Genomic DNA, 64,896 nt, shown 5'->3' with positions numbered 1-64,896 from the left:
ACGGTCAACATGCTTGCATGTTCCACGCCGCTCCTGCATCCGGTGTGTCAAAAAACAACACATTACTTCAAAGTTCTGGGGGAAGAAATGGCACACATGCCATATGGCTAGGAGGTGGAGCGCCTTCGTCTTGCACGGAGCTTTGGTGGAGCTGTCAAGTCATGCTTGGTCGATAAGTGCTACGATGAATCATGCCTGGTTGGCAGGTGCTACGAACGACAATTCTTTCAGAGTCTAAGCGCCTGGATGGATGAGCTCAGGGCGGTGGCGTTGTTGGGCGCCGTGCTGGCATCGGCGGATGTCCGGATGGCAAGGATGATGCGGATCTCTCTCCTGAAGATGGGTCAGTGGTCTGAGTATGATGGCGTCTTCTAAAACTTGTGCATGTGATGTGCGCTTTAGGTCTGCTGCACCGACTGTTGGTCCCGATGCGTCATGTGAATGAATTGGCGACAACACCAATTTTAGATATGATGAGTGAGAGCACTCCACAATATCAAGTTTGTAGGTATGGATTGTGGCTTTGGATGAATCGTTGTATGCTCTTTTCAGACCTTTATGAAATAATTAATAAACATGGCTGCATGCATCGGTTAAAACAGAGACAGAAAGTTTAACCTCATTTTTCAAATAATAATAATATATATATATAGCTTTTTTTAGAAAAGGAGGCATCGTCCCGGCCTCTGCATCGAGTGATGCATAGGGAAATGAGTTTAATACAAATAAAACAGTCTTAGGGAAAAGTAAAGATACAAGACGCCATCCACGCCACAGCCGGTGATGATAAATAGACCTAGATGACTATCCACCTATCCTATTATTGAGATGCCATCCAAACCGGTTGAAGATACCCTGAGCTACCATTTTCCAGCGGACATACCCAGTAACCATAGGCTTCTTGACTTCCGCAGTAGTACCCGTTTGAGCTTAAAGGTCAGATCCTTGAACTTCAGTTTAGGCGAGCGTCGGAGAATGAGAAGCAGCGGAGCGAAGTTTGACACCGGACATGTTTGCAAACCCCTCCAGCGTGTGGGCTTCTGTGTTCAACCCCCGCAAAAAACAAACAAACAAGAAAAAGCCCAGTAGTACAACATACAGGAGGGGGAAGATAGTTGGTAAAAGAAGTGGTTGATGTCTTTCATTGATATATTATCTAGATAAATAACATACACTAGTGGAAAACGGGCCTTTGGCCTGGACCCTTTAGTCCCGACCTCCTTCTGGGCCGGGATTAAAGGCCCGGCCACGTCGCCCCAAATCGCAATGCCGCCCACGAGGCTTTGGTCCCGGCCCGTAAGGAGCCTTTAGTCCCGGTTTGTGTCTCAAACCGGGACTAAAGGGCTACTCGGTGTGCAGCCCGCATGTGCGTCACCTTTAGTCCCGGTTTGTGTCTCAAACCGGGACTAAAGTCCTCTGCCTATATATAGCACATCCCCCCTCTCCCCTCTTCCTTGCATTTTTCTTGGATGGAAGAGTGTGGGTGTGTGCTAGCTCTCCATTTTTTTTGATGCACTAGAGGTGTTTGTTGAAATGTGTGTTAGAACGATGCCGCTTCAGTTCATCGAACACAACTACGATATGAGATGCCCGAGCCACGCTTAAACCTCTTCCTCTTTATTTCTACTTATTCTAAAAGGTTAGCAACTATGTTTCCTCGTTTAGACCGTGCGGTACTAATTTTTAGGATCGTGATTGTATTTGATACACTGTCGTATAACGCAGATGAGTCATCCATGGATGTACGATGATCGACGCACAACCGCTTACAGAGAAGGCATGCATTCTTTTCGAGATGCAGCCGATGCGAACAAGCATCGTGGTGGCTATATGTTTTGTCCATGTGTTGAATGTCGGAATGAGAAGGATTACACTTCCTCAATAGTCATTCAGAGCCACCTGCTTCGGTCCGGTTTTATGTGGGGCTATAATGTTTGGACCAAGCACGGAGAAAGAGGGGTTATGATGGAAGACGACGATGAAGAAGAGAACGATGATGACAACTACCGATCTATGTTCCCTGAGTATGCTGATACCGCAATGGAAGACAATGAAGAAGAAGATCAGGATGAAGAACGGGAACCAGATGAGCCCGCTGATGATCTTGGCCGGGTCATTTCTGATGCACGGCGAGGTTGCGACACAGAAAAGGAGAGGTTGCAGTTCGAGCAGATGTTACAGGACCACAACAAATTGTTGTACCCAACTTGTGAAGATGGCCAGAAGAAGCTGGGTAGCACACTGGAATTGCTGAAGTGGAAGGCAGAGACCGGTGTGACTGACTCGTCATTCGAAAAGTTGCTGGTACTGATGAAGAAGATGCTTCCAAGAAAGAACGAATTGCCTGCCAGCACGTACGAAGCAAAGAAGCTTGTATGCCCTCTAGGATTAGACGTGCAGAAGATACATGCATGCCCTAATGACTGCATCCTCTACCGCGGTGAGAAGTACGAGAATATGGATAAATGCCCGGTATGCACTGCATTGCGGTATAAGATCAGAAAAGATGACCCTGGTGATATTGAGGTCGAGCCACCCAGGAAGAGGGTGTTGGGGAACGTCGCATGGGAAACAAAAAATTTCCTACGCGCACGAAGACCTATCATGGTGATGTCCATCTACGAGAGGGGATTTCCGATCTACGTACCCTTGTAGATCGCACAGCAGAAGCGTTAGTGAATGCGGTTGATGTAGTGGAACGTCCTCACGTCCCTCGATCCGCCCCGCGAACCGTCCCACGAACCGTCCCGCGATCCGTCCCACGATCTAGTGCCGAACGGACAGCACCTCCGCGTTCAGCACACGTACAACTCGACGATGATCTCGGCCTTCTTGATCCAGCAAGAGAGACGGAGAGGTAGATGAGTTCTCCGGCAGCGTGACGGCGCTCCGGAAGTTGGTGGTGATCTAATCTCGGCAGGGCTCCGCCCGAGCTCCGCGGAAACGCGATCTAGAGGTAAAACCGTGGAGGTATGTGGTCGGGCTGCCATGAAAAAGTTGTCTCAAATTAGCCCTAATTGCTCCATATATATAGGAGGAGGGAGGGGAGGCTTGCCTTGAGGCTCAAGGAGCCCCAAGGGCTGCGCCACCAAGGGGAGGAGGAGTCCTCCTCCAATCCTAGTCCAACTAGGATTGGAAGGTGGAGTCCTTCTCTCTTTTCCCACCTTTCCTTTTTTTTTTCTTTCTCTTGTTTTGGTTTTTTCTTTCTCTTGCACAAGACAACCTTGGGCTGACCCCACCTACTTGGTGCGCCACCCCCAAGGTCCTTGGGCCCTCCCGGGTGGGTGGTCCCCCCTCCCGGTGAAGATCCGGAACCCATTCGTCATTCCCGGTACATTACCGATAATGCCCGAAAACCTTCCGGTAACCAAATGAAGTCATCCTATATATCAATCTTCCTTTCCGGACCATTCCGGAAACCCTCGTGACGTCCGCGATCTCATCCGGGACTCCGAACAACATTCGGTAACCAACCATATAACTCAAATACGCATAAAACAACGTCGAACCTTAAGTGTGCAGACCCTGCGGGTTCGAGAACTATGTAGACATGACCCGAGTGACTCCTCGGTCAATATCCAATAGCGGGACCTGGATGCCCATATTGGATCCTACATATTCTACGAAGATCTTATCGTTTGAACCTCAGTGTCAAGGATTCATATAATTCCGTATGTCATTCCCTTTGTCCTTCGATATGTTACTTGCCCGAGATTCGATCGTCAGTATCCGCATACCTATTTCAATCTCGTTTACCGGCAAGTCTCTTTACTCGTTCCGTAATACAAGATCCCGCAACTTACACTAAGTCACATTGCTTGCAAGGCTTGTGTGTGATGTTGTATTACCGAGTGGGCCCCGAGATACCTCTCCGTCACACGGAGTGACAAATCCCAGTCTCGATCCATACTAACTCAACGAACACCTTCGGAGATACCTGTAGAGCATCTTTATAGTCACCCAGTTACGTTGCGGCGTTTGATACACACAAAGCATTCCTCCGGTGTCAGTGAGTTATATGATCTCATGGTCATAGGACAAATACTTGACACACAGAAAACAGTAGCAACAAAATGACACGATCAACATGCTACGTCTATTAGTTTGGGTCTAGTCCATCACATGATTCTCCTAATGATGTGATCCCGTTATCAAGTGACAACACTTGCCTATGGTCAGGAAACCTTGACCATCTTTGATCAACGAGCTAGTTAACTAGAGGCTTACTAGGGACAGTGTTTTGTCTATGTATCCACACATGCACTGTGTTTCCAATCAATACAATTATAGCATGGATAATAAACGATTATCATGAACAAAGAAATATAATAATAACTAATTTATTATTGCCTCTAGGGCATATTTCCAACAGTCTCCCACCTGCACTAGAGTCAATAATCTAGTTCACATCACCATGTGATTCCAACGAATCCAACACCCATATAGTTATGGGGTCTGATCACGTCTTGCTCGTGAGAGAGGTTTTCTTCAACGGTTCTGAAACTTTCAGATTCGTGTGTTCTTTACAAATCTTTATGTCATCTTATAGATGGAGTTACTATGTGCTATTTGGAAATACTCCAAATATCTACTCTACTATACGAATCCGTTTCACTACTCATAGTTATTCGGATTAGTGTCAAAGCTTGCATCGACGTAACCCTTTACGACGAACTCTTTAACCACCTCCATAATCGAGAAAAATTACTTAGTCCATCAGTTACTAAGGATAACTTTGACCGCTGATCAGTGATTCAATCCTGGATCACTCTGTGTACCTCTTAACAGATTAGCTGCAAGGCACACATCAGGTGCGGTACTCAGCATGGCATACTTTAGAGTCTACGGCTAAGGCATAGAAGACGACCTTCATCTATTCTCTTTATTCTGTCGGGGTCGGGTTTTGAGTCTTACTCAAATTCACACCTCACAACGCAACCAATAACTCCTTCTTTGCTGATCTATTTTGAACTCCTTCAAAAACTTGTCAAGGCATGCATCTTGTTGAAACTTCCATTAAGCGCTTTCGATCTATCTCCATAGATCTTTGATGCTCAACATTCAAGTAGCGCAATCCAGGTACTCCTTTGAAAACTCCTTTCAAACAACCTTGTATGCTTTACAGAAATTCTACATTACTTCTAATCCACAATATGTCAACCACATATACTTATCAGAAATTCTATAGTGCTCCCACTCACTTCTTTGGAAATACAAGTTTCTCATAAACCTTGTACAAACCCAAAATCTTTGATCATCTCATCAAAGTGTATATTCCAACTCCGAGATGCTTGCACCGGTCCATTGAAGGATCGCTGGAGCTTGCATACTTGTTAGTATCTTTAGGATCGACAAAACCTCCTGGTTGTATCACATACAATGTTTGCTCAAGGAAACCGTCGAGGAAACAATGTTTTGACATCCTATGTGCAATATTTCATAAATAATGCAGCAACTACTAACATAATTCTAACAGACTTTTAGCATCGCTACGAGTGAGAAAGTCTCATCATAGTCAACTGTTTGATCTTGTCGGAAACATCTTTGCGACAAGTCGAGCTTTTCTTAATAGTGACTTATCACCATCATCGTCTGTCTTCCTTTTAAAGATCCATCTTTACTCAACAGTCCTATGACCATCAAGTAGTTCTTCCAAAGTCTACACTTTGTTTTCATACATGGATCCTCTCTTGGATTTCATGGCTTCCAGCCATTTGTCAAAATCCGGGCCCACCATTGCTTTCTCCATAACTCGTAGGTTCACTGTTGCTCAACAACATGACCTCCAAGACAGGGTTACCGTACCACTCTGAAGTAGTACGCAACCTTGTCAACCTACGAGGTTTGTAGTAACTTGATCCGATGCTCGATGATCACCATCATCAGCTTTCACTTCAATTGGTGTAGGCGCCACAGGAATAACTTCCTGCGCCCTGCTACACACTGGTTGAAGTGATGGTTCAATAACCTCATTAAGTTCTACCACCCTCCCACTCAATTCTTTTGAGAGAAACCTTTCCTCGAGAAAGGATCCGTTTCTAGAAACAAACACTTTGCTTTCGGATCTGAGATAGGAGATGTACCCAACTGTTTTGGATATCCTATGAAGATGCATTTATCCGCTTTGGGTTTGAGCTTATTCGACTGAAACTTTTTCACACAAGTGTCGAAGCCCCAAACTTTCAAGAAACGACAGTTTAGATTTCTCTAAACCTCAGTCTACACTGTGTCATCTCAACGGAAATACGCCGTGCCCAATTTAAAGTGAATGCGGTTGTCTCTAATGCATAACCCATAAACGATAGTGGTAATTCGATAAGAGACATCATAGCATGCACCATACCAAATAGTGCGTGGCTATGACGTTCAGACACATCATCACACTATGATGTTCCAGGTGGCATGAACTGCGAAACAATTTCCACATTGTCTTAACTGCGTACCAAAACTCGTAACTCAGATATTCATTGCTATGATCATATCGTAGACAGTTTATCCTCTTGTTACGACGAACTTGACTCCTGAAACAGATTTGAACCTTTTCAATATTTCAGACTTGTGATTCATTAAGTAAATACTCTTGTATCTGCTCAAATCGTCATTGAAGTAAGAACATAATGATATCCACTGCGTGCCTCAGCACCCATTGGACTGCATACATCAAAATGTATCACTTCCAACAAGTTACTATCTTGTTTCATCTCAATGAAAACAAGGCCTTGCTCATGTGGTATGATTTGCATGTCACTAGTGATTCAAAATCAAGTGAGTATAAAGATCCATCAGCATGGAGCCTCTTCATGCAATTTATACCAACATGACTCAAGCGATAGTGCCACAAGTAAGTGGTACTATCATCATTACCTCGTATCTTTTGGCACCAATATTATGAACATGTGTAACACTACGATCGAGATTCAATAAACCATTGAAGGTGATTTATTCAAGCAAATAGAGTAACCATTATTCTCTTTAAATGAATAATCGTATTGCAATAAACACGGTCCAATCATGTTCATGCTTTAACGCAAGTACCAAATAACAATTATTTAGGTTTAACACCAATCCCGATGGTAGATGGAGTGCGCGACGTTTGATCATATCAACCTTGGAAACACTTCCAACACGTATCGTCACCTCGCCTTTAGCTAGTCTCCGTTTATGACGTAGCTTTCATTTCGTGTCACTAATCACTTAGCAACCGAACCGGTATCTAATACCCTCGTGCTACTAGGAGTACTAGTAAAGTACACATCAACATCATGTATATCAAATATACTTATTTCGACTTTTGCCAGCCTTCTTATCTACCAAGTATCTAGAGTTGCTCCACCTCAGTGACTGTTCCCCTCATTACAGAAGCACTTAGTCTCGGGTTTGGGTTTAATCTTGGGTCTCTTCATTAGTGCAACAACTGTTTTGCCGTTTCACGAAGTATCCCTTCTAGCCCTTGCCTTTCTTGAAACTTAGTGGTTTTACTAACCATCAACTATTGATGCTCCTTCTTGATTTCTACTTTGGCAGTGTCAAACATCGTGAATCGCTCAAGGATCATTGTATCTATCCTTGATATGTTATAGTTCATCACGAAGCTCTCACAGCTTGGTGGCAGTGACTTTGAAGAACCATCACTATCTCATCTGGAAGATTAACTCCCACTTGATTCAAGCGATTGTCGTACTCAGACAATCTGAGCACATGCTCAACGATTGAGCTTTTCTCCTTTACTTTGTGAACAAAGAATCTTGTCGGAGGTCTCGTACCTCTTAACAAGGGCACAAGCATGAAATCACAATTTCATCTCTTTAGAACATCACTTATGTTCCGTGACGTTTCAAAACGTCTTCGGCGCCTTGCTTCTAAGCCATTAAGTATTTTGCACTGAACTATCGTGTATTCATCAGAAACGTGTATGTCGGATGTTCACAACATCCACAGACGACGCTCGAGGTGCAGCACACCGAGTGGTGCATTAAGGACATAAGCCTTCTGCGTAGCAACGAGGACAATCCTCTGCAAAGTTTGCTACTATCAACTTTCAACTAAATTTTCTCTAGGAACATATAAAACAGTAGAGCTATAGCGCAAGCTACATCGTAATTCGCAAAGACCATCAAACTATGTTCATGACAATTAGTTCAATTAATAATATTACTTAAGAACTCCCACTCAAAAAGTACATCTCTCTAGTCATTTGAGTGGTACATGATCCAAATCCACTATCTCAAGTCCGATCATCACGTGAGTCGAGAATAGTTTCAGTGGTAAGCATCTCTATGCTAATCATATCAACTATACGATTCATGCTCGACCTTTCGGTCTCATGTGTTCCGAGGCCATGTCTGCACATGCTAGGCTCGTCAAGCTTAACCCGAGTGTTCCGCGTGTGCAACTATTTTGCACCCGTTGTATGTGAACGTTGAGTCTATCACACCCGATCATCACGTGGTGTCTCGAAACGAAGAACTGTCGCAACGGTGCACAGTCGGGGAGAATATAATTTTGTCTTGAAATTTTAGTGAGAGATCACCTCATAATGCTACCGTCGTTCTAAGCAAGATAAGGTGCATAAAGGATTAACATCACATGCAATTCATAAATGACATGATATGGCCATCATCATGTGCTTCTTGATCTCCATCACCAAAGCACCGGCACGATCTTCTTGTCACCAGCGTCACACCATGATCTCCATCAACGTGTCGCCATCGGGGTTGTCGTGCTACTCATGCTATTACTACTAAAGCTACGTCCTAGCAATATAGTAAACGCATCTGCAAGCACAAATGTTAGTTTAAAGACAACCCTATGGCTCTTGCCGGTTGCCGTACCATCGACGTGCAAGTCGATATTAACTATTACAACATGATCATCTCATACATCCAATATATCACATCACATCGTTGGCCATATCACATCACAAGCATACCCTGCAAAAACAAGTTAGATGTCCTCTAATTGTTGTTGCATGTTTTACGTGGTGACCATGGGTATCTAGTAGGATCGCATCTTACTTACGCAAACACCACAACGGAGATGTATGAATTGCTATTTAACCTCATCCAAGGACCTCCTCGGTCAAATCCGATTCAACTAAAGTTGGAGAAACCGACACTTGCCAGTCATCTTTGAGCAACAGAGTTACTCGTAGCCATGAAACCAGTCTCTCGTAAGCGTACGAGTAATGTCGGTCCGAGCCGCTTCGATCCAACAATACCGCGAGATCAAGAAAAGACTAAGGAGGGCAGCAAAACGCACATCACCGCCCACAAAAACTTTTGTGTTCTACTCGAGATTACATCTACGCATGAACCTAGCTCAAGATGCCACTATTGGGGAACGTTGCATGGGAAACAAAAAATTTCCTACGCGCACGAAGACCTATCATGGTGATGTCCATCTACGAGAGGGGATTTCCGATCTACGTACCCTTGTAGATCGCACAACAGAAGCGTTAGTGAACGCGGTTGATATAGTGGAACGTCCTCACGTCCCTCGATCCGCCCCGCGAACCGTCCCACGAACCGTCCCGCGATCCGTCCCACGATCTAGTGCCGAACGGACAACACCTCCGCGTTCAGCACACGTACAGCTCAACGATGATCTCGGCCTTCTTGATCCAGCAAGAGAGATGGAGAGGTAGATGAGTTCTCCGGCAGCATGACGGCGCTCCGGAGGTTGGTGGTGATCTAATCTCGGCAGGGTTCCGTCTGAGCTCCGCAGAAACGCGATCTAGAGGTAAAACCGTGGAGGTATGTGGTTGGGCTGCCTTGAAAAAGTTGTCTCAAATAAGCCCTAATTGCTCCATATATATAGGAGGAGGGAGGGGAGGCTTGCCTTGAGGCTCAAGGAGCCCCAAGGGCTGCGCCACCAAGGGGAGGAGGAGTCCTCCTCCAATCCTAGTCCAACTAGGATTGGAAGGTGGAGTCCTTCTCTCTTTTCCCACCTTTCCTTTTTTTTTCTTTCTCTTCTTTTGGTTTTTTCTGTCTCTTGCGCAAGACAGCCTTGGGCTGACCCCACCTAGTTGGTGCGCCACCCCCAAGGTCCTTGGGCCCTCCCGGGTGGGTGGTCCCCCCTCCCGGTGAAGATCCGGAACCCATTCGTCATTCCCGGTAATGCCCGAAAACCTTCCGGTAACCAAATGAAGTCATCCTATATATCAATCTTCCTTTCCGGACCATTCCGGAAACCCTCGTGACGTCCGCGATCTCATCCGGGACTCCGAACAACATTCGGTAACCAACCATATAACTCAAATACGCATAAAACAACGTCGAACCTTAAGTGTGCAGACCCTGCGGGTTCGAGAACTATGTAGACATGACCCGAGTGACTCCTCGGTCAATATCCAATAGCGGGACCTGGATGCCCATATTGGATCCTACATATTCTACGAAGATCTTATCGTTTGAACCTCAGTGCCAAGGATTCATATAATCCCGTATGTCATTCCCTTTGTCCTTCGATATTTTACTTGCCCGAGATTCGATCGTCAGTATCCGCATACCTATTTCAATCTCGTTTACCGGCAAGTCTCTTTACTCGTTCCGTAATACAAGATCCCGCAAGTTACACTAAGTCACATTGCTTGCAAGGCTTGTGTGTGATGTTGTATTAACGAGTGAGCCCCGAGATACCTCTCCGTCACACGGAGTGACAAATCCCAGTCTCGATCCATACTAACTCAACGAACACCTTCGGAGATACCCGTAGAGCATCTTTATAGTCACCCATTTACGTTGCGACGTTTGATACACACAAAGCATTCCTCCGGTGTCAGTGAGTTATATGATCTCATGGTCATAGGAACAAATACTTGACACGCAGAAAACAGTAGCAACAAGATGACACGATCAACATGCTACGTCTATTAGTTTGGGTCTAGTCCATCACATGATTCTCCTAATGATGTGATCCCGTTATCAAGTGACAACACTTGCCTATGGTCAGGAAACCTTGACCATCTTTGATCAACGAGCTAGTCAACTAGAGGCTTCCTAGGGACAGTGTTTTGTCTATGTATCCACACATGCACTGTGTTTCCAATCAATACAATTATAGCATGGATAATAAACGATTATCATGAACAAAGAAATATAATAATAACTAATTTATTATTGCCTCTAGGGCATATTTCCAACAGAGGGTTCCTGCCAAGGTGATGTGGTATGCTCCTATAATACCACGGTTGAAACGTCTGTTCAGAAATAAAGATCATGCGAAGTTGTTGCGATGCACATGGAAGATCGTATGAAAGACGATAAGTTGAGGCACACCGCTGATGGTCGGCAGTGGAGAAAAATCGAGAGAGAGTTCCCGAGATTTGCAGCTAACGCAAGGAACTTATGGTTAGGTTTGAGTACAGATGGCATGAATCCTTTTGGGGAGCAGAGTTGCAGTCACAGCACCTGGCCCGTTACTCTATGTATCTACAACCTTCCTCCTTGGTTGTGCATGAAGCGGAAGTTCATTATGATGCCAGTGGTTATCCAAGTTCCAAAGCAACCCGGCAACGATATTGATGTGTACCTAAGGCCATTAGTTGATGAACTTTTACAGCTGTGGGCCGAACCAGGTGTACGTGTGTGGGACGAGCACAAACAAGAGGAATTTGACCTTCGAGCGTTGCTTTTCGTAACCATCAATGATTGGCCTACTCTTAGTAACATTTCAGGACAGTCAAACAAGGGATACACTGCATGCACGCACTGTTTGGATAAGACATAAAGTATATATCTGGACAAATGTAGGAAGAATGTGTACCCGTACAATCGTCGTTTTCTTCCACCCAAGCATCCCTTAAATAAAAAAGGCAAGCATTTCAGTGGCAAGGCAGAACCCCGGGGGAAGCCTGTCATCCGTACTCGTGCTGAAGTATTTGATATGGTCAAAGATTTAAAAGTAATCTTTGGAAAGGGTCCTGGAAGCCAACCTGTTCCTAACGGCCCTGATAAGCGCGTACCCATGTGGAAGAAGAAATCTATATTTTGGGAGCTACCCTACTGGGAAGTCCATGAGGTCCGCTCGGCAATCGACGTGATGCACCCGACGAAGAATCTCTGCGTGAATATTCTAGGCTTCCTGGGCTTGTATGGGAAGTCAAAAGATTCACCGGAAGCACGGGAGGACCAGGAACGTCATAAAGGAAGAGATGGCATGCATCCAGGGCAGTTTCAAGGGCGTGCCAGCTACACTCTTACTAAGGAAGAGAAGGAAATATTCTTTGAAGTCCTTTTCAGTATCAAGGTCCCGACTGGCTTCTCGTCGAATATAAAGGGAATCGTAAATATGAAAGACAAAAAATTCCAAAACCTAAAGTCTCATGACTGCCACGTGCTTATGACGCAATTGCTTCCGGTTGCATTGAGGGGAATTCTACCGGAAAATGTTCGCCTGGCAATTGTGAAGGTATGTGCATTCCTCAATGCAATTTCTCAGAAGGTAATTGATCGAGAAAGTCTATCAGGGTTACAGATTGATGTGGTCCAATGTCTGGTCAGCTTTGAGTTGTTGTTCCCACCATCCTTCTTCAATATTGGTGCAATAATGTAATAATGTCATAGCCCTCTCAACTTTTTAACACATGCTATGTGGGTGAAATGATGATAGCGCATGCGAACTGCCAACATTTTCAGAGTTCATTTGTAGTGCTTTTCAATTTCAGGGTCAACTAGCTAAAAAAAGTACCAAATGAAGTCATAAATTGTTGAAATTTTGTGATGTGCCTTTGAATGGTGCATTTTGAACACACAAAAAGTATGGAGTTCAAATAAGTTCAAAAAAATGAAATCCCTTTGTAAGAGATGAGTTCTCGTTCGAAACCCTGATACTTCGAGAGAGATTGTCCGTTTTGTACACGAAGTGCATCCAGTTTTTGTCGTAGCCCTCTCAACATTTTAACACATGCTATGTGGGTGAAATGATGATAGCATGCCAACTTTCAACATTTTTAGAGTTCATTTGTAGTGCTTTTCAATTTCAGGGTCAACTAGCTCAAAAAAAAGTAAATGCACGAAGAATACCAAATGAAGTCAGAAATTGTTGAAATTTTGTGATGTGCCTTTGAATGGTGCATTTTGAACACACAAAAAGTATGGAGTTCAAATAAGTTCAAAAAAATGAAATCCCTTTGTAAGAGATGAGTTCTCGTTCGAAACCCTGATACTTCGAGAGAGATTGTCCGTTTTGTACGCGAAGTGTATCCAGTTTTTGTCGTAGCCCTCTCAACTTTTTACCACATGCTATGTGGGTGAAATGATGATAGCATGCCAAATTTCAACATTTTTAGAGTTCATTTGTAGTGCTTTTCAATTTCAGGGTCAACTAGCTCAAAAAAAATTAAGTAAATGCACGAAGAATACCAAATGAAGTCAGAAATTGTTGAAATTTTGTGATGTGCCTTTGAATGGTGCATTTTGAACACACAAAAAGTATGGAGTTCAAATAAGTTCAAAAAAATGAAATCCCTTTGTAAGAGATGAGTTCTTGTTCGAAACCCTAATACTTCGAGAGAGATTGTCCGTTTTGTACACGAAGTGCATCCAGTTTTTGTCGTAGCCATCTCAACTTTTTAACACATGCTATGTGGGTGAAATGATGATAGCATGCCAACTTTCAACATTTTCAGAGTTCATTTGTAGTGCTTTTCAATTTCAGGGTCAACTAGCTCAAAAAAATAAGTAAATGCACGAAATATACCAAATGAAGTCAGAAATTGTTGAAATTTTGTGATGTGCCTTTGAATGGTGCATTTTGAACACACAAAAAGTATGGAGTTCAAATAAGTTCAAAAAAATGAAATCCCTTTGTAAGAGATGAGTTCTTGTTCGAAACCCTGATACTTCGAGAGAGATTGTCCGTTTTGTACACGAAGTGCATCCAGTTTTTGTCGTAGCCATCTCAACTTTTTAACACATGCTATGTGGGTGAAATGATGATAGCATGCCAACTTTCAACATTTTCAGAGTTCATTTGTAGTGCTTTTCAATTTCAGGGTCAACTAGCTCAAAAAAATAAGTAAATGCACGAAATATACCAAATGAAGTCAGAAATTGTTGAAATTTTGTGATGTGCCTTTGAATGGTGCATTTTGAACACACAAAAAGTATGGAGTTCAAATAAGTTCAAAAAAATGAAATCCCTTTGTAAGAGATGAGTTCACGTTCGAAACCCTCATACTTCGAGAGAGATTGTCCGTTTTGTAGACGAAGTGCATCCAGTTTTTGTCGTAGCCCTCTCAACTTTTGAAAATAGAAAATAGTTTGAATTATTTATTCAATTTCAAACACTTTTCATTATCATAGTTTTGTCAAATTCTCAAATATGGAAAAAGAATTTTAATAAACATAGTTTTTAATTGAAAATAACAAAATAGTTAATAGTTTGGATAGTCAAAATAATTAATTTTGAAAATAGAAAATAGTTTTGAATTATTTATTCAATTTCAAACACTTTTCGTTATCATAGTTTTGTCAAATTCTCAAATATGCAAAAAGAATTTTTAATAAACATAGTTTTTAATTGAAAATAACAAAATAGTTAATTGTTTGGATAGTCAAAATAATTAATTTTGAAAATAGAAAATAGTTTTGAATTATTTATTCAATTTCAAACACTTTTCATTATCATAGTTTTGTTAAATTCTAAAATATGCAAAAAGAATTTTGATAAACATATTTTTTAATTGAAAATAACAAAATAGTTAATTTTGAAAATAGGAAAAAATTGAAACTATATGAGAATTTATAGAGAAAATTAAACCTAAATTCAAAGTGACCTCACTTTGAATTCAGGTTTAATTTTCTCCATAATTTCAAATATAGTTTCAATTTTTAAATTTAGAGTCAGTTTAGGCCCGTAAGCCTGCTTTAGAGAGGAGCTCGATGGAGATGCTGCGACGGGGCTTATAAACTAGTGTTAGTCCCCCTCGCTGGGCGAGGTGGGACTAAACTTATCGTGCAGTCAGCGAAGGGGCTTTAGTCCCGGGTGGAGCCACGACCCGGGACTAAACCCCTCGCCTGCTGCCTGCCGAAAAGGGGTCTTTAGCCCCGGGTCGTGGCTCCACCCGGGACTAAAGGGTGTCTTTAGTCCCGGTTCGAGCCCCCCAACCGGGACTAAAGATCCTACTATATATACGGCGCGGACGAAAATCCATTTCGTTCTCTTCTTTCCTCTCGCTCTCCTCTCCTGCCCGACGCGGCAACGGATCCTCGACGCCGCCAGGCTGCCCGCCGTCGCCGTCGCCCTGCCGTCCTCCTCGCCGTCCTCCTCGTCGCCCTGCCGTCCTCCTCGCCGTCCTCCTCGCCGGCGCCGTCGCCCTGCCCACTCCGGTAAGCCCCCCCCTCCTCCTCCCCAACACGTACGAAGGACGAGCCGCCGGCGCCCGCCGGCGGGGACGCCACCGCCGCCGTCGTGCCGGCCGGTGAGGAGGAGAAGAAAAGAAGAAAAAGGAGAAGAAAAGAAGAAAAAGGAGAAGAAAAGAAGAAAAAGGAGAAGAAAAGATTTTTTTGTCATTTAATTCCTATTGTTATTAGGTTTGTGCTAGATTATTAGGGTTAGTAATATTTAGAATTAGGTTAGGGTTACAAGAAGAAGAAAGATGAACAAAAATAAGAAAATATGATTAGGAAAAAGGAAAATAAGAAGAGGAGGAGAAGAAAAGAAGAAAAAGGAGAATAAGAAGAGGAGGAGAGGAGAAGAAGAGGAAAAATAGAAGAAGAGGAGAAGTAGAAGAAGAGAAGTAGAAGAAGAGAAGTTGAAGCGGAGAATAAAATAAGAAAGCAGAAGAAGAAGAAGAAGAAGAAGAAGAAGAAGAAGAAGAAGAAGAAAAAGACATTTCTACGTATATAGATGCTTAATTAGTGTTTCTTAGATTATTGCTTAATTTTGCTATTGTATAGGCTTAAGTGTTAATAGTTTATTTTACTATATATACAATTAGTTTATTTTTAGCAAGAAAATTAATAGAACTAGTTTATTTTTTTAGTTCATTTTACGATGCCTATCCCGCATCCTCGTCGTCGACTCGGCGGAGGACACCTGCTTGATCAGAGGGGCCATGTCCGGGACTGGGTTCCGCCCGACTGGTATTGGGAGGTGCTACCTTCTGGGGGGCGTAGGTTGGTGAGGAGCCAACCCGTTGTTGACCCGATCCTTGTTTGGTGGCGGTCGCGTGGGCGAGTGACGGTGCCAAGGCTTCCGGACACCGCGGAGGTGGTACGTCACCGTGTCAACGAGGAGGATGAGCACGTCCGTCGCTACATGGTTGCGTTGGAGGGCAGGTTCAAACATACCTGGCAGGTTCTTCAGGGATCTCACCGGAGCTATGATCCTGTGATGGTCCCTTCTCTTTGGGTGTCCACCGCCCGCGACGATACCCGTCGGGCGCTACGGTTCTAGCTGTATCAGTGATGCTATATGTATGATAGTATTCGAGGAGTATTAGTGATAATATTCGACGATGTACGGACAAAAGAGATGATGTAGTTTTTCTTATAATTGATTGCATGCTAATTTGAATACTACTTTATTTTACGATTTGGTTTTGCTTATTGAATGCTCAAATCGGAAAAGTACTCCAACTTTGAATACTATGCAGAAATCTAGGAGTCCCGGGTGGAGCCACGACCCGGGACTAAAGTTGTTTTGGAACGGAGTTCCTGATAGAATAATTCTTTTTTGGTACAAAGTTCAACAAAGTCCTTTGACACTAGACAATGTGACATATAGAAGGGTAGATGAGATCAGGAAAAATAGGATCAATTTCTACACATCTAGAATGTCTCCATTTTGTTAAATCCTTAAAGGTTAAGAGAATCCGTTAGACATATTTTAGAGTTTAGGTTCTAGCCAAGACCCGGGACTAAAGGTCCTCCTATATAAAACGACACTTCGAAGTTTCCAACCCCTCTTATATAGTTTGTTAGTTTATTAGTTAATCAAATGTCCGTTTTTTGCAGAACTATGGATCCACATATCAGGAACCTCGAAGAGGAAGAACTTCTCGAAGATATAATCAAATACGGCCCCGACGTTGAACCAGCTGAATCTCCATCGTCATATCTAAACCCCTCCGGATATGGAATGGAGGTCGACCGACACGAAGATGAAGCCGATGGGCAGGAGATAGGTCCAATGACGAAGAAGGTGATAGCTCCACTGATGGAGAAGCTGGTGGAGAAGCCGGTGGAGAAATAATAAAGTCCGGCGAGGTATACATATGAAGTTCGACAATCACTTGTAATATGTGAAAAATATTGGAGATAGCTCTATATTGTATACATATACATTCATTTGACGAATGTTTCTCCCTCTTAGGCCTCCACATCGAGCAAAGCTACGAAACGAGGCCCGACTAGAAAGTTGGATGCACGGACGCATTACACCTTTGAGGTGATATTGCCTACGAGCGAACCCAAGCTTCCTAAGAATGCTGCTGACACATTCAAGAAGCAATGCGGAGTTCTCGTTAGGGATCACGTCCCGATCAGCGTTCGGGAGTGGAACAAGCGCAAAGGGGCAGCCGATAGTGACTATGTCGCCGAAAGGTACAAAGATAATCTTTGGAATGATCTCATGTCACATTTCAACCTGCCAGAATGTGAGAATGAAGACGCCGCAAAAAAACTGAGGGCCAAAGTCAAGCAGTGGACTCTAAAGAAGATGGCCGAACTGTTCCGTAGCTGGAAGAAGAAGCTATGGAAAAACTATCTGAAGACAAAGAAAGTGCCAGTATTCGAGGGGTATCTAGCCAAGCAGGCGAATCAATGGAAGGCATTTCAAGAGTACAAGGAGTCAGAAGATGGCCAGGCATTATCAGAAAAGAACAAGAAAAATGCCGACAAGAAGAAATATCACCACAAGCTGGGGCCAGGGGGCTATGAGACTGCCATCCCAAAGTGGGATAAGAAAGAGCAATATCTGCTAGCTAAAGGCATCATACCTGAACCACTCCGTGATGAGTGGGAATTGAGAGCAAGAAATTGGTTCCTTGCGCATGGTGGTTCGTACGACGAAGAAACAGGGGATCTCATCTACAGTGACGGTCTTAGGATACCCAGGGAGAATTGGAAAAAGATAGTGAAAGAAATTAAGGAGGGAAAAAGACAGTTCACTGCAGATAGAGAGAAAGATGTGCTCACACTGGTCCTCGGCAATGACGAACATGGAGGACGAACGCGAGGCTTCGGTCCTTCTTACCCGTGGTGGCTTGGATTTGCCAGAGACCAAGACACTTACAGAAGCCGAGCGAGAGCAAAGAAGCGACAACATGACGAGGAGAATGACAAGTTCAACCAGTTGCTTGCTAGGATTAACGAGCAACAGAAGCGGATTGATGAGCTTAGAGGAGTAGCGCGCCAGGAAGATCCTGCACTCGATATTACCGGCGCCCCATCTAAGCGGAAAAGCAGCGTGGTTGAATCTGAGGCCCCGCCCGACGATGCACGAAGAATGATAGAGGGCGGTCCCGGCTACCCCGTGGATGGAATCAAGGAGTCAACATCATGTGAACTCCATCAGAAATTCAAGAACATATCCATGAAGGTGGCCGTCGGACAAGCTTTACCTTCTGGCCCTGATGCACGCTGGCATGGCCGTGAGATTCCAGCTGGCTTTGCTAAAGTCGGGGTGGATGAAATCATGGCGGGGTTTCATGGTATGGAGCTCGACATAGCTGGACCCGAAGATGAGAGGACACTCGGAGAAGTACTGGGTGGATTCATCCTATGGGACAAGAACTACATCAAGCTTCCAGGCTCGGCCCCAAGGACAACACCGCCTCCGAGTCGTCGCAGGTCACCTACACCTCCATCACCTCCAAGCCCTCCACATGACGACGGCCAGCACAACATGAGTCCATCTCAATCACCGCCGCCGGACTTGGGTCGTCCGTCTCCGCCGCCGCCCGCTCCGGATACTAAGCAGAAGCGTGCCAGCAAGAACGCTCCGCCGATGATTTCTAAGCGACGGAGCTCCCCAAAGCGCAAACTGTCGCCCCTCCCAAAGGTACCTCATGCTAATCTTCCTATCAGACCTTATGATTGTACCGCCGAGGAAAACGCCAGGATAGCAAAGGAACATCATGATGCGCAGATGAAAAAGAAGGAACCCGAGCCCCGCCCGGAATACACCGAGAAGCAAATAGCATTTGCAAAATACTTCACGAACCTTCCGTCACAGTATGACTTACACCATAAGCCTGATGACTATACACGCACATTGCAGAAGGAAGTGAAAAAGAGCAGATCACGTGCAAGTGCAAGTGGGAGCAAATCAAGTTCAACTACAAGCAAAAAAAGATCAGACGTTCCTCAGCTTGGACAACATGCCAAACAGTTGATCCCACCCCTCAGGGTGTTACCCGAGAATGTCCCCCCTCTGGTGCAGGGGCAAGATTTGGAATTAGCAAAGAAGTGGGCGGATGAATGGGGTATCCCGGTTAAAGACGTTTTGGCTTCCCAAGACGACAGGTTACCCAAGGCTGTGGTAGCCCCTAAGCCACAGTTTTTCATGGGAGCGCCTTTGGTCAGAAAAGATGATCTCCCAACAAATATGCGTTACTTGCATACATGATACTTAAGTGAATCAAAGAATGGGAGAACGATGATCATGGTGAGTGTCCCACGGGAGTACTACGAACGCCCCAAAGAAATCCATATCGACTTTGATGAACTCTTCCAGATGTACAATGCCGACGCCCTCGACAAATCGCTTATGAGTTGCTATTGTCTGTAAGTTTTTCAATTCGTTGTCTACATATAACTTGTTTAGTTATTTCAATTCATTGTCTACATATAACTTGTACTCTATTATGCAGAATGAAGATTCTGGATTGTAAAAATAGGAACATCCTAAATATTGGGTTTATTGACCCAGATAAAATACATATAGCGACGCTAACTGATAAACCCAAGGAGATGGAGGAAAACCTTCTAAGGTTTCTAACAGATCAAAATTTCTGTGACCACATACTGTTTCCATACAACTTCAGGTAAGGGTCTTTACTCTGTTGTGTCCATTCACTTATAAGTGTAATTGATAAGTTACTGACACACACACACACACACACACACACACACACACACACACACACACACACACACACACACACACACACACACACACACACACACACACACACACACACATATATATATATATAGGAAAAACACATCCTACCACCCAGTGGTAGTTACCCCACGTGTTCCATATACTACCACGCGGGAGCATATATACTAATTTATCATTCTTATTATGTTCATATACTATATATATGATTTTTCAAAGTGAGTTACATGAAAAAATTACAAGTTGATCCATAGTTTTTATTATATTTGTGAAATACGCATATATTTGTATGTAAAAAAGAGCATACACAAAATATGATACATACTATCAAACAAATAGTATATATGCTATCTAAACATGATTATATACTACATACTACGCATACATACTCTCCGATTTGATAGATACTACATACAACATACAAAACACAAGTGGTGGTAACTACCACTGGTGGTAGATAAAATTTGTCCTATATATATATATATATATATATATATATAGGAAAAATACATCCTACCACCCAGTGGTAGTTACATGTGCAGCTTCCATTGAATTCTGTTGAACATTCAAATTGATAAGGGAAGAGTTGATGCCTTCGACCCATTATCGAGACCCTTGGAACAGTTCCAAAGCCTGCAGGACATGCTCCAAGGGTAATTTCAATCATTCTTGCACACTATCGGTCTCTTTCGATGATTTTCTGATATATCAATTAATGAAAAACTTAGCAAATCATTTTTCTTGTCGGGCAGGGTTTGGAAGCGGTTCAAGTGCGTGACTCCCGGTATCGAGGCTGAGAAGCTGACCTTTAGAGCGGCTCAGGTAAGTAGTAGTATGATATACTTCTATTTTAAATACATTTATGATGCTAGATTATTATTTTGATTATATATATTCTATTCTCGTAAAGTGCGACCAGCAGCCACGGGGGACGCATCTATGCGGATATATGTTTGCGAGACCATTCACACGTTTACCTCTGAGCACAAGGATCACAGATACGCCGTAAGCAATGAACATTCACACCTCTATTTTTACCCGTCATTCTTTGTTATCATGATTGATATTCATATTCATCTCCTCTTCTTATATAGTACACGACCATGAGGGAGAAGTCCCTACCAGAGCAACGCGCGATTGCTGTTGCAGAGGAGCTTGCGAGCTTTCTGAGGACGGAAGCTATAGATGACAAATGACGATTTAGTGTAGCTAGGGGCCATTACTGATGTTGGTTCATGTAATCGAATAGACGGGCTCTAGTTCCGATAATTCAGATCTCCATATAATTGTATATATATGCTCGCTTGTAAGATAAGTTAATCTTATATATATATGCATAATCATTTCTATTTAGAATTTTATGAAAACTAATTCCCGAACACCAAATGAGGTGTCACGTTAATCTCCCGAACACCTAAACCTTAAAACCCTAAAATCCAAAAATAAAGAAAATCTGCAGAAACTCTTTAGTCCCGGTCCATGTTAAGACCCGGGACTAAAGGGCCTGTCCCTGAGGGCGCTCCGAGGCGCCCACGTGGAGCACCTTTGGTCCCGTCTTGGAACTGGGCCGGGACTAAAGGTTAGGCCTTTAGTCCCGCCCCTTTAGTCCCGGTTGGTGAACCGGGACTAAAACCCCTTAAGGGCCGGGACTATAGGCCCTGTCCCCACTAGTGATATAGAAGGCAATCGATGATATTCATTTTAAGTAGTGCGGATGTGAAAAGAGAAGAACCCAACCCAACACACCTCAGGTAATGGTCCATGCAACTCCAAGGCTGTGACATGCGAAAGGCCGTCCAGAATACCATGATTCTCTACTTTGTGTTGAATGCTATTGAGGACACGAGATATGAGACTTACTAAAGCTGTAACTAGACAATCACTAATAGAAAAAGGACCTTTTGTCCCGGTTCGTAAGGGCCTTCTATCCCGGTTTCGGAACCGGGACTAAAAGGTCGTTACTAATGCCCTTGGCCTTTAGTCCCGGTTCTTACACGAACCGAGACAGATGGGCCTCCACGTGGCCGGTGCGGCGAGCCCGGACAGGGGGCCTTTAGTCCCGGTTGGTGACACCAACCGGGACCAAAAGGCATCCACCCGTCAGCATTTCAGGTGATGGGTTTTTTTTGAAAGGGGGGGGGGGTTAGGGGGTTTTGGGGGGTTAATTTAGGTGTTTCATATATTGTGTTAGCTAGCTAATGAATAGAGAGAAGTATCCTCTCTTATCTCCGTGCTTGGTCGACGCTGCATACTATACGTATAGAGAGGACTAGACACGCTAGCTAGTAAGCAAATGAAGGAAACAGAAGATCGTCATGAACATATGCATACAAAGAGAAGTGATATCGACCACCTCTCCTTCTTTGAGAGATTGGTCGAACAACAAGTTCTCGTATATCTATCCAACGCTACTGGCTACATATATACAATATAATTATCTCTTACAATATAATCTCCTAATTAAAATTCAACTCATTAGGGTTCACATGGTATTCTCCGTCTTTAGCGATCACGTGGTCAAGAAAGAATGCCAATTCCTCTTGAATTCCTCGCATACGATCTGCTGGTAGGAGTTCATTCCGCATCCGATATATCTAATTTGAAGAAGGGGGTCAATACATATATATGAATAAATGAAACTGAACACAAATGATGGTAATAAAATAAAATTGTGAATATTATTATTTACGCACGTCATATTGTTTGTCAGAGTAGCCCCGCTCACAGGTCGTGTGGCGGATGGACTCGCAAATGTAGTATCCACAGTAATCATTCCCTGGTTCCTGCCACAACCACTTTACAAGAAATAGAGGTCAATCAAACTGATAGTTAGCAAGCATGCTAAATGGTATTGATGAAACTAGCGCTTGAATCACTAGGAGATGCGTGGAACATGCTACTATAGTACTTACTTTCGGGTGTCTAAATTGCAGCTTTTTCGGCAGTCCCGGAGTTTTTGCGGTGAATTTTTTCCAAACCCTGTCAGACAAAGAAAACAATTACTTGATATCCGGAAATTAACAAAGTTGCCGATATGGTACGATAATGATTGATTTAACTTACTTCTCTAGAATTTCAGTCATGTCCGCATACTCGTTGGGATCTTTTCGTCTCGAGTCTAAGACGGTTACTAGTCCCTGCTCAAGCTTAATCTCTAGGAGAATATAGTGGAAGCTGCGCACGCATGCATAACTCATCAATTACATTACTATAACCTTGACTAATAAGGGAAACCGAATATGCACAAGACAGTAACACTTACTGGAATTTGTAAGGGAAGAGTATTATAGCTTTGTTTTGATTCAATACAAACGATTGTAGCAGGTTGACCTCGGTATCTTTGGCCTGAGATTTAATCATAAATGCATCTACGAGATTTGTGTTAATGAACCCAATATCACCGATTTGTCTTTTCTTCAATTCGACGATCTTCAATCTGCATATAATATAGTGAGGATAATTAAAAATACATGCAATGAAAGAGCTGACCTATATATAGAGACTTAATGAGAGAAGTAGTACTACTTACAGACAGTAGCAAGTGATCATTAATTTATCGAGGGCCTTTAGATTGAAAAACGGGAAGAACTCCTCAAATGAAACCATCAACAGTTCAAGTCCAACGAGGTCATGCTCCTTTCTAACTCCCAGGGTCAAAATATTACTCCTCCCAGACTCTTTGCAAGTTTTCATGTACCAATCATGGAATCTTCGCATCATCGTTGTTAGAGATCTTTCATCTTTAACGAGAGGCTTCCCGTACACGTATTTGTGTTCGTCCACATTCAATAAATCAAAATGTGCATCATCGGACAGGTAATCTGCAGGATTGGTACCGGGCAACAAGATCCCCGGATGATTAGCGACGATATCGCTAGACACCTTGAGCGGGGGGAACGATTGGTTCGCTTGTTCGCCGAGCTGGGCAACTGTTTTTCCAGCTCGTCGTTCTGCTAACCTTTGATCACTGGCAGTACTTCCCGACCGCTGCGCTTCGATAAATGACTTTGTAATAATACCCCCATTGGTCCCGGTTCTTGAAGAACCGGGACTAATGGGCTGGCCAGAGCCGAAACGATAGCCCTGTTTTCTACTAGTGAATGCAGACCCTAAAAATTATAACCACACATTGGTGTACTAAAGCTGTATAAGCAAAAGAATTATAACCACGTATGCATGCATCAAATGTCATACAAAAATTCGACATGACCTTTCCTAAAAATAGGATATATATATATAACATTTTTTAAGATATAACCACGCATTTATATGCATCTGTACATACTTTTTTAAATATTTTTATGAAGTATAAAAACAATATTTTTGAATTTTTAAAAGAACTACATAGAGACAGAGTTCTGAATATATTTTTCATGATGCCGAATCATTATTTCAATGGGAGGGCACTTCAGACATAATTCCTACAATGATCACTATAGTTTGTTTTCTTTTGATTATTTTGGTGTTTTCTCCTGCCAAATTCGTTCCGATGAGAGAGAGAGAGAGAGAGAGAGAGAGGGGTGGAGCGACAGACGGCTTTATAGTAGAGATAGAACTAGAAGAAGATGGAAGAACGATAGAGGTATAAAATAGAGATAGAACATAGATAGAGATATAAAATAGAGACAAAAGATAGAAGATAGATAGAGGCATAAAACATATAGAAGGTGTGGAGGGATGGACGGCGAAAGTGTGGCTTTATAGTAGATACAAAACTAGAAGAAGATGGAAGAAATCTAGAGATATAAAATAGAAATAGTAGATAGATATATAAAATAGAGACAAAAGATAGAAGATAGATAAACATATAGAACAGATAGATGATTAATATGCCATCATTAGATCGAAGTAAGACGTTGAGACAAGCCTTAACTCCAAACATTAATATTTTCTATAACTGCCGTGTCAATGTCAACAAGCTTTTCCTATATATATGAACCATGAAGCATTTGATGGTCATGCACTCATCAGTCCCATTTACAGGAGTACTCAACATTACCTCCGATCCTCAGCAACGATGGCCAAGTACACGAGAAACAGTTTCCAAGGGTTTGTGCTACTTTGTTTCATTCTGGTGATGTGTTTTGCCTGTCTTGGACGCGAACATGGTAATTAACAAATCAAAGTTCATTTTATCGGGGAATAGATTTTTGGCTTCGTTTTTATGTCATTTTGTTATTGACTGTATCGGGTTTTCTTAACCAGAAAACAAAATTCTAGGTGTACATATACTCCCTTCGTACCTAAATATAAGTCTTTTAAGAAATTTCACTAGGTGTCTACGTACGGAGCAAAATGAGTGAATCTATACCATAAAATATGTCTATATACATCCGTATGTAGTCCATTAATGAAACTCTTAGAAAGACTTATATTTAGGAACGGAGGGAGTATATGCTACACACTCTCTTTTTGTATGTCGAAAGGATAAACCTTTTCTTTCATGCATGTTAGGTGAAGGCACAAACAACAAGGAAATCAACAGGAAGATCGAAGTAAGCCACGTAGTCCGCCCCCCTTGTTACAAGAACGTGCACCAGGTCCCAGGCCAACCATTCTGCTGTAAAAAGGATAGGCTGTGCTGGCCGAATCTCGGAGAATGCTTCATAAACTGCCCGTGCAAGATTAGATGCCTACGACCAGCAGCAACACACTAGTTTTATCATCTCCTTCTTGTGTGGATAAATATAAACCTTACGGGTCTCTAAATAAGGACGTGTTGATCTATGATGGACACACAAAAATATGGAATCTAATCTTTCTCTACTCTTCATTATATACGTTATGACATACATATATTTTTTGTTACATCTGATTACATTTTTTTGGTGACAGAAGCTTGATGTGCAAAAATATTTATTTGTGCTTATGATGACACATTGCAATGTCCCATTGATGACACATAACAAATTAACAATGTCCATTGATGACACATAGCAATGTCCCATTGATGTGCGAAAATGCATTAGCATTACTGTTAGAAGTTCTGGTTGGATGAGCATAGTTTTTAACTGAAAAAACAACATGTTAAACACGGCCTGACCTGTTCATTATTGAACAATGTAGTTTATATTGCGGATGCTGCTATGACTTTAGGCCATTAGCTACACCCTATGTGGTTTTGAGTTAACCAGGGCCTAGTTTCCTGTGTATGCTCAACAAGGCTTTGCTTCTTAACACAAACATGCTTATTCTGTCGCAGGTTTAGATGGATATGTTCAATGAGGTAGTGAACTCGACTTATGAGTAACAACTAACAACCAGCCGGGAGAAACTATTTACCTTCAGGTCCATGTACATCTGTTTTTTCAAACTTAATCAGAAGGGAAATTATGTCTTCAACTTTGCTGTCGAGCAATTAGTAGTTGCCGAGTGTTCAATATATTCGAGTTCATTCGTTGCAGATAAACATTATCAATGTGTTTTTTGTATTAATTTATTGCCAGTCAAAGCTGTTTAAGTGAGATCAAGACAATATGGTATGGAAGATGTTGGATTATGAACCCCGTGGCTACCAACTTCCGAGACCTGCTTTAGTGCTCCCCCCTAACCCTAATTTCCGCCCCCTAACCTAATTTCCGAGAGGTATTCTTGTCCATCGCGAGTTTATTTTTTTTCAGCCGCCGTAGCCCAGATCCAAGCCCTGTCTAACCGTGTATAGCCAGACCGTATACGTACAATACCCTCTTCCAAAAAAAACATTACAGGACCCCACGACCACGTAAGACCGGCCAAATCCAATCATTCCAATCATTCACGCAGCTCCATCATCCACTGCACAGTCGTGAATCTGCAGGACTCGCAGGTACCACATCCCACGTCCCCCATTAGTCCCGATCGCGGCAACATCGAACGATCTGCCGCCGTTTTCGTGGTAGTGGTTAACTTTGCGGGGCAGGTAACCTAGCTACCCAATGACACATGCGGTCGTGGATGTTGTTCCGGTAGTGGTGCTCCTCGTGATCTGGGCTCTTTGTCTAGGGTTAACATCAATCACACAGCTCCATCATTCACGCGTTACCTTAGTTGAGGTCCTTTGAATATCGGTGGCGGCGATCTCGGCCGACACCGCGCGGCACCGTCGTCAACCTCCAGCCCTCCCAGGTACCACATCTCGCTCATGAATCCCCCCACACACATTTCTCTCACTCACGGCAGCAGCATGGGACGATCTGCCGTCGTTTTCGTGCTAGCGGGTAACCTAGCTACCGGGAGGCGCACGCGATCGCGAATCTTGTTCCTATAGAGCCACTCCTCGTCTTACAAAGTGATCACGCCGGTTATTTGCTGCTGCGTCCAACCTAGGTATACGACGGCGCAGGCTATCACTTATGTACTTTCGGTAGAGCTCCTCCTCGCGTTCCAAAGTGATCAGGACGGGTGCCGTGGGCATCTTGCTAACTAGGGTTCACGTTCCTTATGATGATACTTATTATTTGTTGTAGGAAAAATTGCAGACAGTGAGTTAACCGATATCATGGTAGATATGGAGTTAGGAGAACTGCTGAAAGACTGGATACATGATTGGTCAGATGATGAAAATTCAGATCATGGAGATTGGGCAGAGAATGGGAACGTAGGGGATGATGATATTGAGGAAAACAACTCCGAGGTCTCGAATGAAGATTACATTAGTCAGGTGGGGAAGTGAATTTTTTTGTTGGAGCATGCAAATGGAATATTTTGCGGAATATTATATGATAATTAATTATGTATTTCCATTCATTATTTCAGCTAATTTCAGGATCTCATAACGCGTACGACTATTATGGTGAATCCGACGCGGAGACAGACCTTGAAGACGAAACAGTAGATGCACATGATTCTGAAGAGTCGCAGTCGTCGGTCAACATGAGTGAGGTATGTATGAGCTGAATGTTGTATGGAAGTAATGTTAACCCATGTAAAAAATCATGGCTATGTTTTGATTGTTCAGGTGACAGAAGACGAGGGGAAAGAGAATGTCCAAGCTAGTACGCACGTAGATGATCAGAGGGATATGCTCATGAAGATAAGAGAAATGACTTTTGTGTCTGCAGAAGCGGCATTCAACGTCTACAACATCTATGCTAAAGATAATGGTTTCAGCATTAGAAAGGATAAGGTCAGGTATAGCAAAACAGAGTCACATCATATGCGTTTGCGGCGGTATGTTTGTTCTAGAGAAGGGAAACGTGACAGCAGATTGCTAACCGAGAAAGGACGCAGCCGTAGGCTCAGACCCAAGTCATGCTGCAACTGCGAAGCACAACTGACCGTGAAGCTTGACAAAAAGCGCGGGGTTTGGTGTGTTGGAAGTTTCGAGGACAAGCATAGCCATATGTTAGGAAGACCGGACGAAGTACCTTTTCTTTGGTCCCATAGAAAAATCAAAGAGTACCAGAAGTTTTAGATAATGTCCATGGATGCCGCAGGGATAAGAATTCACAATATTATGGATTCCTTCATCAGTAAACATGCATGGTACGACGGTGCTGGTTTTACGAGGCGTGATATATACAACATTTGCTCCAGGGAGAAGAGGAAGCTGCTTTCAAAAGGAGATGCTGCCACAGCCATAGGCATAATGGCCAGTAGGAAACAGAGGGATCCTAGATTATTTTTCGAGTACATGCTAGATAAAAAAGGACATATGAATAGAATGTTCTGGTGTGACTCCTAGTCTTGTTAGTACTACGAGGACTTCGGCGACGTGGTTGTATTTGACAACACGTACAAGAGGAATCGCTATGGTATGCCATTCATACCTTTTGTTGGTCTTAACAATCACCGGAAGACTACTGTTTTTTCTTGTGCCATAGTTTCGGACGAGACCGAAGAGACATATGTCTGGCTGCTACAAACTTTTTGAGGTCCATGTGTTAGTCGCTGCCGAAGAGTGTAATCACGGACGCTGATGCTGCGATGATCAGGGCAATTCGCGAAGTCTTGCCAGATGTGTGGCACCGTATATGTACATGGCATATAGAAAAAAAATGAAGATTCACCTCAGTCACAACTCACAAGTCCTTGAACCAGTTCCGAACTCTTCTGTACTACACCACGTCCACGGTCACATTTGAGGAGAGATGGCACGCGTTTGCGAAAAGATGGCAGTCTGGAAAAATAGTAACTTGGTTGAGAAGGATGTATAAGAAACAAAGACTGTGGGCCGCAGCTTATCTGACAAAGGGGTTTTGGCTTGGCATGAAAAGCAACCAGAGGAGTGAAAGTTTGAACTCATGCCTTCACCTCCACCTAGACGGTGAAATGACCCTGGTGGATATGATTTTGCACTATGAGAACGCCGTTGTACGTATCGGTGAGAACGAGGCACGAGATGACTGCACGACATCACAGACTCTACCGGTGCCAGTTACTAGCTCCACGGAACTTAGCTGCTTCTCACATATTCATTCCAGCAAACTTCTATATGTTGCAAGATGATCTTAGAAAGGTTGGCAGCATGGAGATTGTAGAAAGAATGGTTGGTGACGAAGCACAACAGTTCATCGTGTGCTGGAAGAATAACCGGTAGAACCATTTTTTGGTGGAGTATACAGCAGTAAAGTCCGCAGAAACTATAAGGTGCAGCTGTAGAAGAATGATTCGAAAGGGTCTACCTTGCAAGCACATATTCCATGTACTTCAGTACGTGAACATATCTGAAATACCAAAGTGTTTAGTGTTGGAAATATGCCCTAGAGGCAATAATAAATTAGTTATTATTATATTACCTGTTTCAAGATAATCGTTTATTATCCATGCTATAATTGTATTGAATGAAAGCATAGATACATGTGTGGATATATAGGTAAAACAATGTCCCTAGTAAGCAGGGGCGGACCTAGAACAAAAATCACCCGGTGTCCACACATACACCATAAAGGATGAATACTAAGGGAAATATACTTAAAAGTAAGACACTCAAAACTTAAAATGTCCAATTGTGAATAGTCTTACCAAAATAAAATGTTCCACTTCAAATTCTAGCGGATTATATAAAGTTGAACAGTAAAACATAAGAATTCTAAATAATAGAAAGAAATACGATCAACGAAAGCAACATGAATTCCCATGTTAATTCCGTGATAATTATGTTATTGCAAGTGCACAACGATTTACATTATTGTGTTTGCAGATGCAGGAATATAAATAAATAAATACAACATATCGTTAATCTTTATTGTTTCGAAGTTAAACTTACTAGACATTGTGTCTTATTGCTGCCTTGCGTGGTTAAGAAAATCTAAGGTTCCAAATATATGTGAATCACTAAGGGAAATTATCAAATCGCAACAATCAAATTCTAAAACGCAATACACTTGAATTTGAAAACTCTAGCTATATAATCTAGGCAAAGAATTATTAGAGAAACCTCCTCTTACTAATATGCAACACCCAACGAGCGAGGGCATGCTTGTGCTGGGGACTGTTGGGCTGGCAAGGCATGGTGGTGTGACCAGAGGAAGCGAGAAAGCAGCAACCGAGCAAGGGCTAGGGGCGGCAGCACGACCAGAGGAGGGGAGCGGGCAACAACTGAATATAGGCACATGTTACACGCGTACGTACATGATAGGATCCAATCGATCGATATGGCTGCTAGCAAGCACACCCTGGATGATTGGCAGCTAGGTGGGCCACTACCGTGTTGCGCGCAAGCTCTCGTTTGCTCCATCTTCTAACCGGTGTCCCGCATTAATTTTTACTGGTGTCACAGTCACAAATACGAGCTATATATAGGGCAACCAGAACTTCTACCCGGTGTCCAGTGACACCGGATGCATGAACGTAGGCCCGCCCCTGCTAGTAAGCCTCTAGTTGGCTTGCCAGTTGATCAAGGATGTTTAAGGTTTTCTGATCATATGCAAATGTTGTCACTTGATAATGGATCACATCATTAGGAGAATCATGTGATGGACTAGACCCAAACTATAAACGTTGCGTATGATCGTGTCAGTTTATTGTTACTGTTTTCTGCATGTCAATGTATCTGTTCCTATGACCTTGAGATCATGCAACTCCCGGGCACGGAGGAATACCTTGTGGGTTATCAAACGTTGCAATGTTACTGGGTGACTATAAAGATGCTCTACAGGTATCTCCAAAGGTATCTGTTGGGTTGGCATGGATCAAGACTGGGTTTTGTCACTCCGTGTGACGAAGAGGTATCTCAGGGCCCACTCGGTAATACAACATCACAACAAGCCTTGCAAGCAATGTGACTAAGGAGTTAGTTAAGGGATCTTGTATTACAGAACGAGTAAAGAGACTTGTCGGTAACGAGATTGAACTAGGTATAGAGATAGCGACGATCGAATCTCGGGCGAGTAACATACCAAAGGACAAAGGGAATAGTATAAGGGATTATATGAATCCTTGACATAGAGGTTCAACCGATAGAGATCTTCGTAGAATATGTGGGAGCCAATATGGAGATCCAGGTCCCGCTATTGGTTATTGACCGGAGAGTGTTTCAGGTTATGTCTGCATAGTTCTCGAACCCGCAGGGGTCTACACACTTAAGGTTCGGTGATGTTTTAGTATAGTTGAGTTATATGTGTTGGTGACCGAAGGTTGTTCGGAGTCCCGGATGAGATCACGGACGTCACGAGGGTTTCCGGAATGGTCCGGAAACGAAGATTGATATATAGGAAGTTGGTGTTTGGATTCCGGAAGGTTTTCCGGCATTGCCGGCAGTGTACCGGGAGTGACGAATGGGTTCCGGGGGCCCACTGGGTGGGCCCACCATGCCCCAAGGGGTCCACATGGGTTTATTGGATGCGCAATAAGGTATAATGGACTGACAAAGTCATCCAAGGAAAGCCCATGAGGAAAAAGTGGAAAATCCAAAAGAGGTGGGAAAATAAGGAAGGAGTCCTAATCCAAGTGGGATTGGAGGATGACTCCTCCCTTCCCCACTTCGGCCCACCCATGGAGGCCTTCCTTGGCGCGCCAAGGCTGCCCCTCCCCTCCTCCTATATATACTAGAGGTTTAGGTCTTTTGAGTCACAACTTTGCCACGTGCAACTCAAACCTATACCTCGTAGTTCTACCTCTAGATCGGTTTTCCGCGGAGCTCGGGCAGAGCCCTGCAGGAATAGATCATCACCATCACCGGCGCGCCGTCACTCTACCGGAGAACTCATCTACTTCTCCGTCTCTCTTGCTGGATCAAGAAGGCAGAGATTGTCATCAAGATGTACGTGTGCGGGACGCGGAGGTGCCGTCCGTTCGACACTTGATTAGAACGAATCGTGGGACGGATCGCGAGATGGTTCGTGGGACGGATCGTGGGACAGATCATGAAGACGTACCACTACATCAACCGCGTTTATTAACGCTTACGCTTAGCAATCTACAAGGGTATGTGGATCCAATCTCCCTCTCGTAGATGGACATCACCATGATAGGTCTTCGTGTGCGTAGGAATTTTTTTGTTTCGCATGCAACCTTCCCCAACAGTGGCATCATGAGCTAGGTTCATGCGTAGATGTAATCTCGAGTAGAATACAAAAGTTTTTGTGGGCTTTGATGTTCGATTTCCTGCCCTCCTTAGTCTTTTCTCGATTCGACGGTATTGTTGAATTGAAGCGGCCCGGACCAACATTACTCGTACGCTTACGAGAGACCGGTTTCACCGACTAACATGCAACTCGTTGCATAAAGATGACTGGCGGGTGCCTATTTCTTCAACTTTAGTTGAATTGGATTTGACCGAGGCGGTCCTTGGAGAGAGGTTAAATAGCAATTTGCACATCTCCGTTGTGGTTTTGCGTAAGTAAGATGCGATTATACTAGATACCCATAGCAGCCACGTAAAACATGCAACAACAAATTAGAGGACGTCTAACTTGTTTTTCCAGGGTATGCTTGTGATGTGATATGGCCAAAGACATGATGTGATATATTGGATGTATGAGATGATCATGTTGTAATAGTTAATATCGACTTGAACGTCGATGCTACGGCAACCGGCAGGAGCCATAGGGTTGTTTTTAGACTAACGTATGTGCTTGCAGATGCGTTTACTATATTGCTAGGTTGTAGCTTTAGTAGTGATAGCATATACAGCATGACAACCTCGATGGTGACACAATGATGGAGATCATGATGATGGAGATCATGGTGTGGCGCCGGTGATGATGAAGATCATGCCGGTACTTTGGTGATGGAGATGAAGAAGCACAAGATCATGGCCCAGACGGATTACTGAAATGTAGTTTTACTAACGTTTCCTCATCCTGCGAGAGTTTGTGGTGTGTGTTCTCGGACCAAAGAAACCAAACAAGCATACCTTTCCTTTAATGGTATGACTATAAATTACCTAAGTTTTAGAATGTCTTGTTTAAGAGACTCAGTATTTTTTGTTTTGATTAGAATTCCTTTCCTTTATGGAATACAATACAATATCATTCTGAGCTTAATTAACTATTTGAATTTTCCCTTCTTTTTATCCCCCCGGGGGATAGGCTTCCATACCATATATCTATATATGGAGTATACTTGATATCATGTCACTTATGAATTACATGTGATGTTAATCCTTTTATGCACCTTATCTTGCTTAGAACGACGGTAGCATTATAAGGTGACCCCTCACTAAAATTTTAAGATAAAATTGTGTTCTCCCCGACTGTGCACCATTGCGAGAGTTCGTCGTTTCGAGACACCACGTGATGATCGGGTGTGATAGACTCAACGTTCACATACAACGGGTGCAAAACAGTTGCACACGCGGAACACTCGGGTTAAACTTGACGAGCCTAGCATGTGCAGACGTGCCCTCTAAACGCAAGAGACCGAAAGGTCGAGCATGAATCGTATAGTTGATATGATTAGCATAGAGATGCTTACCACTGAAACTATACTCAACTCACGTGATGATCGAACTTGAGTTAGTCGATTTGGATCATGCACCACTCAAATGACTAGAGAGATGTATTTTTTGAGTGAGAGTTCTTAAGTAATATGATTAAATGAACTAATTATCATGAACATAGTCAAAAGGACTTTGCAAATTATGTTGTAGCTTGCGCTGTAGCTCTACTGTTTTTATATGTTCCTAGAGAAATTTATTTGAAAGATGATAGTAGCAACTTTGCGGACTGAGTCCGTAAACTGAGGATTGTCCTCATTGCTGCGTAGAATGCTTATGTCCTTAATGCACCACTCGGTGTGCTGCACCTCGAGCGTCGTCGGTGGATGCTGCGAACATCTGACATACACGTTTTGATGACTACGTGATAGTTCAGTGCGTAATACTTAACGGTTTAGAAGCAAGACGCCGAATTCATTTTGAACGTCACGGAACATAAGAGATGTTCTATGAGATGAAATTGAGATTTCATGCTCGTGCCCTTGTTGAGAGGTATGAGACCTCTGACAAGATTCTTTGTCTACGAAGTAAAGGAGAAAAGCTCAATCGTTGAGCATGTGCTCAGATTGTGTGAGTACAACAATCGCTTAAATCAAGTGAAAGTTAATCTTCCAGATGAGATAGTGATGGTTCTCCAAAGTCACTGCCACCAAGCTGCTAGAGCTTCGTGATGAACTATAACATATCAAGGATAGAGATGATGATCCTTGAGCGATTTGCAATGTTTGACGCTGCGAAAGTAGAAATCAAGAAGGAGCGTCAATTATTGATGGTTAGTAAAACCACTAGTTTCAAGAAAAGCAAGGGCTAGAAGAGATAGTTCATGAAACGGCAAAACAGTTGCTGCTCTAATGGAGAAACCCAAGGTTGAACCCAAACCCGAGACTAAGTGCTTCTGTTATGAGGGGAACGGTCACTGAGGCGGAGCTACCCTAGATACTTGGTAGATGAGAAGGCTGACAAAGTCGACAGAAGTATATTTGATATACATGATATTGATGTGTACTTTACGAGTACTCCTAGTAGCACGAGGGTATTAGATATACCAGTTCGGTTGCTAAGTGATTAGTAACTCGAAATAAAAGCTACGGAATAAACGGAGACTAGCTAAAGACGAGGTGACGATACGTGTTGGAAGTGTTTCCAAGGTAGATGTGATCAAACATCGCACACTCCCTCTACCATCGAGATTGGTGTTAAACCTAAATAATTGTTATTTGCTATTTGCGTTGAGCATGAACATGATTGGATCGTGTTTATTACAATATGATTATTCATTTAAAGAGAATAATGGTTATTCTATTTTCTTGAATAATTACCTTCAATGGTTTATTGAATCTCGATCGTAGTGTTACACATGTTCATAATATTGATGCCAAAAGATACAAAGTAATAATAATAGTACAACTTACTTGTGGCACTACTACTTGAGTCATGTTGGTGTAAAATGCATGAAGAAGCTCCATGTCGATGGATCTTTGTATTCACTCATTTTTGAAACGTTTGAGACATGCAAACCATACCTGTTGGTATAAATGCATGAAGAAACTTCATGCAGATGGATCGTTTGGACTCACTTGATTTTGTATCACTTGAGTCATGCAAATCATACCACATGAAATAAGAAAGTAACTTGTTGAAAGTAATACATTTTTGATGTGTGCAATCCAATAAGTGCTGATGCACGCAGTGGATATCGTTATGTTCTTAGTTCACTGACGATTTGAGTAGATACAGGAGTATTTACTTGATGAATCACAAGTCTGAAATATTAAAAAGTTCAAATCTATTTCAGAGTGAAGATCATCGTGACAAGAGGATAAACTATCTACGATATGATCATAGAGATGAATATCTGAGTTGCGAATTTTGGTACACAATTAAAACAATGTGGAAATTGTTTCGCAATTCATGCCACCTAAAACACCATAGTGTGATGGTGTGTCCGAACGTCATAGTCGCGCTCTATTTGATATGGTGCATACTATGATATCTCTTATCAAATTACCACTATCGTTTATGGGTTATGCATTAGAGAAAACCTCATTCACTTTAAATAGGGCACCGCATATTTCCGTTGAGGTGACACAATATGAAATTGTTTTTTATTTTTAGAAAAATGTTCAGGATTTTAAAAAAATGTTCAGCGTTTTTAAATAATGTTCTTAAAATTTGAAAAATGTTTCTGTTTTCTCAAAAAAACTTTTCTAGATTTTATTAAAAAAATTGGGATTTTCAAAAATTGTTTATCAAATTTGAAAAATGTTTTTGCTTTTTAGAAAAATGTTCTAGATTTTCAAGACATGTTCTGGATTTTTCGAAAAAGCTCTTCTTTTTCGAAATTTGTTCATAAAATTCAATAAATGTTCGTATTTTAAAAAGTTGTTCATGTTTATAAATTTGTTCAGGATTTTCCAAAATTGTTCTAATTGTCAAAATTTGTTATCAAGAATAAAAAAATGTTCGTGCTTTAAAGAAATTGTTAATGCTTCCAAATGTTTTTGGGGTTTTCAAAAATTTTCTCTATTTCAAAATTTTGTTCTTAAGATTCAAAAAATATCCGTGCTTTCAAAATTTGTTCCCAGTCCCAAATTTGTTCATGATTTTTAAAAATTTTGTAGAAAGATTGTTCGTGAGTTCATATAAATATTCGCTAATTTGAAAAGATGTTCACAAAACAATAAACATAAATTTTAACACAAAGAATAATTTTTAAAAATCGTGAAAAGATTTGGGATAATTTTTTCGAAATCCAGAACATGTCTTGAAAATCCAGAACATTTTTCTAAAAATAAAAAACATTTTTCGAATTTGATAAACAATTGTTGAAAATCCCGATTTTTTTAAAAAATCTAGTTTTTTTTGGGAAAACAGAAACATTTTCCAAATTTTAAGAACGTTATTTAAAAACCTTGAATATTTTTTGAAAACCCTGAACATTTTTCTAAAAAGAAAAAACAATTTTCGAAGTTAAAGGTCAACTTGACTTCTGGGCCCAGCATGTCAGAAAGACGTTTAGAAAAGGTTAATGGAGCAGTTTTCACACATGGTAGTTTTTTTGCCACTGATTAGAATAAAAGTGGTAGTTTTCGGCACAAAAACGTATAGTGGTAGTTTCTCGGCACGTTTCCATGAATGTGGTAGTTTTTGGTTAAATACTCGCCTCGAGCTTACCCCATGAGAACTGCTGCTGCTTCAAAGACTCCAAGAATTGTTGAAATTTTTTGATGTTCCTTTGAATGGTGCATTTTGAACACACAAAAAGTATGGAGTTCAAATAAGTTCAAAAAAAATGAAACCCCTTAGTAACAGATGAGTTCTCGTTCGAAACCGTGATACTTCGAGAGAGATTGTCCGTTTTGTACACGAAGTGCATCCAGTTTTTGTCGTAACCCTCTCAACTCTTTAGCACATGCTATGTAGGTGAAATGATTATACCATGCCAACTTTCATCATTTTCAGAGTTCATTTGTAGTGCTTTTCAATTTCTGGGTCAACTAGCTCAAAAAATAAGTAAATGCACGAAAAATACCAAATGAAGTCAGAAATTGTTGAAAATTTGTTAAGTGCCTTTGAATGATGCATTTTGAACATACAAAAAAGTATGGAGTTCAAATAAGTTCAAAAAAATGAAATCCCTTTGTATCAGATGAGTTCTCGTTCGAAACCGTGATACTTCGAGAGAGATTGTCCGTTTTGTATATGAAGTGCATCCAGTTTTTGTCGTAACCCTCTCAACTTTTTAGCACATTCTATGTGGGTGAAATGATGATACCATGCCAACTTTTAACATTTTCAGAGTTATTTGTATTGCATTTCAATTTTAGGGTCAACTAGCTCAAAAAAAACTAAATGCATGAAAAATACCAAATGAAGTTAGAAATTGTTGAAAATTTGTTAAGTGCATTTGAATGGCACATTTTAAGCATACAAAAAGTATGGAGTTCAAATAAGTTCAAAAAAATGAGATCCCTTTGTAATAAATGAGTTCTCGTTCAAAAAGCAGATACTTCGAGAGAGATTGCCCGTTTTGTACACGAAGTGTATCCAGTTTTTTTCGTAACCCTCTTATGTTTTTAGCACATGCTATGTCGGTGAAATGATGATACCATGCCAACTTTCAACATTTTCAAAGTTCATTTGTAGTGCTTTTCAATTTTAGGGTCAACTAGCTTAAAAAATAAGTAAATGCACGAAAAATACCAAATGAAGTCAGATAATATTTTCCAATGTTTAAAAAAAATATTTAATAGAAAACAAAAAAGGAGTCAACTAATTAAAAAGAATCAACTAAAACATTAACTAAAATGAATGAATTAAAAATAATCAACTAAAATTATCAAAGTGCTTATTTGTTAAAAAGAATCAAGTAAAACATTAACTAAAAAGAAACAAAAAAAGATCAACTCAAAAGAATTTTCATAAAGTTTTTTGGTTAAAATATAGAAACTAAAATAGAAGAGAAAAAAATGTTTAATAGCAAAAAATGAAAGTAAAGTTATTCACAAATTTCAAAGAATTCAAATTTGAAAACTAAATATTTAGCTGTAAGTAGAAAAAAACAAAATAAATAAAGGAAAGAACAAAAATAATGAATTTTATTTTGAGACTATATGAAAATTTATAGAGGAAATTCAACCCAAATTCAAAGTGATTCACTTTGAATTCAGGTTAAATTTTGTCTTTAACTTCACATATATTTTCAAATTTTAAATTTATAATGCGCTTAGGCTCAAAAGAATTTTCATAAAGTTTTTTGGTTAAAATCTTTAATATAAAACTAAAATAGAAGAGAAAAAATAATCTTTAATAGCAAAAAATGAAAGTAAAGTTATTCACAAATTTCAAAGAATTCAAATTTGAAAACTAAATATTTAGCTGTAAGTAGAAAAATAAAATAAATAAAGCAAAGAACAAAACAAAAATAATGGAAAAAAATTGAAATTATATGAGAATTTATAGAGAAAATTCAACCGAAATTTAAAGTGATTCACTTTGAATTTAGGTTTAATTTTGTCTTTACTTTCACATATATTTTTAATTTTTAATTTTAGAGTGCGTTTAGGCCCGTAAGCCTGCTTTAGAGAGGAACTCGAGACGGTTGGGGGCAGCTGGGCTTATAAACCAGTCGCAGCGTCTCTCGACAAACGAGGTTGGTGCGAACTTTGAACTGCCGCCAGCCTAAGGTCTTTAGTCCCGGGTCGTGGTGCGAACCGGGACTAAAGACCACCTTTAGTCCCGGGTCGTGGTGCGAATCGGGACTAAAGACCACCTTTAGTCCCGGGTCAAGCCACGAACCGGGACTGAAGACCCTCGTTTACCACCACTCCGCCTGCCGAAAAGGGGTCTTTAGTCTCTGGTCGTGGCTTCACTCGGGACTAAAGGGGGTCTTTAGTCCCGGTTCGAGCCACGACCCGGGACCAAAGCTCCGCCTATATAAGCGGGAGTTGGAATTTTGTGATGTCCAAATCGCGGTTTTGATCTTCTTCCTCCTCGCGACGTGGACGAACCCTCGACGCCGCGAGGCTGCGCAACTCTTCCCCAACGTTGTCTCCGTCTTCGCGCTCCTCCCCGCCGCCGCCTCCCTCACCGTCGTCATCGTCGCCGCCGCCTCCCTCGTCTTCGCCGCCGCCCCCTGCCCTCCCGGTAAGCCCCCTTCCCCTTTCCGGCCCGCTCCAGTAAGCCCCCTCCCCATCCCGCTCCGGTAAGCCCACCGCCCTCCAGGCGCCGCCGCCCCCCTCCCCTCCCGCTCTAGGCACCCCAAGGCTGCTGTCATTTTAATTTTAGGGCCATCGATCGGTTCAAGATGTCATCTTGAGATGCATGTTAATAATAAAATCAAGATATGTTTGTTGAAGATCTTTTGATGGGCTAACGAGAAAGAAGGAAAAAAATCCTGTTTGTAAATTTCATGTAAGTAGGCACATTAGGTTTGAATTACACAATCAATGGTTTCAAACAACTTATTTAAACTTTGGAGAGGAAAAAAGGGCACATACATATTTCACCAACCTACACATATCATCCTTTTGTTGGTGTTAATGCATAAAACAGTAGTGAGTTACTCACTTTTGCTTGGTAATTAGTTGGGCTAAGTATTGCCGGAATGTCCGAGTGGCCTAGCTATGTTTATATATAGATGTTCAATTCTTTCGATATAGTGTCAAGATTGTTGTTTACACAATTACCACATTAAAATAGGAAATGTCTGACGATGAATATTGGGAGTGTGAATATTGCGGCCACTGTCAGGGCATGTGCGACACGCCTCACCTGCGAGACGATAGGTTCTTCACCATGAAGCTTGACGAGAATGGATATTTGTTCCTCCCTTTCCATGCAAGAAGATATGTGTTGGAGAGGCTCGGTTTCGAAGACCAGGAGAGAATTGAGACGAGGAGCGCTAACCTGAGGACAATACATGGTCACACATTTGTTATCAAAATATTTAATTCAGTTTTTCAAACAGAATTTGGGTGCCCAAAGTGGGAAGATCTTTGCAAGACATATGGATTTCAGGAGGGTATGGAAATAACCTTCGATCTTCGTCCTGAAGATAATATGCCAGGCAACGTCGACATTTGGGTGGTTGTTGATGATATGCTTCCTGTTTTACCTCCATGTGAGATTCTCAACCATATTTGTCAAGTAATTTGCATTTATATTTAGAAATAGTTGGTGTTCATCCATATACTAAATTTGTTAAATTATAATTTACAGCTTATTTCGTTTCTTCGAGTGAATTACGGAAATTAATTGACACGACAGACTACACGTATGGATCACATCTAACTTGGGAGGAGAAGGATGTTCTTCTCCACTTTCTTGTTGCTGGTGTTCTGGTTTCTAGGGATACCTTCCCGTATAATTTTGGAATTGTTCAAAATTATACATTTTACATGCCACTAGTGCATAGGTTGAGGCCGGATGGCATTCGCCGAAATATCTTGGTAAGAGTTTCCTAATTAAGTACGCTCTACTATTGCATAAATGGTGTTGATTACATTGCTAACTAGGTTATTATTATGTTCTTCAACAGCAACTGCCACATGATGTAGTGCCTCTGTTGATGCATCCAGAAGGTCAAATGAAAATTAAAAGCCCGTTGAGTGCTGAGTTCGATGCTCCATAATCGAGTAACCTCAAATCAAGATAAAAAAGGCTCCAAATTGAAGCATGGAGAGAAATAAAGAAGGATCGCAAGCCACAAGTTGGAGACCGTTGGATCTCTGTGCTTCATCATGGAGACATATGTTTTATTCTGTTTTATGACATTATACCTAAGAGCGAGGACTAGGTCTTATGAGAGACAAGTTATTCCGGTTTATATTAACTTGACATGGTCGATTAGGATGCATGCATATGATGACTATTATGATGTTTCTCTGTTTTAATTTATGTGTATCATATGATAACTTGGTATATGATTAAGATGATGATGACTTGTTAGATGATCGATTAGAATACTATTGCCATTCGACGGAAATGATATGAAATGATATAGTGTAAAAAAGATGCATATATGTGCATGTAACTCGTGTCTACATTTTGTAAATATGTTCGACAAAGCACGACGGATGAGATGGTGTAATATATTCGTGACGATGTGCAATATATATGTAATAAATAAATGGGAAAATGGGGGGCAGCAAAATAGCCCTTCCAATTTAGTGCAAAACCCTAAACCCAAAAATTGCTCAAAAAACAGCGAAGAAATAGCCCCGGTTCGTAATACGAACCGGGACTAATACCCCTCCCCCTCGCTCCCAGCCCCGCCACGTGGAAGGTCATTAGCCCCGGTTCGGGACCGCACCGGGGCCAGCATTAGTCCCGGTTGATTAGTCCCGGTTCGCGAACCGGGACTAAAGGCCCTATTTCTACTAGTGTAGAAGAAGATGAAAGAAAGATAGAGATATAACATAGATAGAGATATAAAATAGAAACAAAAGATAGAAGATAGATAGAGACATAAAACATATAGAAGGCGTGGAGGGATAGACGGCGAAAGTGTGGCTTTATAGTAGATACAGAACTAGAAGAAGATGGAAGAAATCTAGAGATAAAAAGTAGAAATAGAAGATAGATAGATATATAAAATAGAGATAAAAGATAGAAGATAGATAAAGATATAAAACAGATAGATGATAGATAGAGACATAGAATGGAGATATAAGCTAGAACATAGAGATAGAGACATAGAATGGAGATATAAGCTAGAACATAGAGATAGAGATGATATGACATCATTTGAATAAAAAAAACAAGTAGAACTAAAATTGAATGTTTGGACAGTGCGCGTCAATGTCAACACATTATATATATATATATATATATATATATGAACCATGGAGCAAGCATTCCATTGTGATCAAGGCAACAGTCCCACTTGAAAGAAATACCACACATCACTTTTGATCCTTAGTAATGATGGCCAAACACACGAGGAATGGTGTCCAAGCAGTTATACTAGTTTCTTTTGTCCTTGTGGTGTGCTTTTCCTGTCTGGGATGCACAAATGGTAATTTATAGCTAAAGTTTGTTTCATTCGGACATAAATTGCTGGAATAGATTGTTTATGTCAAGACGATGAGTCTATTCTTTGTTTTATGTTAATCAGGTGAAAGCATAAACGGCAAGAGGAGCAACGGGATGATCGAAGTGAGCCAAGTAGTCCGCCCCCCTTGTTACAAAGACCATCACCAGCCCCCAGAATTGCAATATTGTTGTCACACGGATAAGATATGTTGGATAGACCTTGGGGAATGCTTCACAAACTGCCCGTGCAAGATCAATTGCCCACTGCCACCAGCAGCACAGTAGTTGTGTCATCTCTCATTCTTTGGCTTAATAAATCCCAACCTTATGGACCCTGAGATAATCATGTGTTGATCAGCTAGCAAATTTGCTAGAGAAAAATAATCCAGAAATTACATATGCGGTTTAAATATTTAATAAAAAACTACTGAGTTGCTCCCCTTACTTTTATTTGTTTGAAACGGTGGATCAACCCCCGACCTGTGCATATGAATGATGCATGCATCCATATTATTAAGCAAAAGGTCGCACAAATGGTACTATGTGATTGCTGCGTTCCTTAATGGCACCTGCACATCGAGGACCACCTCTAGCACGGACTTTCCGCGGTCGCGCGCGCTGAGCTTGGCAATCTGTGTGTGCGCGCCCGCGCCATGTGGGCTCCGGTCGTGCCAGGTGTGCCTACTACCCCATCGGTGAAAGAGAGGTGCCTCGATAGCGTCCTGACGAGCCATCTCAATATCTCTTGCGTGCCACGGTCTGCATCACCATCCTCTGGAACGTCTGGAAGAGTCACGATGCCAAGGTCTTTCGTGATCAGCATTCCACCCCCCTCTATTGGTGCATGCAATATCGTTGTCGACATCATGTTGTAGAGTTGGCGATGTTCTTGTTAAATCGATTCTGGAATCATGGGCACATTATTTGGCGGTCTATAGCCTATTGGCCTCGGCTGAGCCGGTTCCTGCTATCCCTGGCGGGTGCTGCAAACCTTTTAGCTCTTGGTAATTTTGTCCGGCAAAATGAAAATATAGGTGGGCTTTTTCTAAGAAAATCAACGGGGAATGTGGGTGGGTGGGTGGAGGGGGGGGGGGGGGGGATAGTAAGGCGCCCCACCTAAATCTTTCATTTCATCAAACCTGAGGTACAGAGATTAGATCTCCTCACCACTTTTCGCAAGGCGGGAGCAAGAGAGGGTACAAAAGGTTTCGGAGGGGGGGGGGGGGGAGTACATACTAAGAGCATCTACAACCGGAACATGCAAATCCGGCCCCTCAAACATCCGCGGACGCGTCCGATCAGTGACCAGACGTGTCTGTTTTGAGACCCTACTTTTTTATCCATGCATCCGCACCTCTCATATTTTTTCTCATATGTCCAGCCACATGCACGTGATTGGTGGAGAAAAGGAGAGAGAAAGAAAATAATGAATAAAGAAAGAGAAAGGTGGTCCGCGTTGGGGTCGTGTCCTACGTGGCGGACTAACCGGTCGTGCCCGGGCGCTTCCGTGAGCCTTCATATCGTTCCCATATTTGAGATGGATATGAAGGGTGTCGGTCAGTCCTCATGTTTGAGATGGGTATGTGGGGTTCGGATGAATCGATTTTTTGTGACCGGGCGGGTCGCCCAGACGTTTGAGACGGGTTTAAGGGATCCGGTTGTAAATGCTGTAAAGGTGGAGAGAAAGGACCCCCAGGTGGTGACGTTTCAAAACAGAAATTTATTTTAGGGACTCAGAAAAAAAGAATTAATGATGGGTTTTACATACTCATCCTCATCTACACCATGATCGCCTCCCCACGCGGCCGCAGTTGCTTCGCCGCCGCGTAGTATTTAAGATAAGAAGGGGGAAATGGTACTTTGCGTGTGTTGCCATCAAATAAACCCCACTCGTATTTACTCCCCAAGCGTCAGCGTTAGAATCCAACAAAAGAACCCTAGTACTACGCGGACTCGTCAACGGCGCTGATCCAAAAATACACTCATAAACGGAACGGGCGTGGTCGAAAAATAGACTCGTAAACGGGAGTGCGTGATCGATGGCAGCGCAGATGGCCGCCGACGCCGCCTGCGACGAACGGGAAAACAAGCGCGCGAATACGGGAAGCCAGTGCTGGTCGGCCACCTTCCCTGAAGATCCCCTCGTCCTCATCTACACCATGATCGCCTCCCCACGCGGCCGCAGTTGCTTCGCCGCCGCCTGCCGGTCGTGGCGCGCCGCCGCGCATGCGGCACCACCTGTGCCGGCGCTCCCGCGGTTGCTCTTCTCGCATGGCAAAGAGACCACGATGAAAGCTCTTTACTGCCTCGAGGATGGTGCCTTCATGCACTTAAAGGTCCCCGAGATCATCATCGGCGGCCACGACGGCGGCTGGATCGCAGGCGTAGCCTTATCAGGTCTGGTCAGGATCGTAAACCTTTTCTCTGGCGCCGAGGTCGCACTCGACGAGAAGAAGGCCACGATAGTCTGCCCGAGCCCGCACCATGCCCGCGGCAACCCGGTGGTCATCTCGAGAGTTGTCTTCTCCGCGGCGCCCACCTCGTCCCTATGTATCCTTGCCGCCGTAACACAAAATTGTGGCATCGCGCTCTGCAAAATCGGTTGTCCGAACAATGGGTGGGCGGTACAAGGATGCCATAATAATAACAGACAGCTTGTCGACATCACGTTCTGCAATGGTAAGCTCTATGGCCTATATAGCAAGAGGAAACTCGTAAGGTTTGAGATTCGGGTGGGCGAAGGTGGCGCCCCAAGGATCACCGCGGAACACCAGCTTGTCATGCGAAGGATCGACCGCACCATCCGTACGGACGACTACCGGGACATTGCTAGTTACATCTTTAATCTAGATGGCAAGCTTGCCATGGCGTTGAAGGCCCGGTGGTTGCCAAACATCCCGCCGTTCTTCAAGGTGTTCAAGCTTGTTGACGTCCACATGGTTAAAAGCAAGACACATTATTACAAGGACAAGTGGATGGAGGTCACAAGCTTGGGTGACCAATCATTGTTTCTAGGGAAGTCATTCTCTAAGGCAGTGCATGTGCCAGCAAACATGTGTGGCCTCGTCGAAAGAAACCGCATCTATTACTCACATTATTGTTGGTTAGGTATAAACACCAACATCCCAAGTGACAAGGTATTCTTGAAAATCTCGAACGGCAGTGGCAGCATGACATGCTACAAGGAAGATGACTCGAAGAACACCATCACCGACGATGACGATGCCATGAAGAGGATCATGTCGGTAGGATACTTCATGCAGGGTGGTTTACATGGTGGCATGTGGATTTTCCCTCCAAATATGCATCTAGTCTAGACTGTGATATTAGCGCATTAATTTTTCTATAATAACAGATATCATATACTTACCTCGGAAGTAGGAGAAAAGAATAATAGAAGACATATAACATGTTTATGTGTCATTTTTGTAGACAGACGGCAGTCTTATAAATGGATAAAAGATTCAATGAATAGCTCTTTTTCTTGTGAGCATTATGAAGGTTTGGAACATTTTGGTAGAAAACAGGAAGTTTAGAAAACTGAATCCAAATACGGGGTCAAAATGTTTGTATCTTACCACCAGCACGGTATATAGTATCTGAACTTTATTTGTGGGGCTTCTGCGATTTTCAAAAACAATAGAGACTGAAGAATCTTGTATTGGATCGGTTCGGAAGGCATGGAAAAGGAAAATTGAGGGGTTGACACTTTATATAAGGTCTTATGGCATTGTACGTACTTACCACCTTTATCGTTGTAGAAATTGGCTCCTGAACCTCTTCTTTTGGAGGGTCATCTCACCATCAGTTAAGCATATTTTTTTTTGGCAATAATCTTGTCCTCATGCAAATAGGTTTGCTGGATGTGGTCATACTTTGCTCTATCAGGTTGCATGGACTTCTGGGTAACAAAGCCCTTCGTATCAGTCCCGCGAAACCTTCACAAACTCTCACAACAAAAGACATGGATCTCTAGAAATTCATGTCTTAATAAGAATAAACAACATTGAGTTATTTACTGTAAAGTAGTAACCTATGATGCTGATCCCCCCCCCCCCCCCCCACACAGTAGATCACGGTCCTCTCGATGCTAGGATAGTCGCCCGACGAAAATTCCTCCCTTGACGATGGATTATGGCCAGCATCCTTGCATTATCCACGCTGCTCATGTATTCAGCGTGTCTAAAGGCAGCAGCGTAGCACATTAGCTCAAGGTTCGAGGGAAAGGAACAAAACCCACACTACATAGGCATATTTATCATATATGAAACACAACAGTGGTACCGTTATGTACGGTGATACATAGGCATATTTATCATATATGAATATATGAAACCCACACTACATAGGCGAGCACCGGAGAAAGGGCAGCAACGGAGTGAAGTCAGAAGCCATGCACCATTTGCCTAGCACCAGGCTTGTCAAGTTGCAGAACACCATCGGGTATGTTTGCAAACCCCTCCCGCGTGTGAGTCTCTCTATTTATCATAGATGAAGGCTAGTTAAAACAGTAGTACAACATACAACAGGGGGAAATAGTTTGTAAAAGTAGATGGTGCCTAGAATTGATATCAAGTGGCAACTAATACTGGAAAAATCTGGCAAGGCAATCCATGATATTCAGCTTTTTTTTTGACAAGGAGGAACGAGCCCCCGTCCTCTGCATCAATCTATGCATGCAGCCATATTATTAAACAAGATCAAAACAAGGTCTTAGATCCACAAGGCACTCATGCGCTGCTGAAAAAAAGTACGAAAAAGGAAAATAAACTGCCACATCCGGCGTAACTAAGAGTAGACTACGATGCATATACACTTAGTCTATTAGTAGCACGTCATCCAAATCAGTTGAAGATAACCCGTGCGACCATCTCCCACGAGTTGCCCCAGTAGCCATTAGCTCCCCGGAGTCCGCATGGCTGAGAGGGTCCTTGGATACGTTTTAGTCCCATGACTAAAAGTAGTGGGACTAAAACTTGCTAGCCTCATCCATGATTGGATTCAAATACTGAAGAGACTAAAATCAAGTTAATGAGCATTTATTATCCTCCAAACCTTCCAATCCAGAACTTACCTGTGTTAAAGAAGAGAAGTTAAATAAGGAGAGAGATGACTAATTCACATTTTAGTAGGGGTACCCCTGACTAAAAGATTTTAGTTTCAAGACTAGTTTTAGCCCCTCTTTAGTCAGGGGTGCTTGGAACTTTAGCTTTTTAAAGAGACTATTTTTAGTCAGACTAAAATAAGCCCCTTGGATCCAAGCACCCTCTGAGTAACGATCACGTATAGATCCAAGTCGTTGCTCTGAAGATATCCTGCAAAAAGTTATTAAAATTCTTGCCATTAAAAAGCATATCATTCCTGGTATTCCATATAGCCCAAAATAAAGCACATATACCAATCCGGATAAGATTCCCTATATTAACGTCCACTCCATCGAGTCACATTCGAAATAACGAACTAATGCATATTGGTGGGTTAACATTAAAGGCTATATGAACAGTTGGCCATAATAGTTTTGCATGAAGATAATCTAGAAAGAGGTGTCTTATTGTTTCATTTTGATCACAATAGCAACAATTTTGATCACATGTTGCCATTTTGATCACAAATGGCAAGATAATAATGTTATGCAGAATTGTCAAGGACTAGCCCTGTGCAAAGGCATGGGTTCGCGACTAGTCATACATAATTTGACAAAAAGTGGAGCCCTTTTCCTCTGTGACTTGAAACGAATCAACAACCATGCTCAGCCATGACAAAGATGATAAATCACCCTGTTTGTTTGAGTAACAAAAACCTATCTTCTCATTTGCCTCCTCATCGGGCATGATCGGCAGCTGGTTGTCCTCCGGTGTTTTTTTGCTCCACGTCCGGCGACCAGTAGTCCTCCACTTGTCCGTCTTCGTGGCTGCCGCCATTTTTTTCAAAAAGAAGTATATATCCCCGGCCTCTGCATCTAGACGATACATGCAATCATTTTATTAATTATTTTTAAAAATCTTACAAAGAAATACACCAGTAAGCCTGAAGTCACCATCTTGACAACATATACCTCTACTCCTATCTTCATGATGAAGGTGTGCCGAATGTCTGAGCCTAATACCGAACACACATCGCACCTAACCCTAACTTCTAAAGCCGGATGCCCTAGCCCAGCCACATACCGGGACTGGGTCCAAACCGATCCGGTGCGCACAGGCCGTCGCCGTCGTCTTCCACCAACCCATCTCTATAGCTGGTACTGATGCAGCGACCTTGCCAGGCCTGCCGTCGACGCCACCGCGGTGTCAGACAGCTCCACCATACTGCACGTATTCATTCACACGCGGTCGCCGGTGAAACTCCGCAACACCATGCCGTCGGGATCCGCCACCGGCCTTGCGATGAATGTAACACCGCTCTTCCTCTTGTCCCCTCCAGCCAGCACCTGCTCCAAAACGATGCCTCCAGGAGGGAGAACGACACCGAAAGCATCGTCATCGTCCGATCCGGTAGACCCAGATCTAGGGTTTCCCCTGAAACATCCCGATCAAGTTGACGTGCCCTGCAACGACGATGCCTCGGGAAGGGAACGACGTCCGAGGTGCCGCCATCGTCCGCCAAGACCGCAGTCGGGTACTATTTTCACCGGAAGCCACGTCGTCCCGATCTCGCGGCTGGCTGGAACCGCGCGGAGCCTCATCATGAAAACATATGCCGCCGTCGGTATTTCGGTAGAGATCCTTCATCCCCTCACCAGTCCCTCCACGTGCCGCCGCCATTATGGAGAAGGCTTATCATCGCCTCGTTGGTGGGTGGCGTCGAGATTGGGGGAGGCATTCGATCGAATAGTGTTCTGGCTCCGTCAGACAAAGTGAGATTGGGGGAGGCATTCGATCGAATAGTGTTCTGGCTCCGTCAGACAAAGGATCCTCGGACGGAAACCGCGATCAGACGAGTTTCAGCGACTCGATGAACATGTAGTAAATGTTAGGTTGACATTGTACGGTGGAGGATAGCCCGAAGTGGAGGTGGAGGAAGAGGCAAAGTGCTGTCCTGGCGGCATCGACACAACTGTCCACTTTGGAGTCGGAGCTCCGGCATAAACGACAACCAACGTCTTCTTCTTCGCCCGCATCCTCATGTGCGGCTCTTGCCGTACAACGGCTACGGCCATGCGCACGGTCTTCTCTGCGCCGGCGACTGGATGACGGGTTTTACGCGGAAATAGTGAGGCGATTTTCCAAGTGCGTGGGCTATGTGTAGGGTTTTGATTTGATCCTGGGTGTCGGAGTCCGATGTGACACATGTTTGGACGTCTATACCGATCGGCATTTGATGGAAAATGTCATATTGTACAGTGGCTTAGATGTTGATGTAACTGCGGTTGGGTCATGCGCTGAAGCCTCGTGCTTCTGCTGGTGTACAGATGAAGAAAGCCCAGGACTGCCTGGCTCTGCTCCCCTCGGGCGACGCTAGGGCCCCCCAAACCCCAGGGCCGGCCCTGAGGGGGGGCAGGGGGGGCGGCCGCCCCGGGCCCCCAAAATCTAGGGGCCCCCAAGGTATGTATGCAGGCTGTATGTAGTCTAGACTAGGCCTTGGCCCATACTACTGAAATCGTAAGCCTGAACTAAGAAAAGGAAACTGGCAATCCGCGGCTGTCGATCGCTCGAGAGATTCCCACAAAAAAAGGAAACGAGCGATTTGCGGCTGGACGGTTCCTTTTCCAACTACCGACTTCTCGAGCCCTAGCTACAGGCCGTCGACGACGTCGCTGTAGTGACCGTACGCCTGTACACGCAGCAGCCAGTAAAGGAGAGACGCGCGCAGCAGCCTGCCTGTAGGAGAGACGCCCACAGCAGCCCTACAGCCTGGAGGAGAGACACATGCAACTCTACACTACTCGTCCAGGTAATTGGCTAATTGTCTTCCTGAATCCTGATCTGAAACGTACGATCTACAGAAATCAGTATGCCCTGTTTAATTCCTCTCCTCTTATTCATGTGCAGAACTGCATACTATAGACACGTATAGTACAGACTATTGAAAATCTGAAATTTGACCATTAAGACTCAAGACATGAGGATTCAGGATCAGGTACTGAGGTATGTTATTCTTACAACAGATTTTTTTGGGTTCAGAACTGGCACCGTTCAACAACTGATGTAACATTTTCTTTTGTTTTTAGCATCGTTTTTGTTGTCATGCCGGCCAGCAATAGGAAATATACATCAGATAGTGAGAAAAGGGAAAAAAGGCCTCAAGCCAAGTAATATTGGTGCTTCGAGTACTTCGTCAAACTCAGATGATGCGTTGGCGATTGTTGCCATAGTGAAAGAGTAACCGACTTATGAAAATTCAGACTCTAATCAGCAAGAAGAAAATATCAACTCCAACATCGGCGATAGCAACGTAAGTATCTCCATTGCCTATTGCATCTTATTTACTGTGCCTGTGACGGTTGCTTCGGCTGACAGAAGATTTTCAAAGTTGAAGTTATTAAAGAATTATTTGAGGTCAACAATGACTCAAGGGAGGTTAAATGGTTTGGCTACATTATGCATCGAGAAGAAATTATTGGATGATATTGACATCAACCCCATCATAAGTGACTTTGCGTCGAGGAATGTTAAAAGAAAATTTTAAGATAATATGTATAAATTATTTGCTACGCATACTGATTTTGCTAGCATCTAAATGTTCCTGGTAATAATTTATATATACATTTTCAGACAACTATATACTCCCTCCGTTCCTAAATATAAGTCTTTTAAGCGATTTCACTAAGGGTCTACATACGGAGCAAAATGATTGAATATATAATTTAAAGCATGGTCTATATACATCCGTATGTAGTTCACTAGTGAAATCTCTAGAAAGACTTACATTTAGGAACGGAGGGAGTATATGTTTTTTTAGGGAAATTATATCTATTAAAGGCTCCCGATTTTTACTTTGCCCCGGACCCCCGAATTCTCAAGACCGGCCCTGCCAAACCCTAGCCTCCAGAGCTTCTTCCTCCTTCCCCGGCCGCCGCTGACGCCGGCAAGGGCCGCGGTGGCGGCGGGCCCTGCGCCTTAGAGCCAGGGCGGGTGATGCCGCGGAGCCCCAGCGAGGCGGAGGGGCCGTCGCGCGCGGGGAAGACGGGGGCGGCGGTCAGGGCGGCGGACCTGATGAGCGGCGGACGGGGGCGGCGGTCAGGGCGGCGGACCTGATGTGCGGCGGCGTTCGTGGCCCCATGACCGGCCGTGGTCATGTTGGATGGCGGTGGAGGCGCTCCATCCGGCGAGGGCAGTGGCTGTGCGCAAGGGCGGTCATCGAGGGCTGCGGATCTGGCGTTTCCTGTCCAGATCCGTCCCGGCTTGGACTTTTTCGGCCGGTGGCGCGAGGAGGATCGGTGTGGGGCGGCTGGAGGCCCCTGCTGGCATGCCGACGACAGTCTTCGTCTACATGACGTGCCTCCCTAGGTTCCATCCAGCCACGAGATCGGGGGGTCGCGACTTCCGGTGAAAACCGCGCCGACCTCGGTCATGGCGGCGTCTAGGACGTCGTTACCAGCCCATGGCATCGTTGTTGCAGGTCGTGGCACCACACTCGTGATGCTCCGAGGGAAACCTTAGATCTGGATCTACCGGTCGGACAATGATGGCATCTTCGATGTCGTTTCCCTCCTGAGGGCATCGTTTTGGAGTACGTGCTGGGTGGACGGGACAAGAGGAGGAGTGGTGTTTGATCTACCGTGAGCCATACGGTGTAGCCCGGTGGCATGGCGCTGCGGTGGTTCGTTGACAGGCATGTGTAGGCGGATATGTGCAGGACGGTGGCGCTGTCTGGCACCGTGGTGGCGTGGACGGCAGACCTCGCAAGGATGATGCGTTTGTTCTAGCTCTGGAGAGGGTACGGTGGTAGATGGTGGAGGCGACCTCTGCGCCGGACCAGTTTGGGATCCAGTCTCAGTGGTGGCTGGGCTGGAGCATCAGACTATAGATGTTAGGATTTGGTGCGATATCTGTTTGGTATTTGACCCGGATATTCAGCACACCTTCATCAAGGAATAGGAGTAGCAACATGTGTTGTCTAGATGGTGGATTCAGGCTAACTGATGTATTACTTTGTATGGTCTTTGTGAATAATTAATAAAATGGATGTATGCATCGTCTAGATGCAGAGGCCGGGGGTATATCCTCCTTTTCTAAAAAAAAAATTGATGGAAAATGTGTGCTCGTGCAGGCGTACCAAACACACATGTATTTGGGTGAAATACTCAGTAGTGAGCTTGGCATGGTCATATGATGATATGTGTAGCACCACAGATAAAGTGCAATCTTGACACTTTTGCATGCATTTGTGATGTGATTAGGCCCAGAGAATATATTTCTTTGCTGTATGATGAGAATATGCTGGACCACACCACATGCAACGGAGAGTACCTCCTACAAACCATATAAAGCACTAATATAAAGCACAACATGCCAATGTCAGATATTAGCACAAATACAGTATGGACCAGCAGGCTGGGAATATCTTGCTTTGCTTGATGATGGAGTGAACTTCTTTATTCGGCACGTCCAACACGACTAGCTACAAGAATAGCATGCAGTGCACTACACAAATTAACAAGTGCATCTTGCTGGAACACCAATGGCTTCCATGGATCCACTGCTGCTGGCAGCCGCGTTCTCGGGTTCCCCGGCAGCACTGCGCGTTCTTCTCGACGGGGAAGGCTCACCAGTGGACGTGAGGGCAGACAGGGTGCCAACTCCGGCATTCCTGACGTTGCTGAAGCATGGCGGCGCTGAAGAGGAGGACGCTGCCGTCGACATTGCGTCGCTGCAAGCTTTCAATACAGTACTGTCGCCCTCGCTCCTAGAGGGCGTCACCGCCGAGGGGAACACCGCGCTGCATGTGGTGGCCACCAACGGAGACTGCGCCAGATACCTGCAAAGCGCCACCTTCATCTGCAGAAAGGCCAGGCACCTCCTCCACAAGGCCAACAGCAATGGCGACACACCCCTCCACTGCGCCGCCAGGGCCGGGAGACCATTCATGGTCTCCCGCCTCATCGACCTAGCTAAATCCGGCGATGTTGACGACGAAACTGCCGCGGGAGAGAGGCTCACCAAGTTCCTGAGAAGGGAGAACGGGTGCAGCGAGACGGCCTTGCACGAGGCTGTCCGCATTGAGAGTAATTATATTGTTGAGCTGCTAATGGCGGCGGACTCGGAGCTGGCTTGCTTTCCGAGCCACGACGGCGCTTCGCCATTGTACCTCGCCGTCCTGCATGACCGGGTCGACATTGCACAGACGCTGTACCAGAAGAGCGGTGGGTGTCTCTCCTACTTTGGACCGGATGGACAAAATGCCTTGCATGCTGCTGCTCTTCGTAGCCAAGGTAACATATCTTAGTAATTCCTCTGTATTTAGATTTTATTTCAGAAAACATCGATCGCCATCTCTGTATTTCTGTACATTTGTTAAATCTATCCCTGAATAATTACATTAGTGGGCAAATGTTCTCCACAAAGGATTGATTCTTTTCTTAGCCTAGAAATTCTCTGTACTGCAACATGGCAAATCCTTGAAACGGCTGGCAATTTCTTTTGATGTAGTATGCCAATTCTTTCTGCTATAACATGACAATTGTGTCTTCTTAACATTAAAACATATCTATGTTATAGCATGACAAAAATGTATGTTATAGCATGACAATCTCTATAATATTTCCTGTGAGCGTCTTTTGAGCGAATGCTCTCGAATGAGCCTCCTAGAATGAATGATTATGTGTGCCGCAACACAAGGGAGGACACGGTCTCTCCTCATTAGAGTCCAACAATTAACTTGTTGGTCCGTTATTTATCGGTCTAGTAACATTGTGACCTTTATAATGGTTAGGCAGAAAAAGAATACTGAAATGAATTTTTCTTCTAAATAAAAATAGAAAAAACGATCTTAAGGCTAAAACCATTTTATTATGTTCCTAGTGCATAGACGAGTACTCTACAATTTTTGTTAGGAAATATTTAGTGTAATGTGTGGATAAAAAAGGTCGATCTGAACGAAAAGATTAAATCACAGGCGACATTGCCGCTACCGTGCAACTATCATAGATCTTAAATGCTCGCATCATTTGCGTGGCGCCAGACATCCCGGGAGATCGTGACGTATCGTTGAGGATCGCACCATTTCTTCTTTATCCATTACTGCAAAATTCTCTGCCACGATTTGGTTCCTCCCATGATTTAGTATGTGATCTAAATAAATACAGTGTAATACACGATGGTATATATTATGAGTTGCAAACTAGAGGTTTGACATTGGAGATTGGACAGGCTTAACAGAAGTTCGACATATAAAACCATAGTACCGGTTAAGGGGGCTAACCCACAAAGCTTTTTGTTTCTAAAAAACACAAATACAGACGTAGACGCTCACATACATGCGCACATGCATTCATCCCTATGTGTGCACACACTTCCTATCGTTATCAGCAACTCTGAGAGATCAAACCAGCAGATCATGAGATTGATAAACTCGTGACAGACGTTTCACAGTTGACGGGCAAGACACACTGCTGAAAGAATAGCGCTGGAGAACCTGAAATAAGTCAAGAAAATATACAAGCACCCGTGCCAAATTTAGAACTTGAAGCCACGTAGATTGGTTCGACCATAAGGAACGTAACCGTCTAAGTTATTGTCAGTTCTCAATCGAGAAAGTGGTTAGTTCGAATTGTTCCATTGTAAGAAGATGGTAGACTTTGCACACTGTCCAAAGGAAGCCAAAGAAGCAGTCCATGAGTTAGCTACTTCGTTTTCTAAATCTAAAATTTCTTTTATTTGTGTAAAAAAACCACCCACTCCTTTATTTTAAGAAAATTCTTCTATCCAATCAATTCGCAAGAAAACTTGTATTATATTTTTGTGAACACAGTACTGACGCAAGCGCTCATATATGCGCATATACTCATCCCTATGAACGTACACACACATCCTACCCCTATGAGCACCTCCGAAAGACTGATCCGACATATCATCCTAATATTTACGAAGTCACCGTATACGCCTATTCAGGAATAATGCGAGCACCAAAACTTGAATCCTGATGGGTTAAAAATGCCATTGTCCCTCTAACCATTCAATCATAGGTTGGTTCACGTGCTATTAGAGAGAGAATACAATAATGGATTTGCTTGCTTTATAATTTAGCGACAAACTGACTAGCTTTATCTTCTTTTCTAGTTTCCACGCTTTACTTTACTCTAACAATCATGAAGCATCTGAATTAATTAATCTGGTTTTCCATATAGACATCATGATTAACAAGAAAGTGTGATTGCACGGGCTTTTAATTAGCACATGCGACACTGAGATCATAGTAGGATAAAATTAATATTACCTTGCTAAAAGGACACTGAAAGAGAGATGCACTTTGTTTTGAACACAATGCAGTCGAAGTTGTTCATATACACAAATTATACTCTCAGCCTGTAAACGCACGCACACACACTCTAGTTTTATGAGTATTTTCGAGAGACTAAACCAGCACATCATCTAGTGATTGATAAAGTCATCACGGATGCCTTCATAGTCGACGGAAACATCTCCTCACATTGCCGGAAGGCCTAGAATAAATTCAGAAAATGCAAGCACCAATGTCAAGTGTGGGACTTGAGTTGCACTTTAATAGAAGTATATGTGATATGTTCCTTGTTAAGGTTTGTTGCCATGGATCCATAGGTAGAATATTGAGTGAATTTCACTTTTTACCCTATAGTATTATATTCGTGACACATATTGCCCCATTTAGAGGGGCCGTATGCATTGTGCTGATGCAGAGGCCGGAGGTACTCCTTCTTTTCTAATTTTTTTTACCCCATTTAGTGAAACTTTTATCAAATATCAGGCATTATCTCACACCTTGCCTGATGAACACGCATCAGAAAATGAGTGGCTAAAGCATCCAAAAGGGGTATTCTAGAGGATCTTCCACTCGATGGGGTAATTAGTGTCATAAATGTATAAGTACAGGGTAAGAAAGTAGAATTCACTCTAGAATATATAACTCTTTGACATGCTAGTAACCCCTTCGTCCAAATATACACAAGCCCCCTTAACATTTGAGTCTAATTTTACTCATAAATTTGACTAACAAATGATGACAAAGCGCCTGAGTATGATTAAGAAGGATACACCCGTCCCAACAGGCACGAAGTGGACCATGTCAATGACATGGAGTTACCGGCGTGCATCATCTCCTTGGAGTCCAAGATATTTATTTGGTAGGTCTTGTGTAAATCGAATAGAACTCTTCCATGTAAACCGACATGGGTCCATGTAACTCTACCTTCATTTGCCTATATTAGGCGTGATAGGGGGCCCCCAATTGGTATGAGATAATCTGATAACACACGTGACGTGCATACGGAAAAACCCTAACTCTCACATGAGGCAACCATCAATAGAAACTACAACGGTAGGAAGTAAGCTATTACCAGTCGTAGAGGGTCTCGACTTGGGTAAATCATTGTCTTGTGTGTATCAATCCAGATGTTCTATATGTACGCCACACCATATTAGCTATTGCCCGATCACTACACCCACATTAACAAAAAATATGTTGTATGGCACAAAGGGCATACTATTCGAAAGAGGTTTCGAATGATATAGATTTTGGTCAATGAATAATAATCCCTCCCTTTGGGTATGTAAGCCTCCCCCCTCGTATTTTGGGTGAAATTTTGGTCGTGTATTTGATCACTCAAAAATGAATTATTTGTAATAAAATATATCATCATAAACTTCTTTTGTATAGAAATCTAATAGTGTACTTTTTGTAGCCTATATGTTACATTTCGGTAGTCAACTTCATGTTCAAGATTTGAAAAAACATGAGAGGGCTTTCAATATCGGAATGGAAAAAGTACAACATTACATAATGAACCTTCACTGAACTTGGTACCAAAAATGACATATTTTGTCATGCCATTATTGATGGCCGGTAAAGCAATAGTGCCACACCTGATACGCCAACTTGACACTCTGTTTTTTTTTTTGAACAGACACTCTAGTTGTTGGTGACAAGGCAACATTGTGTATTCATACCTAAAAAGTATTTGTTTTGTGACGACATTGATGGCGGCATGAAAAAAAGGCCATACAAAATTGGACTTACCTCTGGGTTGTGGCTTGTTACCTAACTACAAATATTCGTGGGTCGTTGCTTGTCAAATAAGTCCATTTCCAACGCAAACATGTTATATATATAGTGTCAGATTGTTATATCAAAGAAGAAAAATATGTGGAGCACATCCTAACCAAACAATATAAATTTCCTAGATAATTGTTCATGTCGACATGTCCAATGTTATTATTATTATTTAGATAATAATATTGTGTTGACTTATGATTTTAGGGGTCACTCTATTATGTAAGAAGTTTTATTTTGTAAATGTATTGTTACGAGATATACATCTAATATGAAAATTTCAAATTTTGATGTCTTTAAATCATTGTGATTTCAATTGATATTCAAATACATGGATACACATATTATACAATATCATATAGTTATGTTCAAGAAGAAAATAACCGGAGCAGATTCTAACCAAACAATATAAGGGGATTTCCAAGATAATTGTGCATGTTGACATGACTTATGTGATTATTATTAGTTAGATAATAATATTGTGTTGAATTATATTATGAGTACCCACACAACGTGCTACTTCTTTCAATTTTGGCATATATGTTTTTCTGAAAACATATATTTGAACATCGAAGTAGTAAATGTTCAGTAACACCATCTAAAATTTGCTAGGTTACATAGAACTACAATTCTTTATGTTATATGGTTGGATTAAAATTGTGAAATGGAATAATTGCAACATAATCCTTCGTGTCAGCTAATGAACTATGGTAGTTCACATGGCAAGTCCTAGTTTAAAAACCTTGACAACTTGCCATGTCGACCATCGAATAGTGATAAACTAATTATCCATAAGAAGTTTGACATTGGTTTGATACTTTGGTGTTATATTTGTTTGCAAAAATTAAGGACACAAATAATGTTAAGTGGTCATTACTTGTCATCTTTGGCAGCCATGACAGAAATGCTATTGGAATGGAACATTGGACTTACTGCACAAAAGGACCGAAAAGGGAGAACGCCCCTTCACTTTGCAACCTCAATTGTACACACAAGAGGTGTACACTTCTGGATTTTCCGTCCTTGGTACACATGGCTTCATGGTTTTTGGCATTCAAGCATGCCATTCTATCCGGTGCTTCAATTTATCCTCCACCCTTGGTTCCCATGGAATCATAGTATTTGGAAATCAAGCACACCATTTGAACTAGTGTTGCAAGCTAACTCAACTCAGATGTATCAATCAGATGATCAAGGAATATTCCCTATACACATTGCAGCTTCCACAGGTGTGAACAAGGCCATTGTCAAATTTTTAGAGAAGTGCCACAACATTGCCGGTGTGCGTGACATCAAGGGAAGAACTTTCCTCCACATTGCCGTGGAAAAAAAGAAATGGAACATAGCTGCACTTGCTTGCAAAACCCCATCGCTGTCATGGATTTTGAATATGCAAGACGATGAAGGAAACACTGCACTACACCTAAGTGTACAACTTGGGCATCAGGATATTTTTTGTTTGCTCTTGGCGAATAATAAAGTGCGGTTAAATCTAACAAATAAAAAGGGGGAAACTCCTCTAGATATATCGCAAAGTAATATTCATGCAGGATGTTTTTATACATGGGTAATATACTTTCTTTCCTTTCAGTCCAAGCTTAATTTTCTCCCCCAAAGGCAAATGAAATAATATTACTTCCTATGTCTCACATAAATTTCATATTTTCTTTGGCAGAACCCCAGATTTGTGATGAATGCTGCTTTAATATATTGTTGCGCTAAACTTGGCAATCACCCATTGGATTGCTTTAAAGAACAATACATTCGAGTAGAGGATGAAGAGAAAGAATCAAAGAAACTGACAGCTTCAACTCAAACATTGGGCATTGGGTCAGTGCTAATTGCGACCGTGGCGTTTAGTGCAAATTTCACGCTACCAGGGGATTACAGTGGGAATGGCATGCCAAATCTGTCTGGGAGGTATGTTTTTGATGCATTCATTGTGGCCAACTCTCTTGCGTTCATGTGCTCTGGTTTGGCCACCATCAACCTCATGTACGCAGGGACATCTATCGTCGATGTGCCTTTGCGTGGTAAACACTTACAAATAGCTGTAGCCTTTGCAGTTTGCTCGGTCACAAGCTTGTCTACAGCTTTTGTATTAGGCCTATATGTGGTCTTGGACCCATTTGCTCATATGACTTCCACTATAGTGTCTGTGGTAGCTTCTTTTGTGTGTCTGTGTGGATACATAGACCCCTTGCGAGGGCAGGCTGTAGCAAGAGCCTTATTTCATAGAATGGGATACCCAGCACTGGCAATATCCGCACGCATTCTCATCACACAGACAATGATGGTGTTTTGGCCCATGATTGCGAGCTTCGCTTGGGCAGCAATTTCAGGAAAAGATCGTCACAAGAAAAAAGCCTGAACATGTGGTGGCATATGAGAGGAGGTAGTATCAGTTCACTAGTTGGCAATCTTCAACTTGTGTGTCATTTCTCCAAAATAATGTACCATCATTTTTGTTTACTTGTCAACCAGTTCTTGAGTGTGTCAACAGTTTGGTTGTATTTTGTACTTCTCAACGTTTGTTCTAGTGGATTTTGTTCCTGAAGAAACCATGAGTAAACTACTTTCATTGCAATGTGTTGCAGTTATTCTAATTGATTCTATATACAAGTTTCGGCAACATTTATGTAGAAAAAAAGCTTGTTGTTTCCTTTCCTCCTATAGTTACTTTCAACATATAAGTGTTATTTATTTGCCTATATATTTCGTTTCAACAATCATGCTATCACATGAGCCTATTCAGAATGTAGAACCTGAATGCATTCGAATAGTGGACAGTGATTATGATCTGAGAGATGTTGTATGAACATCATGTTAACGATGTTGTAGATAAGAAAGTAAAGGGGAAAGGCACTACATCCAGACGATGAAACAATTAAGCAAATGTTCAGGTCATTCAAAGATGATGACATGCACTGTCCAAATTTCCATGTTGCACAATCATTGCAATATGTTGATACAATAAAAGTATTGACAAAATGAACAAAATTTGTTCATATGACCGGCCTTTAGAAGGTTATTGATCATTGGAGGTCTTCTAAGTCGTAGATGACAAGATTATGTATCTGCTGGTGTTTGAAATAAAATAGGCATGGCCTCTGATATCATAGATGACAAGATTATGCACGTGCTTGCACTAAGAAAATGTAAACAAAGTGGCGAAAATGGCTAGAAGCAGTCGTCTAACAAATTTAATTAGTGATCTGATTAATTCTTACCTTGTCTCACATGTAAAAAAGAGGTAAGAGGGACCATGTTCAAATTTGCCATATATAAATGCTTCTCCATTCTCCCGATTAAAAAATGGCATGCATGTGGGTGCATGCTCGAGACGAAAAGAAATTCATTGGAATGCTTCTAGGTCTTAAGGAGGCCTACTTGTGTTTTCATGTAAGGCAAAATGTTTCAATAACTGAGGGTTTCATGGTCGGCTCTACTATTTTCGCGTTCCACCCCAATTTCACAAGTGAATATTTCTGGGTAGAGTTCTATTTAATTCCAAATTAATTCATCACGTGACATTCCAAGGAAATGTGTGTATCGCTTCTCGAACATCAAACAAAATTAGAATGGATAAGAGTAGTCCACGCAAGTAGTCCACACAGAGAAGGACGGCACGGATGACTGGAGAAGATACGTGTTGGCATTCATCCAGATAAATTAAAGGTGAACATGGCCTCACAAGTCTGGTTTGTCTTCAGGTTTGAACAGAAGCACAACACTGTTTGATCTGAGGCGCATACATGTACATGTCCCTGTTATTTCCTTCAGCATTTCAAATGAGAATCAATTTGCACTTGTCGCAGCAGGGGTGGGTGTACCTAATGCACGCCTCCTCCACAATGTCCTTCTGAGATGTTGTGTACATGCACATATATAGAGTTGTGAATACAACAACTAGCTTCACTTGCAGAAATATCATATCGGGGCGGCATCTTCCCCTCCTTTCCTGAGCCTGTCCACCCATATTCCAACGTAGAAACAGTAAACAGTACAGGTTCAAGTCTTCTAAGCCATAAACAAGAAGATTATCTGCGGGGACAAATTTAAGGGAGGGGGGGGGGGGGGGGGGGGGGGGAGGGCGGGAGGCTATTCGGGTGCTGCCGCCCAAAAATAGCAGCCATGATAGCTTCGGCCCCTCCATTAGCAAACTCGCCCCTCTGTGTTAAACCTTTCTATATCCCTATGTGTATGTGCAACCATTCAAAGAAGAAAAGAAACAAGCAAAGCTTGTTAAGTATGATTCAAATTGAGAGGTTTCAATGCAAATAAGCATCCATAGCTCTAGCAAAAGTTAATTAGAGAGAGGGGATCACTACAAGAAATATGCTCATATATGAAGTTTCTTAAGACGTGGTTGATGAATTCTTCATAAATCTATGATGATTTCATTCGAGATTGTCGTAAACCGTTTGAGGGATCAAATCTACATATAAATTACGACGATGTGAGTCAAAAATATCGTAACCGCATAAGATGAGATCGTCATAACTTTTACAACGATTATAAAACTATCGTAACATGTTCTAACTATGTTGACATGTCACTCGTGGGTCCATTCTATGTCACGCGCCAAACCCGCCTACCAAAAATAGATAGAAAGGTCGGAAATGCATACAACTCGGTGATCATACATAAAATGTGGTCTAAGTTGAGTGAAATTTTCAGTGATGCCTTTTTGCACAATATTTTTGATAGCTGGTTCAGAAAATCTACTTGATTTTAGCATTTAGAAACTAGTATTTTAAATCATAGATATTTCCAACCAGTGATAACTGTTCCCATGGATTACCCAACTATATCCAATCTGAACCGTCCACACTCCATAGATCCAACGTCTCTCACTCCAGTCTCAGGAAGCCAACCTAAACCCTAGGAGCCCGTGGCTAACTCTCCTCGCCTGACCCTCCAGAGAACGCGTGCCGTCACCTCTCCCTCTCCCTCTCCCCTCTCGTCGCCAGATCCAACCCCACTCCCGTCGCCAGATCCAACCCCACTACCGTCCCCGTCCACCCCGCCGCCACCACCGCCGCGAATCCCGCCGGCGTCCACCCCCCGCGCGCGTGCTCTGCGCCCCTGTGTCGGCCCGGCGGACTCCAGGACCTCCGGATCGGTGCCCCGCGCGCCTCGCCATGGCGACCAACGCGCTCAAGGCCCAGCTCAATGCGGCAGACCGCTTCCAGTTCTGACACCGGCCGGTGACGGGAGATCGGGCTCGCCAATCTCTCATCGGCTTCCCTCTGTCCCTGCCCAAAGGCGGCTGCGGCGTCAAATCGCGCACCGAGAAGAGCTGATCTGCTCTGCTCGGTGGACGCGGGCATGCGGCAGCGACAACGATGGAGAAGGGAGGGGAGGTAGGCATCGGGTGACCTCCGTGACGCTCTCGATGTTGGGGGAGAAGCCCAACCTGGTTTGCGAGTCTTGCGACATGCTCGGGCAGGCGACACAAACCAAAGACACAAAACAAGCGAAGCGAACCCCCTCTTCCTCCTCATGCCGCCACCCGCCGCCGCCGGCGAAACCCCGAGGAGTCGCGGTGGCTCGCGGCCCTCTCCGAACCCGAGCTCGTCCGTCCTCCACTTCGCTCGTAATCTCTCCTTCCGACCACAGATTTTTCAACCTTCGATGGTTTCGTGCAGGATTTGCTCATCAGCCTAAAGATGCTGGCCGTGAGGCGGGCCGAGACGGCCGGCCTCCCCCACCTCGCCGACGCCTTGGATATGCGCACTGTTAGGAAATAAACCGTGGCGGTGCACCTGGCGCATCGGGCTCGTGTGTGAGCGCACGCCGGGCACGTCGGGTGCATCGGGTACACAGTGTAGGCGTGCGTGTGTAGGCGTGTGTGGTGCACGGGGGTGCCCGGGTGCGCGCGCACCGTACGCGGGGATGTAGGAGGAGGTCGTTGGCGAGCGGGCGCGGTGATCGCGGGAGGATCCAGGGCGTCGTGCATGGACTGGGCGTAGCAGAGCGCGTCCTGGGCGCGCGAGGTAGGCGGATCAGCGCGAGCGAGTGGAGGCGTGGGTTAGTGCCCAGTGCGCTGGCTTGGGTATAAAGCCGCGGAGGGCACCGTTGTAATGACTGCGGTGTATCGAGTTCGGGCTCGAGGGAATCAATCAGGAGGTGTTCATGCGCCCGAAACCCTAGGTCTACCCCGTCTACCCCCTTTCTCCTTCCTTTCGATCGCCGACTCGAGTAGCGGAGAGGGCGAGCAGGCAGGCGAGCGCGTGCGGGCTAGGGTAGACTCTAACAATTGGTATCAGAGCGACAGGTTCGGAAGAGCGCGTAGAGCTCGTCGGCGATGGCGCTCGTCCCCTACGGCGGTGGGTCGGGAACTTCGCTGTCAACGCCGGACCCGATGCTCACCAGTGGCAAGTACACCACCTGGGCGATCAAGGTCGAGGCAAACCTCGACGCGGCTGGGATGTGGGAGGCGGTCGTGCTGCCGGAGGATGCGCCGACGGCGGTGATTGCGAAAAAGGACAGGCCGGCGCGGGCGTATCTGCTCGGGGCGCTCGCGGAGGATCTCTTGTTGCAGGTCTCGTCCAATAAAACGGCGGCGGAGGTCTGGGCCAGCCTGAAGGCTCGATTTGTGGGAGAAGATCGAGTCCGGGCGGCGTGGCTAGGTACTCTCCGGGGAGAATTTGAGCTCCTGCGCATTGAGGAGGGCGACACGCTGGATCAGTTCACGGGAAAGCTCGGTGGCATGACGGCGTAGTTCGCAGGGCTCGGTTCAACGCTCGAGGACGACGTGTTGGTGAAGAAGCTGCTCTATTCCGTGCCGGACCGCCTGTACGCGGCGGTGGCCGGAATCGAGCAGTTCTGCGACGTCTCCACCATGGCCTTCGAGGAAGCACTGGGGCGCCTGAAGGCATTCGACGAACGTCTGCGTCGACGCGGACAGGCAGGCGGTGCGAGGCAGGATGGCCAACTGATGTTCACGGCAGAACAATGGCGTGCGCGGGAGCGGCGTGGGCCCGGCGGTGCGAGGGACGACGACGACGACAGGAGCGTGGCGTCGAGCGCTCGAGGGAATCGTCGTGAGCGTTGCTACCACTGCAACGGGCGCGGCCACTTCAAGAGGGAGTGTCCGAGGCGGGAGAAAGCAGCGGCGCCGGAGCGAGCTCTGCTGGGGGAGATCGTCGACGACGAACCCAGGCTTCTCTAGGCCACGGTTTCGGGGGTGAATGTTAGGAAATAAACCGTGGCGGTGCACCTGGCGCGTCGGGCTCGTGTGTGGG

At 43.4% G+C, this 64,896-nt stretch overlaps 2 protein-coding genes and 2 long non-coding RNA genes across 4 annotated transcripts; all 4 read left to right on the top strand.

The window, feature by feature from the left end:
* The first annotated feature begins 25,040 nt into the window (after positions 1–25,040).
* LOC123445693 lies at positions 25,041–25,840 on the top strand. The gene is made up of 2 exons (XR_006631140.1): positions 25,041–25,175; positions 25,522–25,840. It is a non-coding gene; the product is annotated as an uncharacterized LOC123445693 (long non-coding RNA).
* A 1,389-nt stretch (positions 25,841–27,229) lies between these two features.
* LOC123442296 lies at positions 27,230–29,584 on the top strand. The gene is made up of 6 exons (XM_045118317.1): positions 27,230–27,263; positions 27,513–27,706; positions 27,802–27,927; positions 28,004–28,408; positions 28,739–28,799; positions 29,469–29,584. The coding sequence occupies exons 1-6, from the start codon at positions 27,230–27,232 to the stop codon at positions 29,582–29,584; spliced, it is 936 nt and encodes a 311-aa protein (XP_044974252.1).
* Positions 29,585–42,279: 12,695 nt separating this feature from the next.
* On the top strand, positions 42,280–42,904 carry LOC123441169. The gene is made up of 2 exons (XR_006630423.1): positions 42,280–42,443; positions 42,543–42,904. It is a non-coding gene; the product is annotated as an uncharacterized LOC123441169 (long non-coding RNA).
* A 10,179-nt stretch (positions 42,905–53,083) lies between these two features.
* LOC123442295 (ankyrin repeat-containing protein At5g02620-like) lies at positions 53,084–60,124 on the top strand. Its single transcript, XM_045118316.1, has 3 exons — positions 53,084–53,834; positions 57,501–57,523; positions 59,322–60,124. Exons 1-3 carry the CDS (start codon positions 53,084–53,086, stop codon positions 60,015–60,017), a joined length of 1,470 nt encoding a protein of 489 aa, XP_044974251.1. The 3' UTR covers positions 60,018–60,124.
* Positions 60,125–64,896: the final 4,772 nt, after the last annotated feature.

This window comes from Hordeum vulgare, chromosome 3H, assembly GCF_904849725.1.
Source record: "Hordeum vulgare subsp. vulgare chromosome 3H, MorexV3_pseudomolecules_assembly, whole genome shotgun sequence".
In the NCBI taxonomy this organism is placed as follows: domain Eukaryota; kingdom Viridiplantae; phylum Streptophyta; class Magnoliopsida; order Poales; family Poaceae; genus Hordeum; species Hordeum vulgare.
Note: the sequence above shows the minus strand (reverse complement) of the source record. Positions and strands in the feature narration are given on the sequence as shown.

Coding starts and splice junctions, on each gene's coding strand:
- LOC123442295 (XM_045118316.1), top strand. CDS start 53,084: ATGGCTTCCATGGATCCACTGCTGCTGGCAGCCGCGTTCTCGGGTTCC. Junction 53,835..57,500: donor TGCTGCTCTTCGTAGCCAAG/GTAACATATCTT, acceptor TTTTTTGAACAG/ACACTCTAGTTGTTGGTGAC. Junction 57,524..59,321: donor CTCTAGTTGTTGGTGACAAG/GCAACATTGTGT, acceptor TTTCTTTGGCAG/AACCCCAGATTTGTGATGAA.
- LOC123442296 (XM_045118317.1), top strand. CDS start 27,230: ATGGGACGATCTGCCGTCGTTTTCGTGCTAGCGG. Junction 27,264..27,512: donor CGTCGTTTTCGTGCTAGCGG/GTAACCTAGCTA, acceptor TATTTGTTGTAG/GAAAAATTGCAGACAGTGAG. Junction 27,928..28,003: donor CGTCGGTCAACATGAGTGAG/GTATGTATGAGC, acceptor TTGATTGTTCAG/GTGACAGAAGACGAGGGGAA.